Source organism: Oryzias latipes, chromosome 6, assembly GCF_053564925.1.
Source record: "Oryzias latipes strain Hd-rR chromosome 6, Olatipes_Hd-rR_3.1".
NCBI lineage: Eukaryota > Metazoa > Chordata > Actinopteri > Beloniformes > Adrianichthyidae > Oryzias > Oryzias latipes.
Window position 1 is genome coordinate 21,447,090 of NC_136242.1, and position 72,089 is coordinate 21,519,178.

The window sequence follows — 72,089 nt, forward strand, 5'->3', positions numbered from 1 at the left end:
TGACTGCTGTTGCCAAGGTTGGAACCTCTGCACCACTTGTAGTTTTTGTATTCCACGGGTACTCCTTTTGAGGCCATTACCAAGCTGACAACCCACCAGCTGTCACTAATTGCACACTAATGGGGTTTGGTGGTCTGATGGTTTGTCTGCGAGGGGCGTTCCAGTTCTACACTGGAGGTCCCTCTGATTTGCTAAATCAAAGGGGACACATTTGAAAAAGCATGTCATGTTATTCCGTTAGATTACCTCCAACTGAATCTCTACATTAATGATCAATTTATGTGGTAATATACATAGAGACAAAGATTTCTTGTGTGAACAATTAAGCGTCCCTTAGATTATTTCATATTCACTTGACATTACCTGTTGGGGATGGGGGTGGGGGGATTGCTTTGTTGCTGGCAACAGCCATTATCATGCATGATATTTTCTACTCCTTGTCATTGAATTCTTTGCAGGAGACAAGACGGGTTCGTGTCTGCCCTCTGCGTCAGCCAGCCCGCTAATAGATGTGAGAAGGTCATTTGGCATTAGTGGCAGAAGTACGTTAGCATTTGTGCTGAGCGTCTCTTGCCAGACTGTGCACATGTTTGAAGGCGCTTGGACAAGCAGGCCCTTTCATGGTGATGAATGGCTTTTTTCAAGCGTTCTGCTCCCTAGTTATGAGAAGGGTGACCTGGTCATTGGACGACTTTATGAAGCTATAAAAAATGTATGTCAGTCTGCAGTCTCTAATGCCATCCCTAAACGGGAGAGAGAAGGGGGGAGGGGAGCTGGAATGGTAAAAAGGCCATTTACCGTCACTCTAAATAGCTCTCTGACTGCCCTTCTCTACTTATCTGACAATGCCCTTGTCGTCAAGATGATTTTCATTCTGTTGTTTTTTTTTTTCTTCTTTTTACCTTTCCCATGTCTTATTGCTTACTGCTTGCAATATGAAAATGCAAGCAGTCCAAACAGCTTGCATTATGTGCAAGCAGTTTTATTTTGGGTCATAGTTTGTTGTCTAACTTCAAAACTCCAATGAAAATTCTGTTTTTTGTTTTTTAACATGTTCTTCAGGCATTTCGTATGATGGAGTATGTTTAAAAAAATAAAAATGAAAAAAGTAAGATTATAGTTGCGTTTCTGTATATTTCTTTATTCAAAATGTTGTGAATGAGGAGACAAAAACTGCTAGTGGGAAAACCTTGTAGGTGTGACAGAAAAGCCACAATTGGCGGGCCACAAGCTCCCTGCTCCACTCGATTCTGATGCATCCACTTGCAGATGACTAGATCCATGTACGTCTTTGTTTTCCTCATCTGAGCTGCAACCTATTTCAAAATTGTACGGCTGGATAGCTCCGATGTTGTTTGCCATTTTTATTGCGCCAGTAATGTTAGCTTGGGTGTGTGAGGGGCCATAAGCTGGAGAAAGCGTAAAAAGATGGATGACGGGAAATGGAAGCAGGCTTACTCAGTGCCAACAGTTCCACCCACAACTCAGAGGTATATATTTCTCATGAACCCCTGTCCTAAAAAAAAAACACCTTTATTTTATTTTATTTTTTTGGCCTAAAAGAAAATAATTAAAATTGAAACACCCCTGGGAATACGTAAAAAATAGTTGAAAAGATGATTGGGACTGGGACTTTAAAACGCAGTTTGACCAAAACATCTGACGGCACCATTGTAGCAGAACCTATGTCCTAGAATTTCTTTTTGGCCTAAAAACGGCATAATTATAATTATAAAAGCACTGGGAGCTGTTTAAAAGTATATGAAAATATGATCAGTGGTACTTTAAACATTCTAAACAATTTTTTTAAAACGTCTAAAATGACTTCTTGTTTTTATCTCTCAGTATTTTGTGAAGGTCTTTGTCAGTCTTTAGTCTGTTTCAGACTGAGTTTTTAAAGCCATGATTTCTTCTGACATGGCTGGATTCCATTAATCACAAATGTCTCCCTTTTAATAAATATGCAAATTAATACTCGTCACATGATGTCACAGCTTTTTCTGATTTTCATTTATTATGATCTTTCCTTTTGGGAGTCTAAGTTGTTTGTGGTGAAAAACAACATCGGGCTGCTACTGACTGTTTTAACTCAGTTTAACAAGAAGAGGTCATTGTAATGAAGTGGATCATTTCTCATCGAGACAATATGTCCAATATGGTGATAAAAGAGAGAAACATATTTACTTAAAGAGTCAGTGTTTACATCAATAAATCATTAAACCTCTTTTTTGAGAATAATGTGATATATTTTTATATGAAAGTTGTGAAAATGAAAGGTTCGCACTTAGATGGTGTTATATGTACTGAGAAGTGAGTATTTACTATATGTTTGTATGTTTCATTTCTTTATGTAGTCAAACGTTTTGCTTAAGAAGCGCCACAAAAGCTTCATGTTTCCTCCATGTTAAGATTAAAAGGTATATTCTGAGATTAGAAATGTTGGAATGTTTCCCTTATCAGGGTATGAAGGCAAAAGTGAGATGTGGGGGGCTGAACTGCCTGACTCTGTCTTTTGGTGAGCAATCAATCATGGGCCTCTCTGCAGTCTCTTTGATCTGAAAACAGCTGTAATCTGTGGTCATTGTTACTAGAGTAGATTGTTGGCCAAACTATTACCATAACTGCCAGCCCAAATCGGAGAAATGATCGTATGGTTCTGGACAGATATGGTTCCTCTGCATTATTGATATGGTCATCTGAGAGAGAGGGGGGAATTATAAAACATAGTTCTATTTACAAAGGGAGATTGGCTTGGTCCTTGAGAGTGAGTGAGAGGGACATGCACCTCTAGAAAGTGAGATATAGCCAAGTTCAGGAGCAAAAAAACAAATTTCCTGGCATCTTTAGGGTCAGCGAACCCCATGGGTCTACTTCCTCCCTGAAATGAGTCACCAGAATACACAGTGGACTGATTTCAGGGAACCGACCATACACATGGACCTGAGAGGGACATTAAAATATGTACATACGTTTCACCCTTTGCTTTTTTTTTTTAACGGTCTCAATAGACCTCATGAGGAAGCAGGGCATGCATTTACCAAATCATTCATTGTTTAGAATAAATGTTTATCTATATTCAGTTTTTCCCCCAACAAAATGAGATTCTGTGCTGTGACAGAGTTTGGAAAAAAAAAGGACAGCATTCTGCACAACACTGAAGGTTTCATTAGAGAACAAGGTTGTGCCTTGCTGAAAGGTTGTGAACCCCAGCGCCCAAAGCATGTTTATTTAGCAGCTCCACAAACTCTGTGGAATTGGCCAAGTTCAGTCATTTAATGTTGAACAAATGAAAAAGAAGAAGGAAAAAAAAACACTTTCTTGACACAAGAATTTTACCAAAAGGGCAGCTAAAAGGGCGTGGAAAGTTTGTCATTCTTGTACTCGGAGTGACTTGCTATGCATTGTGGAGGCACTGACAAGAATAAACATTCCAATTCGTGTTCTTGTTTCTTTGTGATTGACGACTAAAATAGAGCTAGCAAAAGGTCCCACTCCAATCACCTTTTGATCCATTTTCACAGCGATCCTAATGATCTTTAAATTATGATTATGCAGTTTTTAGCCAAAATCAGAAAACCTGTGTCATTGTCTAGGACAGAGGTGGGCAAACTTTAAAACTCGTGGGCCACAAAGGGTTCTAAAATTTGATAGAAGGGCTGGACAAGGAGCAGCTGTGTGAAGTGTTTTGGTAATTCACCTTATAAGAGAAAGAAATAACTTGGAATCTGGACAAAAACATTTGGAGTAAAGGTACCGTAGGTGCGAACTGGCAGCCACGCCTCTGTCCGTCTGCCCCAGGGCAGCTGTGGCTACGACATTAGCTGACCATCACCAAGTATGAATGAGGAGTGAATGAATAATGGACACACCTTGTTAGCACTTTGAGCGTCTGGAAAAGTGCAGATAAATCTAATTTATTATTATTATTATTATTATTATTATTATTATTATTATTATTATTATTGTTATTATTATTATCTAGACCCACTAGACAGTGCACTGAACCTTTTTTCTTCAATGATTAGTGATCTTCACTGGTGTCCATGGATTACATGAAATCCTCTTCACCTTTATCCACCTTTGTCATGGTAGGGAGAACACGTCAATGTAAGGGTGGGGTCATAGGATTGCACAAGGGTTAACTGGAACATTGTAAATCATTTTGCTTTTCCTAACCAGTCTTAACTAAAAAGGTCATACATGCATTTAGTTCGATTGTTGTGTTAAAATTCATGAAATTAACTTTCATTTGGGTTGAATTTAATTTATTTTATAATCTATAGAAATATAATTCAAAACAAAATAGAACCAAGAACTTATAATCAAGGAACAAATATTGAGATTATTTTTTTACAATGCTTTTCTTCCATTTCTAAAGGTTATAAACTTTTGTAAATGTTTTTTTTATTTGTTTTTTGTTTCCTTGTCTCTGCAGCTCCATTGTTTGTTTTTTGATCAAGTAATTTTGGTTCTTGAACAACTTCATAAATGACCTGAAATGCTTCTATTTTTAGGTAACCTGTTGATGGGTCCTTCTCCGCCAGACCCATCAGTTCTTCACTATAATCACCAGCATCATCTCCTGTATCATCAGTCGTGTACCATCAACTGCTCCATGCAATTTCATAGTGCATCTGGTTAATTTTCTTTCAGAGAAAAAAATAAGATACCTTTCTCTTCTTGAGTTCTTGAGTATGTCACTGAACATACTGAGAATTTTTGTTTGACAAAGTAAGGAGAGTATTTAGTGTTTAGTATTGACTAGTAGACACAAGGATGTACAATGTTGCACAAGTATGTTATATTATACTTATAATGATACCGGTACAACAGTCATAGCTATATACAAACAGAGGCAAGATGCAATTGTTGCTTGGGTTAGTTGCAAGGGTTGAACATGTAGATATACATCTATCAGCCTCCTCCAGTGTTAATTTGTGTGTTGGCCCTGGGTTAAGACGTCTGCTGGTCTTGGCCTGCAGTGACCTGCACTGGTCTGCAGAGATCTTACTTGGGACTTGAGAGGTGTATAGGTCTACTAAAGTCAGCCCTCTCTGCAGTTCTGAAAGTCTGTTGAAGTTTCACCATGTCTGGCTTGGTTGTTGAGCCAAAGCAGACAGGGATGTCGGAACAGAGGATGGACACTGTGGTTCTTCTGTGAAACTGTATCAGCAGCTCCTGTGGCAAGCTGTTTTTTCTGAGATAATACAAGAAGTGCATCCTCTGTTGTGCCTCTAATAACTAACATACGGTAATGGTTAGGATTTTCATGAGCATGGTGTCACTGTTAACCTATCCTGGCTCAGTCATTAGTTTCAGTGTATTTACCAGAAATAAAGTAAATTAAATTTACCAGAATACCATTCCTACTAAAAAAAACTACTTTGCAAACAGAGAAGGCAAAGGAAGAAGAGTGAGAAGTTGCTCATCCTGCTTAAGGGACCAAATGACAAAACAGAAAATCTGTATGACCTTTCTAGCATACATCTGAACACACTACCCCCACTGCTGCTCATAAAACCATAGTGCATTCATAGGGCAGTATGTGGCATTCATTAACATTGTAAATACATGAAAATACCTGATTATGATGCCAGTTATAAGTTGTCAGTGACTGGGAAACTGTTTAAGATGAAAACTTGTTTTAGGATATAGATCAGCTCCAATGAGGTCTTTGTTCTGTTTATGTTAGCTCAGTGTGTGCTCAATATACTTGCTTTTGACATTTTAGAATCTCATCTTTTTTATCTTAATGTAAATCCTGGGGCTGCACATTGCTGTGGTGATTGGCCCTGTTGCTTCACATTAAGAAATATGAGGTTCAAATCTTTTTTTGTGTGGATTTTTTTACCAACTTTCCCTAGCTCGAGTCCCAAAACATGGTTTGATAGGCAAGTCAAAATAATCCAGTGTCTTTCTGTGTGGTTCTGGCAAATGTTTCTTTCTAGTCTGCTTTTGTCTTGAAGTAGTTCGGACCCTTCTGGGGTCTTCCACAGGATAAAGCAGGAATGGGACATGGATGGAAAAGATTTCACTGATGCTCAAGTTGTTGAGTGCAAAGACATTAGAAAGATCCTTGCTATGTTCTTGTAATGTCTTATTTTCCTGGTAAGTTTTAGAAAGTGTTAGCACGTGTTGCATGGGGCTGCCATTCCAAGTTGCATTACCTATTTGGGATCAATAAAATTGAACCCAAATAGTGTTGTGTTTGGCTTGATAATCCTCCTATAATAAAAATTAAACCAGATTCAAAAATTAAATATTTCATCTTTATTCTATAGTGATAATGCAACTTGAATATGAATCAGTTATTTTTAAGCTTGATTTAAACATGGAATGTGTTTTACAAAATAGGATGCTACTACTCGTTCAGAACAAACAAACAAACAAAAACATTAAAAATTGTGTGCTTTTGTGCTTAAACACTGCCAAAACATGAGGTAAAAAAAAGTATGTTAAAAACAATAATTCATACATTTCATGCGTCTGCATTGAACTGTCAATAAGGCAAAAGATCTCCCAAGATAACAAGTCCGACTTTCTGGAGTCAGTCTGCAATTTTTATAAAAATAGACTTTATTATCCTTGATAATTGCATCTATATATATGTTTCATGGCTGTGTCTGAACGCGCGAGAGTCTGTGACACAGGAACTGCGACCTTCTTCGATCCATAAATTACACCTTTTAGTTGACTCCCTTGTCATTTGTGAGTATACTCCGGCTTAAAGGTTAACAAAAGAGAAACAGGCTAAGCTCTGCTGCCGCTACAACAGATCAATGTCAAGTAAATAACCTTTTCTACCTTATTTCCTGACTCGTATTGATCTGTCTGTCCTTTCCCCACCTGCTTTCTGCACTCTGTTCCTTTCTGCAACCTCTCTTCCCATCCCTGCTCTTCCTAGGACCTGCTTATATGTAGTCAAATATATGCATGCTCTCAGTAAATATTATTTAATTTAGTTATTTAGCAGTTCTAAATCTGATTAATCTGTAGGAGAGTTATTGATTACAGATTTCAAGTCTTGATGCTTAAAATTAGACTGTTTTTACTGAACTCTCAAGAAAGTACTTTGAATGTTTATGAAACAGTTAAAGTAAAAAGTTTTGCTCATATAAAATTATTAATCATTGTTAGTTGCATATATTAATTTAAATTTATAATAAAATGAATGCACCTGTCATTTCATCAAATTTTGTCAAACCAACAAGGAGAAAAAACTAAAAACATTTAAATGATTTTTTTTATTTATTTATTACTAAGGCTTAGTAGAGGAAACATAGAGATTACATAGAATGGCTTTAGAATACTTGTTGAGGATGATTCCTGTCATTTCACAGCATAAACGCTGTGGTTCAAATCCAGGGTCTTTTCTCTATAAAGTTGCATGTAAGATCGCCATTTAGGACAGGATTTTAAATCTACTATTAGCATGTTTGTGTTTTTAACTTTTCTGGCATCATGTAATTTAGACAAAGTTTTTTTTTCCTGCTTTTATTTTCCCAAAAATCTATCAGAAGTGATTTTTGTGTTGAATAAGGCGGTCCTTGCTTAAAAACAACTTGTGGAACTAAAATAAAGCCATCTCATTAGTGATCACAGTTTTTAAGAGAATTTGTACAAAAAGGACACGATTTTCACAAATCATTTGATCTTTTATTGTGCATTGCAATCTTGATTATCTGCAATAGTCAAACACCATCACCTTGCAATTTTTGACTTGAAGTGCTCTTAAAGCCCCACAGAAGTGGCAAAAGGGCTGTCCTTGATCTTATTATTAAAGCAGAAAATGTAACATGCGACTCTTTAATCAGTTTGTAACTTTCATCCCCTCTATCTTCTTGGTGATTGCTATTATAGCAGCAGACCAAACAGATGTGATGTCAGTGACATTTTTGGGCAGAGGTAACTGATCTGTTTAATTGCAGCTTTCTTGTGTTGCACATTCAAACCTGTGTTTAAGAAGCATCACTTCAGGATATTTGTAAAATGCATGTTCATTAAAGCCATCCACTGTCAGACAACGCTTTTGTGGTCACATCTTTTACTGTCCATCATAATGAGTGTTCTTCAACGTGCAGCAGTATGGTCGCTTGGGTTTTATTGATAGTAACGTGTTTTAATATTATGCTTTTTTAAATCCTGTAATATGTTACCATTTTGACCAAAAATTCATAAAACATGACCTTAACCTTTATGAGTTAAAACTCAGAACTTGATTATTGATCAGAATTGTAGTATTAGCCCATCCTGTACCTCTAAAAACAACACTTAATGAACAATCTTGCATCGTTTTATGTATTTATAAAAAAAAACATTGCACACTAAAATGAGCAAATCTTCTTTGGAAAGTCAACCAACCGGCCTGGTTTATGCGGGCTACCTCCGCCTCCATTACTACTTCAACGAACCATTTTGCTCTAAACGTTTCTGGACTTAAATACACACTCCAATGAAAATCATGTTTTTGGGTCTATTAACATATTCCTGTAGCATTTTTCTTATGATTGAGGACATATATAAAGAAAATTTCAGCTTAAAAATTGCATTTCGGAGTATTTTTTTATTCAAATCCTTGTGAATCAGGAGCAGACAAAAAAATACAGTTTAAAAAAGCTTGCAGTTGTTAAGTACAAACTAGAATCAGCAAGACACAGGCTCCCTGCTACGCTTAGTTACGATGCATCTACTTGTAGAAAAATAGATCCATGTACATCTTTATTTTCCTCATCTGAGCTGGCATCTGGCTCAAAACTGTACATCTGGATAGCTCTGATATTGTTCGCCATTTTTGTTGCTAGAGTTGTGAAGGGTTGTAAGCTTGGTAGAGAGTGTAAACAGATGGATGTTGGGATATAGGGTCGGGCTTACTCTGCGCAAACAGCTCCACCCTAGGCTAGAAATCGCATAATCATAATTAAAAGACCACTGGAAATGCTTTTTAAAATAAATCAAAATACAATTGGAGTGTGATTTTCAGTAACTTTTCAAAACTTTACTGTTTTAACTATATATGAATGCTGGTAAAAACATTTCACATTTGTGACAAAGCACTTTATATCATAAAAAATATTTCATTTCAATGACATTTATTTTCATGTATTTTAAACTGGAGAATATTTGGATGCTTTTCACTAGTTTCTGCTAAAACAGCTCTCAGCTAAGTGGGTCCAGGCCTTCAGGTTTGAAAAAAAATGAAAGGAAGAAGAAGTTCTCTGTGGTCCAAGGTCAGTGACCTGCTCTGTATCTGTCTCTATTCCACCTCGGGGCACCTGCTAATGTCAGCCCTCTTTTAGATTCCCCAAATCGTGGCTTGCCACTGGTTATTTTCAGCTGCGATAAGTGATCCGCGTGACCCTAGAGGTCTGACACACTGCTTCTTTTTTTTTTAGGTAGAAGTCAAATGCCAAAGCGTTGCCTCCGGATCAAAGCCTTCAAAGTCAAACTCTGCTTAGGCGCCCATTGAAATAAGAGCTCCAAGATCCAGACCAAACTCATGACTTGACTTTCACTTATCCCGCTGCCAAATGGTAGGCCCACATATGCACATGTGAAAGCATACACATACATCCTATGCCTGTTAGCCTTTTTGCACCTACAACAGATAGCAAACTGTAGTAAACAATATCTACGCACCCTCTATGACTTCAGCAAATTATACAGTTCACAAAAGATCCTTTGAAATATGCAAATGTTTGAACCTGTGACAGTTGTTTAAAAATCATTCAGGGTGACGAGGAATAAATGCTGTTGCCGGTTCCTACAATTCTCTCACCTAATCCTGCTCTTGTCCTCTTCCTTTTCCTGTTACCGACATTACTGCTCAACTCCTCCTCCGCTTGACAGGATGCGGCGTCTGGCCTCTCAGCAGATAATGTGACGCACACGTGTGCTAGCGGAAAACGAGGCCATGAGCCACAAAGGTCCTCTCTAGGTCCTGGATTATGATAACATCAGGAAGCGCAGAGAGGAAGAGGTGTCTGCAGGAAGTTGGCAGGTCTGCGAAGGCCTTGGAGAGAATCACACTTATCTTTCTGAGAAGCTGGGGTGTCAGCTTGACTCTGACACAATGATCCCTGTGATTGGGTGACCACTGCATTTTTACTGGCAGTCGTCACATTGCTGTCCATTAGATAATATGTTCTGTAGTTTTTTTTCACCGACAAGAAAACAGAGGAGTCAAAACAATGCAAAGCAATCTTTTTTTGAGAATCACGCAAAAAAATGTCCCAAACCTAAAAGCTTGTTCACATTAGAGGACTCTCAAAATGTTAAGCTAGAAAAGTCCAGATGGTCTTATAAAGAGTATTCCCCCACCATAAGCGCACTTGATTTATGGCATTCTCTAATGGTATCTCTGCTCAAATCTGGATTTCTTTCACCCTTCTCTCTTCTGAAGCTTTAAACTCATCAGGTTCTCTGAGCCCAATCGTTAATCCTGGAGTACAAAAGAAGGTATGCCGGGGAAAATTTGGGATTTTACCTCCTCCCTATATCTTCTGCTGTCTGATAAATTATAAATTGATGAGTAGACTGAACCCAGTCATGATGGGCCCCCACTGTTTTACTTCACATTCCACAAACTTTGGGAGCCATCGGTAAGAATTCACCTTAAAATAAATTGCTGGTTTGTGAAGAATTCCTCTGGAATGACCGAGCCTGTAAAACGGACCACGAAACCCCAAAGTGGCATTGATGGTGTTTTTATGACAACAGACTCCTTATCTTTGTATTGTTGTCTTGAATCTGTCACTTTATGAAAGTAAAAAATAAAATAAAACACATTTCAAACTCACCTTCATAGAAAAAGTTGCCTACGCTTTCAGTCACACACAAGAAAAAGACATGTAACAAATTCTAAATGAATGAAAGGACTGTCATGTCAGAAGTAAAACAGTGATAAAATGTTGTAACTTTAAAAAGCTATTTGTAAAACAGAAGCCTGATTTAAATTTTGCAATGCTTGTCACATGCCAAAAAGTGATGCACAAACTCAGAAGGGAGAATAGACCTGTTCAGTTGGCTCCTGACTTTTAGTGGCATCTGGACAAAACTGGGTCAGTGTTAAAACTCTCAAATGCCAAGAAGAAATCCCCCAAAATGTCAGCTCTGCCCACCAAGGATGCTGGGATATTTTGTTGTAGTTTTTTTTTTTCAAATTGTGCCATTTTGAAAAAAACAGAATCATAAGCACTGATAAATTGCTTCTTTGTTTTTTAGCTTGAAACCTTACTTTAACAAAAAAGATCTGGACTTCAGTCTATATAAAGAGATGAGTGTTGATTGTTGGGTGGAGGGGTTTGGGGTTTTAGTCAGTGAAACAAGTTCAATTTAGCATTAAATGTACATGCTGATGTTATGACTGTAATATGTTTCAGTTAAATAACTTAAACATGGATTGTTTCGGTGGTTTGATTCTTTAAGGAAAAACTCTGCTCTGTCAAGAGTCAGACTGATGTAAAGTTTTATTCCAGGAGTTTTAATACATTTCTTAGGAATACAATTAAAGTAATGTCCTGTTTCTGTGTGATTAACATAAAATGTTGTGTTGCAGTGATATTTAAATTGGACATGGTTATTATAATTTTTATTATTATAATTTTCCTTCTTTTATGTTGGGAGGATTAAATTGTGTTAGGATATCAAAAAACATGTTTGATATCCTTGCAATACATTTATCACCAAATACCAAAAGATAGTTACGGTACCCAATGACAGAGCAGTAGCACAAGGCCTTAGTCACATGCACCCATATGGGGGTTGACCCGTACAGGTGCTGCAGGTGTTTGGGTTGTCTGGGCCTGTAGAGGGTCAGACAGGTGTGGCCACATCTAAAGGGGAGCACAGGTGTATCTTGCAGTTTCCTTGAGGTTTTTGCAGCAACTTTAAAGGATTTTGTGAAAATGGAATGTACAATTGTTTTGAAGTATTTGTAAAGCACATGGAAGTTGATGCTGTTATACGATGCCCTTACGCCACACTAGTTGTTGGTAAGATGCACGTACTGGCTACCCACTGACCAAATGCTGCCTATTGAGTGCCCTGAGGATGCCCACATGAACAACACTCTGATTGTCTAATTTCTTGATTTCTAAAAGTCAGGCTGCACGGAAGGAGCACACAAGGCATACACACAAATCACTTGAACAGCACTAATGGGCTCCATTCATAGTCTGCAGGGTTTAGAGGGTTAAAAAAAAGGAAAAATCTGACTAGCTACTCACCTGTACATGTTGTCAACGTGTTGATACGATCTGTTGTCCGCAGCATGCATGTAGAAAAAAGGTGCATTAACACTTTCGCTTTCCAACGAGCATGGGAGCATCAGAGAAGAAACTAGAGAAGTCAGGATTCAGGCAAGTTTTGGGCCAGGCAAGCAGACTCAAAGACAAAACAGGGTCAGGAAAGCAGAAGATCAGATCCAGGGAAACGCTCGGTAATGGAGGCAGAGTGAGGGTCAGGAAAGCAGAAGATCAGATCCAGGGAAACGCTCGGTAATGGAGGCAGAGTGGCACAAACGATACTTCGCACTGAGCGAGGCACTGTGCAGTGCTTAAGAATCATTAGGTAGATTGGCAAATCAGAGTCAAGTGAGCGGTATCCAGAAACTGCGCCCTGGGATTGCTGGGTGATGTTGTGCGTTTAGTACTCTGGAGACGGCGCCCGCCGGTGACCAGGAGGGGAAACAGAGCTCTGACTCATGACACTTCCACCACCATTCAAGGAGGCCCAAAGTCCTGTACACAATATTGCATCAATAAATACATTATTAAATACTAAAACGAAAAAAAAAACAATTAGACAAAAATCAAGAACATAATGATAAAAAGCTCAAAGCTAACAAGTTAAAAAACATCCAGCTTTAACAGCAGTTGTGACTAAGACATAAGGTTGGTCTGCAAAGCCAAAAGTCAACCAGACAACATTTAAGTATGAACTCTGCTTCCACATGCAGCCATAAGATGTGTGCTTTCCACTTTTGTCAGCGCTCAGGAAAGCCAGATGAGAATTAACACCTCCAGGTCTGCAGTCATGGTTTCCCTCAGTGAGCCAATGGTGGATTTACCTCCTCCAGTCGGCAGTAACTTGTTGCGTCAAGAGGGGTATGAGTATCTCTGGGTCCTGCTGACAACTGGGGGGGGGGGGTTGACCTAATGAGAGATTAATATGTATGCTGAAACAACATCCACAGTAATGTGCATTCTGTTCCTCTCTGAGGTTGAAAAAAGAGCTGACCCAAAATACAAAACAGCTAATTTACCCTCTGATCAACGTTCTAATCTCTATAAGTGGTAAAAAGTTATGAGTGGTGACAGAAAGTATGAGGCAGGCTAAAGCAGGATAATTCTTAGGTTGTGCTTTGGAAACTTAGTAATCATGGAGAAACCTGGAACAGAATTGCTGATGGTTTCACTAAAAACAGCCAGTTGAGGTGTTTGTCTTCTCGTTACTTTCTGGATCCTTCCCACTCTTGATGTTTGACACATCTGACTGGAAAGAACTCTCAAAGCAACTGTGGACTCAGCAGGAAGATCAGGCCTGTTTAGGTCAGACTGCTGCTAATCAGGGAAGTCCTATGATAAGACATTGTATTTATTGAATTTACTGGGAACAAAAGACATTGTGTAAGTTTATGGTTTTATGCTTTTTTTATGTGTATTACCTAAACCAAGTAAACCTGCCTTAAACTTCCTGTAAACTCGACTTATTTTTAGCACTGATGGTGAAATGTTTCTAGTGGGACCTAGAGAAATCATTTTTTTAAATATCTAATCCTGATGCCATAATGTAAAAATTAGTGGTTTATTATTAGTATTAGGATCAACATATGTTATGTGACTTTGTGAACAACAACAAAGAATTAATTTAAAGTATAAATGACGTTCTGGATCACTTTTAGTTTAATTTTTTTGTTTTCACGATCTGTATCACTTATCTGTGTCTTGTGAAAAAACATCTAACTTGCTTAAACACTTTTAGGGGAATGTGAAAAACATTTAGCTAAATAAGAAACAAAATAGGAAACTTAAAATATGTACCAAATGTACTTTTCATTTAATAATTGTAATAAGGCAGTGTTTTACTGCAACTTACTTCAAATATATGTCAAGATTGCAAAAGGTAGAGGTAACTCCCACAACCACCTTAAAATGTGATATTAATTATTTATTCTATCAGCATTTTTAATTTTTGTTTTTACTTATGCACAAGATGAAGGCTGAGCATAGAAGGAAAATCTCAATGCCACTCTCAAAAAAATAACCAGCTCACAAGGTATTTAATGTTCAGATGGCGTGCAAATAGATTTAGAAATGCCTGTCAGTCTGAAGATCTGGGGTTAATGGCATGTACCCCAGTACCTCTTGGATTTTATAGTTTCAAACTATGTTATGGTGTCCTGTAGCTTAGACTGATATTACATGTAAAACTACACAAAAAGGTTTTCTGGAATGTCAACTTAATCTTAAAGAATTTCCAAAAAATAATCATTTAAAGCGTGGAAAAGTATGACGATCTAATAAGAGGTCAAACCAGTAGTTTTTTAAGGTAAATTGTTGCCCATTTAAATAAATAACATATCCTAGTCTTGTGTAAATCAAATGATATACCCATCAGGAGACTTTTTTATGTTTTGGTGTTTTTTTTGCTCATTTTTGACATTTTAAAGCTAGTTTCCCCCCTCAGTTGATATTTAACAAAAAATCCCTTAAGATGCTTAAATGTATTTTTCTCTGATGAGCGAGTTTTAGTGCCCTATCACCTTTTGGCCTCCTATCTCTCCAGCATCCTTTGCAGTTTCTGTTCACCTCTCATGCTTTGCTGTCATTATCTTGATGTTTTTGTCAGCTTGAGCCTGGAGGGCATCAAAGCAGCAGGTTTGTCCTGAGCTTTTTTTTAACAATTTTTTTTTTTACTTACTATTTCAGGCAGGGAGAAAAGGAGACTAGCATGGTGGCAGAAGTGGTTATAAAAGTCAGTACTGGTAACCTTGTCCGCCCATGGTCATGGGTCATCTGGCAAGTGCATGTTGGAATTTGCCTCAGTAGGAATCCCCTTTCCAAGGCAAGTAAAGTGAATGAGAGGAGCTGAGCAGGGAGGAGAGTGCAAAGGTGAAACAAAGACAAAGCACACTGTCAACATAATTTCACAAAGGAAGCACCCTGAAAAGCTTCCATGTTTCACAGATTTTTGTTGTGTTGTGAAATGCTTTCATGTATACAATCCTTATTTTGTACATGTCATTTTAGTTTTTATTGTGATTGTTCTTGGTGTCCCAATAATAATCAGAGCATACTAAAGTTAACCTGCATTAAGGTAAAGACAGTCAGATTAATGGAATTTTTCTATGATTATAAAATCACAATCTTTCTATAAAAGGTACCAAATAACGGATTTCACCCTTTTTTATGGATTTACCCAATTTAATTGGCTTGTGATTAAAAGTCAATTTTATTTTATAAATGTATTTATTTTACATGAACATAATCAACATAATCACCAGCTCTATAGCACAGAACCAAAGCTTTAAAATGTATGTCGGCCGTATATTGACATACCTTTTGAATTGTTTTTATGATCCCAAATGAATAAAATAAAGAAGAAAGCACAACATTGTTTTTGCACATAACTCCACTACCTGCATCATTGCAAACCCACATTTAAACTCCTTCACTGCAGGTGAAAGATATTAATACATATTGCAGACAAAAAAACTGTAAAGTTACATTAAATCGCCATTGTGGCAAGAGGAGGGAGAAGGGAGGTCTTGAAAAAGGACAATAGGATTTTTGTATTTACTCTCATTTCCTTCCCTAATTGAGTCACAGACTAAAGTAAAGGAGTACAAAGACTTTTTTTGTTAGCTACAAGAAACACCTATCCAAACACATTGTGGAAGGGCATGCTGGAGCAATTAATAACCCTCTGAGACCGCAGCTAGACATAGACTTTTTTCAAGTGCAATTTTGGCCAGTAGGTCACCCCAGCCTGGAATGTCTAATAAAAATTGAAATAATGAGGAGCATAATTACGAGGTTATGTTTTGTTTTTTTAGCATTTCAGAAAGTACAAACTTGTAATTAGCATGTTGGGAAATGGTTAAATGTGGAAGTGTGTGCACAAGCATTTTTCTGGCTTAATTATTGATTTAAAATCAGGCATCTGCTGTAGCAGGAAGTGCGAAGTATTAGGGGTTTATACTATGTTGCATTAACCTTGTCACCAGTAAATACACTATTCCAAATTCCCCACTGTCAACAACTGTTGTTAGTGAAAGAAGAGTCTCTCTGGGTTATTTAGTCGTATATGAGCATACTTAAAGACTTCTCCTCTGACAGGCTCTTGAGAAATGGGAGCTCTCTTGGCAGGTGGTGTGATATAAAGCTTCAGTCTTGAATGTGTTATGAAATGATACGGTTTTCCTCTCCAGAGATGATCTGTTGGTTCTGTAGGTGTTAGTTATTTCCCTATGTTTTCTACAGCTTCCACCCATTAACACGTAACACTTAGGAGATCGTGTGGTAAATGATCGACTAGCATGACAGTTATGGGTCTCTGGCTGCAGATGACGGGGTGCTTTAAAGGTGCAGTAAATTATTTTGAAAGTAAAAGCTAAGCTGGGCGGGTGCATGGAGTAAGCGTGCCATTAACATTCCCTCTAATAGGATCTCCGCGCTGCACATTTCATTTAGCTGACATCTGTGTAGGCTTCTGCAATTAAGGTAATATGACGCCTTTTGCCAGGGTTGCAACTCATGCTTGTACAATTTGAAGGTTTGAAAAACAAGAATTAAAACGGTTAATTGGACCAGCGAGGGTTTTATTGAGGAGTTGTCTTTCACTGCAGGCTTTCCCTTTGACCCAGAGGCACACACCTGGCATTGGGTCAGATTACAGCCAAGCTCTAAGGCCTACAGGTCAAGACCTTGTGCCTCACAGACCTCTAATCCCTTGCATGGCAGCATATTTGACTGAAGGCCTGAGTCTTCACACTCCTAAACCCCATTTCTGGGGTACAGCACTTCTCTCGGCTGTCCCCACTCCCTCCTGCGATTTTGCCTCTCCATAAACCGATGATTTAACACTTAAAAGATGTTGAGGAGGTTTTGTGGCGCATTAACCTTCTATGATTTATGGGCTTACTAAATTATGAGGAATACATTTTGTCTTTACATGGGTTTGTGTACAGTGCGTGTGGGGAGTTTGATGATATGTGTAGGTTTTAATTATTATTATTACTATTATTATTTTAGATTTTGCCTGCACCCATGGTGTAAATATGAATTCTAATTATCCCAAGAGAAAAATAGCTGTTATATCTAATTTGTAAATTAAAAGGAGACACCAGATCTCTTAACTTTATTGTTTACTGCAAATCTGGATTTTAGTGAAATATTTTCCAGAGGATTATACAGCTACTTGCTCCTATGAAGTTAGTGTTTTAACCTAAGGGACACCAATTGTGCCTCAGATTAATCTACCAGGCAGTACAGGGATAAGCACACCAGGGGGAGCAGTTATACTGTTATTTTCCATCCACACACAAGAACAAGAGCTTGAAGTTAAATGTTTTCACAAGCAACACAATACATATTTCTTGCATGATTACATAGATAAGCACATTTCTAATAGAGACTTGTTTCACAGTCTGCCCAATTGCCCTGCCTCAAGTGGCCCCCGCTGCTCCTGGCTCAGAGGATTTTCCAGCATTATCCTGCATGACTGCTGGACAGCATGCTCACTCACACTCTCCCTGCCCTAAATATTATTAAAGTGTTCTTGCTAAAGAATCAGCGATAGGATTTAAAAAATAAAAAAAAAAGTCAAGAAAATGTTATTTGCTTCCTTTGTTGAATTGGACTCTTGCGCACCAAAACAAAGCTGTCGTGGATCATACGCTTTTTTTTATCCTGTTGCAGTCCTAACAGCAGCCATACTGTTCTTTCTGTTCCACTTGTTAGAAATCTTTGATCGCCGCTCTAAACCTCAGTACCATTTATTACAGCCCGATTACTCAGCGCTTCCATGCTGCCTGTCAAAGGGGGAAAAAAAGAGGCATAATGAGTTAAGCTACTGTGTGTTCACCTCCTTGCATCAGCAGCCTTCAGCAGTTTCAATAACACAAGTCAATGTGCACAGCGATTTGTGTGTGACAAGAACAGCAACCAAGATGACAACAAAAATAACGAGACAAGCCACAGCATGAACAGTGAAACAGTTTTTTATACATTGGTAATATGTCATAACAAGCAGTTCTGTCACTGTTTTAAAAACAGTGTAAATGTACTTAAAGCTGCAGATGTATTACTCCACATTTGTGCAAAGCTGTTCAGTGTTTGCATCCCAACACAACAGCATTAACTCGTTAATTGTTCTGAATTTAAGGCTTGTTACTGCAACGTCTGGTGCAAATGGATAATCAGATGATGCTGTAGGAAGACACTTTTTGGGACTGAATCTTAACATAAAGAACATTTATAAACCCTTTTACATACTGTGACTTCATCAAATATGGGTTAAATTTAAATAGCCGCGTGTTTTCTATTTAAAATGTTATTTATTTATTTTACCCCATTCTTTATGCTTTTTATTACTTTTGTCTTTTTAGAAATGATTTTAATTGTATTCTTCCAATTTGTATGATATTTTCCTCAAGTGACATTTAAAGAAAAGCACAAAAAAACAATTGTGAACGACTTCCAACATCTGTTAATGTGAGTGTACTTAAATGGTTGGTGGTGTGTGTCGGGGTTCCTCTCTCCTCTTCTTTTTCCAGGTAAATGGCTCTATTACCCCACTTCCTTAAGTTGGTTATTGCTCCATATAGCTGACATACGGCTCAGCCTCCATTTTTGTCCCAGACAGTTATGGGGCTGTGGTGATGATGTGAGGCATTTCTCTGGTGCCCTTGGTTTAATAGGATGTGTGTCTTACATCTCTGATAAATACAGCCATTTGAGAGAAGTAGCTGGGAATGTTAGTGGCCTGCACCCCTCTTTATCCTGCTTCGTGTAGCGTGCGATATAACAACAGCACAGAGATTTCAGTACAAGTGTTTTAGGACATGACAACAGAGCTACCAATTGTACCTCTGGCAGTTGCTTTATCTGACTTTGTGATCAGGAGGGAGATACTATTCCAGCATCGCTATTAAAGCAGAAATGCTGACCAGATGTAAGAAGCCAGAGAAGAGCTGTCCTCTTTTCTAATAGTGATTGCTGAACTCTGACTCTCAGATTCCATCTGCTCACCCCTGGCTTCCTGTCTTAACACAGCGGAGGACTCTCATTGCTGTTCCTCCGCTCTTGGCCTTTCTCTTCCTGCGGGAGTTGGTTGTACTGGACTGAAACAATTGTTTATTAAGTTTCCACTCTGTTAATTTTCCACTTTGTTGTGCTTTGACACTCAGGCTTACCATGAACCCCCCCTGAATCTCAATGAGATGAACAACTTGTGGGCAATAAGGGGTTTGGGGTTGGAAAGCAGACGTTAGTAACTCTGCATAAGTTACAATGATTATAAGCACACGCTTCAGAATAGTAGTCTTTAAAATGTAAATTTAAAGATTTGCATTGAACATTGTTTGCATTTTGGGATATCTTCAGACCTAAAATAGAGCAAAATTGTCATATTTCTTTAATCAGGACAAAAATAAAGATCATTTCACTTAAAAATGTCCACCTGACATCCTGTTTTCACCTTAAAAAGAAGCCTTATTTAATTCAAAGTAGACTAAATCTTTTGCATCGAATTTATTACAGCATTCTCCAAAAGAATCAAAAACAGAAGAATCTGTTATCTGTTATGTGAACTGATTTTAACTTTCAACTATGCTGCATAGTTCAAAAGCTATCCAAATGAATCCTTTTTAGATCATGCGCCTAATAAACAGATATGCATTTGAGTCAATTTTGTTTAGAAGCAAATGAGGAAAATCGCAGCAATTAAGCGCTTAAAAGCGCATGCATCAAATATGCAAAGTAGGCCCACACAAATAAACTCGCCAAAAAAAAGGCTCTGATTAAAAAAAAAAAGTAAAAAGAAAGAGGCCTGTGAACATTTCTATGGATTGGAGGTGGGGCTCAGAGCCATTTACACTTCTAATTTGGGGCTTCTTTATTCCCAAATGTTAAATACGAATGATTGGGCCCCAGTTTGAGCTCACCCCCATCGGAGGCCTGTTCAGGATCTCCACTGACGCATTTGTGTGTGTCTACTCCACTCCTTTCTTCCACTTTTAGCCACACAGGCTCAACTTCACAGGACAGTCGACAGCCCGTGGACAGCAGATGCAATACTGAGGCGGCATATCCTGCGCCTGTTAAATCCTCGGCTAATTAGGAAAAAATGGTGTTCTTTCTTTTCTTTTCAAGCATTTAGTCTCGGGGGGTGGCAGGGAGAGGGAGAATAAGACCAAGAGGAGGAGACAGAGAAAGGGGGGAGATAGTGAGTGAGGCAGAAAAGGAGGAATGGAGCAACGCTTGAGAGCAAGTCTGGAGCGAGGGAGTCACTGAGAAGGAGGAGAGGCATTTGAGCTCTCGGCTGGGCTGTTTTGAAAACACGCCGTTGAAAAGCTCTCTCCTAATTCATGGCTTTTGTTTTTAGAGCTTTTGTGTTTGCCAGTTTGACCATATAACATCATACATCTGCTCTATAGATTTTTAGGAGCCTTCTCGCTTAGGGACCCACGGGGTCCCTCTGGGCTCAGATTCTACTAGTCTCAAGATAAAAGCACATCAAGTGTGAGATGAAGAAGAAAATAAGAAAGGGAGATAAAGGAAAGGAATGCATTTTTGAATTTTTTGCATCTTGCGATAAAAGAAGCAAACTGTGTATATTTTTGTCGTTGCTGTTGTGTGTGTGTTTTAGAACTACCCGTAGATTTACACTCGTTGTGTTCAGTTGAAGAGTAAATGTTGTTTTAAGAATTCACAGCCAACATGGACTTTAGTACAAATGAAAAAAAAAGAACACAGATGTCTAATTTGGGCATTTTTTAGTTAAATTAACAGTCATAAAATAAAGTTACACTTCATTCTTCCCTTTGTTGGATAAAGAAAAAAAACTAAAATTACAGTAATGTGTTAAAAAAAACATCCAAACTGTGACTGACCCTGACAAAACACCAAATAAAACAAAACAAAAAAAGAGGATTTAAAAAGATCTGGGATTTTCTTTAATGTGATTCAGTGTGACAAGTATTTTGCTATCTAAATACAAAAAAAAATTCAAGTGTTAAAAAAAATGAATAAAAAAGATATCTGATCTGGATTTGGGAACTGCGAATAATGACAAAAAAAGTTAATATTATGATTTGAGGATGCTAAGTGTAAAACAGTTGCTGTGGATTTAATGACAGATCTACAAAATTTTCATTTTCACTCAATCATAGTTGTGAGACAAAGAGCTGTAATTGTATCCCTCTGAAGGTAAAACAAACATAAAACCTCTGTTCCACCTCTAAATTAATTAAAAAAAAAACCCATCATGATCAGAATCAAGAATTATTACATAATTATTTGTTAGCACATTGTTTGAGATGCTTTGACATCTCTACCTTCCACATTTCAGATGTCGTGATGGTTTGATACGAGTGTTAGTTGGTCTGTAGAAGAGAGGGTTATTGACATTTTTTAACCTTGGAAGTCAAGTAAACATACCCAAAATATTCTTGTTGTTTTGCTTATTTTGGAGCTTTTTTGTATGAATAAAAGAAAACTGTAACCACTGGATAAAAGTTGGTGTGGAATTGGTATTTACGCTCAAGTTAGTATTTTCAAGAGTTTTGCTCAAACTCTTACCAACAGAGGGGCTCTGTTTTCAATTTAGACTTGGTAGATGGATAATTGACTTCTGCCTTAGTCACAACTGCCTGACCCGCACCTAATTTTAGGATAGTAGAAAGCTTGGGGAGCCTGTAGAGTGAAAATGTTGTTGCACATTTTTTGTGGGCATGCTGTAGGTGACAGGGCACAGGACGAACTTATACAACACATAAAGTAAGGGTGAAGTATGTGAGATGCAGGCGTGTCATACAGATTTTTCTACTCCTCCCAAAACCTGCGCACTGCCTGTTAGTGCTATTCCAGTGATAAGTGCACACTTCTTCCACGCCCCCTGTGTTCATGTTTCATGCCCCTGCTTGCAGTCTGACTGTTAGAAATGAGGAAATTAGGCAATTCTAGTGTAGTTAGTGTGGGCATCCTATGGAAACTTGAGTATCACCTCCACACCCTGTGCGTACTGCATTTGCGCGGTCAGTAAAGGTCTAGTAATCGTACCTTACTCATGACTAAAGTGCAGCGAAAGGTATGACAGCATCCCCCGTACATTAGGAGTGCATGTGACTTACATCATCCATACAAAGACTTCACAATACTTTACCACATGCAGCACAATCGTGTGTTCCATCTTTACGATGTTCCATAAGGTGGCCGTACAAGCCACAAGGGAACTGCAAGACACACCTGCTCTCCCTTTAAGCAACTGTCTATGGCCTTCCATGGGCCCGGACAACCCAAAAACCTACCGAACCTATGGGTCAGTCCCCCATGGGAATTCATTAAACTTAATGGAAGTCATCATCATATCTTTTTATCATAACTATACATATGAATGGATGAGAACACTTATGAACAATACATTCATTGATTTTATCTTAACGTGGTACCATGACTTTTGTCCTGCTGCTTTTGGTTGACTACTGTAAGGCGGAGACGCCGCTGCACAGCAAGTCAATATCCAACATTTCATCTGAGCTTTCCAGTGCACTGGTGTCATGGTATTTAAAGTATAAAATGGTGCTTGGCTGAAACATATACATCTGCTCATACTTGTCTCATCCGAGGACTAATTAACGGTCAAAAACCTGGAATCAATTAACCAGTTACCTGAGCAGCAGGTGACCCATCCTTTACAAATCTTTCCAAGTTATCAAAGGGTTTTTATGCTTTTCCATTTCAAACTGTTTGGAAATGGTATTATGAAGTAACAATCATTTTCAGGTTTATTTTGACCCACAACAACTGGTGTAGCAGTTTTAGTCTGGGGGTCTAAGCAAATGGCGTTTAGCACACCCACATTTGTCTTGTGATTATTAGGAAACAGCTTTTCCCATGTTGACTCCTGATCATCAACAATCAAGACATGGTTGTTTGCAACTTTGAGCAAACTGTACATCTAGCTCAATTATATTCATTAATAGTTGAGAGTTTCCAGACACTTCTGTAAAGGATGTTAAGGATTTGTCCTCATCTTTGCAATTCTGCCATAACATGCAATTGTTGATAACAATGAAATCATTTATGGTGCATAGTAAATTACCTTTGTGGCTAAAAGAACTCTCAAAAAGAAACATGAAATGCCATCAGAAACCCTTCTTAGTCCTTTTGGTTAGTATCTTTAACTTTTTTTTACTGCAGTTTTATTTTGGCCTTTTTTCCCCCAGAAAAAACCTAAATAAACCTTCATCAAAAATGAGGCTTTATTCAAATGAGCAAATTAGGTTTACGTTTTGTGTTTATTTATCTTTCTGTTTGTTAACTTTTTAAAATTTTCTATTAACGAATGACAGAGAATGAAAGAAAATAAGCATCCATTTTAACCAATCTAGTTTTTTTTATATAATTTTCCTAACTGTATAATAATAAAAAGTACACCCATTTATTCCATATAAGACTTACAGTAGAAAGCCAAAATAATAAAAAGAATTATAGAATCATACTATGTATGACAAGTGAACTTGTATCCACTTGACTTGTACAGATCCTTACATGTGCTGATAATACAACAAGATAACTGCCTCCTCCCCAACAAAGAAAAGAAGAGAAAGAAGAAGCCACAAACATGTACTTGGATAATAAATTAGGAGCTGTCAGTATTACAATGTATATTAATAGTCACACCCCTTTTTAATGAGTTTGGCATTGGCAGCTGAGAGGAAATACAAGTCATCATAGCACAGCTCAAGCACACCACGATGAAAGAACCTATAATAAATCTTGTGAGAGCAGGGCTCACCATAAATATGTATCGCATAAGGCATCTGTTTTACATTCTGCATATAAATCAGCCAGAGTGCTGAATAGCAATGAATCAGACACCCGACGCTTGATTTGATAACAAATCGACTCTGAACTTGGGAGTGGAGAATTTAAAGCCTTCAGCAAAAGTGGGGAGTCATGAGGTCAGCTGAGACCTGTGAGGCTTTGACATGCGTCTTCTTTACCAGATTGTGCTCCCTTCTTTCCCCTTAGGTCAGTTCAGGAGCTAATCTCCTTTGCATTATCTGTACCTTACTGTTTAGTCTCACGTGTAACAAATGATGACATTGCCTACACCTGACCAGGTCACAGTGAGGGGAAGATGCATGTACTTTGTTTGGAACAGACTTGCATTTTAATTCTGTTACCTTCTACTGGTGTCATATTTTATAACACCAAGTACATCTCCCTGGGAGTGTATTAGAAATCTCTACTGTATTTTTTGTATTATGAGTCACTCTGGCGTGTGAGTCGAAGCAGCCAAAAATGCAAAATAAAGAGGAAAAAAATCGCACTTTGGGAGAAATTCCTCGAACAAAATACAGGAGCAAGAACTGACGTTTCAACTTGAAAGAAAAATCATAATAGAATAGAGAATAGATAACAATATTAGACTAATTATTTGCATACCACCATATCACATTTAGCTTCATGAAGCATAAGAAGAATCTAGTATATGACTGCAACATATGCATAATAAAACAACTATCATAAATAACATGCTAACTAAACCCTTCATATAACTTGAAATCACTATATCCATTGAATCTTCATCTTCTGTGTTGCTTTGGAACAATTCTACAAAACCTGGCATAAGACTGAACGCCGCTTCTATTTCTGCATTGCTGTGAGCAGCAAATACTGATACACACACCTACAGTGCTCTTTAACAGCTGTTATTATTTAGAAAAATCTAATTCACATAAAAGTTGCATTATCTTCCAAACAATGCAAAAAAACAAAGTTATACTCTGTAAGGTATGGCACTTAAGACAAAAAATATATGGAAATGCAAACGCATTTCCAAAAGCATAATAAAGTTCTTTTTAGATTTTTTTAAATTAAAGTTTTATTTAGTGATGCTTTAAATATAGTCACCCTACAATACCAAACATTGCAATACTACAACATCACAGAACTTTAAAAAAAAAACACAAACTTAATGAATCTCAGACTACCAATCTACAAAGCTACTTCTACTCAGTGTTAGGGTTAGGCCATAGAGAATAATGCGGAAGAACTGGGTTGTTGGTGGAATATCTCTATATACACAACATTTTTAATGTGGATTTTTCATGTTAAATATTTACTCCTCATTGCATCAAATGTTGTTAAATTAAGTCAAAGGTGAGAGAATCTTTGTAAATAATTTGTTATAATAAATAAATAGCTTATAATAAAATTGAACACCTTTAACTCTACATTGGTGTCACATTTTAAGTGCTTTATGATCAACAACATATCAGGCTAATGCCTGATGGAGGTCTTTGTTTAAGCGCATCAAATGAATATAATCCACTGCAAAAACTGACAAACTTGTTAAACTGCAGAGATTAAGTAAATTAAGTAAATAATGTTTCTATAATCTTTATAAACCATTTAGTCTGTATTTGTTTTGTGCATTGAATTCAGGTAAATGTTTTGCTCATTTTGCTCCTTCAATCTCTGGTTAATTGGGCTCACCTGTTTTCAGTTTTCTCAGCTGTATTTACTAAGTTAATTAGCTCAGTCTCTGTAGGTCACCTGGTCTGAAACTGCTATGTTCTCCTTGGTCACTGTCAGTTTGTCACGGTTTCACATAGGGTTGGGCGATGTCCCCTAATTTGGCCGTTGACGATGTTTGCTGTCAACCATCGGGATGGACGATGACATCGTCGGGGGGGGGTGGTGGTATTTTTTTTTACATTTTTCGTTCTTGTATAACTGCTATTCGTTATTTTGCTTTTTTCATTTTATTTCCCAACTAATGGTTAATCCGCGATGATCCAGTATAAACTGAGGGAAGTGACTTTAACAGAAAAAGTAACAAACAAAATTGAAAAGAAGTAGTCCACTCCCGCACTTAGCGGAGTGGACCGGCGGAGTGCGGATTTACAGCTTTGTGTTTGATGGGAAGGGGGGGTACATGAGCGGTATGTGTGGGAGATTTAAGACTGCGATCCGTCCCGCAGCTCTAGGGGTACTAGCTACCGAACTCAGAACCGGGTCTAAACGTGTCTGAGCACAGCACGGATCGTCAGCAGACAGAGGTTTGAGCATCAAAGCAGAAATGTCGCTCAGTCCTTAGAAAACATTCAAGCGATCACGTGAATTTGTGTTTCCAGTCGTGTCCCGACTAAATAAAGGCTGATGTTATTCACAGGATGCAGCGCCACCCAAAGCTAATGTTGTTAGCCCATGTTAGCATACTGCTAGCATACTGCTAATCCAGAAAAAGCACTGACCACACGGATTAAAATTCAAATGATGAGCGAACAGGTGTTTCATAATAACCGTAACATTATTAAAAGCACGTTTAGAAGATCATCTCGTATTTTACCGAGCTGACATGTCAATATATATAGCCGCTCGGCGCTGTTATCGTTTTGTATTGAATTGTTACATTCAATAAAGTTTGGAAAAAAAGTCGCTCGGCGGAAGTTGTATCCCCTTCCGGTTTTCAAACTGCGCATGTGCGAACGATTTATTCCGACCGAAATTGTGACCTTAGTGAACGTTTTTATATTCTGAAAACATTTTTCTGGGCCCATCTACACGGTTGGATTCTAATCCGACCATTGATCCCATCAAGATATTTTGTACATGTAACCGCGGCTTATGGTGTCGACGCGCAACGTGGCGGGGGCGTGGCATCACGATGGTGGTCTCTCCATCGGGATGTCAGTCCCCCATCACGATGGACGATGATATCGTCCATCGGCACAACCCTAGTTTCACAAGTTTTTGAATTTGTTTCTTGGTTTTGTTCATGTCATTTGTTTCTTCTCCCATATAACCCTGTTCAACTTGCAACCGAGCCCTCAGTCTCCATGTCTAAAATCACGCAGGTTTTTAATTCTTTTTAATTTTTAGTTTTATGTGTACTCCTGAAGAAGCAATCACAGAGCACCCTGTCAAACTGGCCAAAAAGTTTACAGGATTGTTTTTCTTCCAAATATTATATATTTATTTTTAATTAATTTTTTTTAAGCCAACAAAACTCAATCCAGTGTTTAGCAAAAAATCTAGAAATGTTTTTGTTTGAAGACGCAAAGAGGTAATTTTGACTACTCAAGTTTTTTTGGAGCTGGTCTGTGGTCATCCATTGGTCAAGATTCTTCACCACATTTGTTCACAATTTAAATCTCATAACAGGACATAAAAGTTAATCCCCACTATAGATTTCATGACTATTACATCAGGCTATGGATTACCAAACAAATATTTTAAATACAGACTTTTCAAATTGTTTTTTAAACTGTCTTGCCAGTGTAAAAAAACACCTAGTGGTTACCTATGGAATTGACCTTGCCCTAGTTTCTTTTTTTCTTTAATTTGCCTCAAAGAGGAAGTGCAAATACTTTCCCTTGGTATTCACTTTTGCTAGCACATTTTAGTTTCTCTACCGTGACTATCAGTTGTTTCCAGGGTTTAGCAAAATAGCCTAGATATTTGTTTGTTTCTTGGGATTTCAATTGGCTTCCCGTGAGGCGGTTTCTATTTTCTTGGGTCTTGAAGCTGTTGTTGTGGGCAAAAACACAAATCTGGGGTTGAACTTTACATATGCTTTAGTATGTCAAGATTTTGTTATCAGGGTTGGTGTCAGATGTAAAATTTAACAATTAAAAATATATATTTTATTATAGCACAAAATTATTTACTACTTTAATATTTTTCTTGTTGAAAAATTGGTCCAAGGGAGAATATTGGCTATGAAGTCGTGACCAACAAGATATATTGAAAATGTTTTTTTTTAAGGGAGCTTTCTTAGGGGGGCTTGACTCACACCTGCACAGGCTCTGTGGCAGCATGTTTCGCAAGGGTCGTCTATTGCACTCCAGGAGTATTTCAGGATGATTAATTGCTCTGTCTTGTCAACGGTGCGCTCAAAACAGCGGGATCCTCTGCATATGTAAATACAAGCAGTCTCAGCACAGCAATTTAGAGCAGGGTTAACACGAATATGCTTCAAAAATAGTGAGTTGCTCACCAATCTTTTGGATGTCTGATATTCAACCAGTATTATTTAAAGGAAAAAATAAGATTATATATAACTTATCGCACAATCAATCGTCAATATTTATTTTTTCTTGCACATTTAAACAAGATGAGAGAAAGGACACAAATGGCAATTATTTATATGTTTTCTATTGGAATATAACTGAGTAATGCATCAATCAGTATGACAGTATTTTGGGAATATTAACTTTAAAAATGTATACCTTTTTGCCAAAAATATACTTAAAATTTCTTTTTTCGCAAGCTTTACAATGGATATTTTTCTTGTTTCAGTCAACAACCGTGAAAGATTGTTTTATAAAGAAAACTCTACTGGTTTTTTAAGCCCACACATAGTGGAATAGATGTGGAATATTTTGAATAGTAAATAAGACCTCTGAACAAGGGGTTTGTGCAGCTCCTACAACACGTACAATGGCTAAAAGATGTGATTGGTTGGGTGGTTGCATATTACCTCCCTGTTACCCCACACTTTTGCTTTAGTAGAATAATGTTTAATGTTTGCACCCTAATGATGCCAATAGGTAGTGGGTGGCTTATTAAACATGTTTTCATTTGTAAATGAGGAAAAAAAAGTTATATTAAATACATTTATATACCAATGATGATTTCAGAGTCCACATTTGGGTTGAAACAGCAGAGTAGGCTACACAAACTAGTCAGCACAACAGCCCTCCTTACTTTAACACAGTAAAAAGAGAGTGCGTTTTTGTTTTGTTTTTTGGTTTCAAACTCAGAGCTGCTCGAGCTCATTATGCACTCTGAAATGCCTCTAAGGCTCAAAAGAGTTTGTTGTTGTTTGCTTCCGAATGATATCAGGCAACGTGTTGGTAAAGAGCAGAAGGAAAAAAGTGGAATTACCTAAAAATGAGGCTATGAAACAAGGTTTCTGGGCATCTTAGAAAATTCAGCATCTAACAAGGTCAGACAAGACAACCATTTGCTTTGAAAAGTATTATCTCCTAAATGCTATTGGCTCTTACATATGCTACTTTGTTTTGTATTTATTTCATTATTTCAAACATCTCCAAAATATGTTTTTTTTAAAGTACACACTAGAACATAACAAATAACATTTACTAATTTCATTTAAACTGTCAAGAAAATCAAGTATTCATGTCACAGCTCAATAATATGGGTTTAAAAAGGAGTACATGGTAATATTCTCTCTGATTATATTCTTCTTTTAAAATCCCTTGGATCAATACATTCCCTTAACACTTGTTCTGTTCTAAAGGCGGCCGTGGGGTAGCGGTAGGGCGAGCCTCTTATCAGAAGCTTGCAGGTACGATTCCGGCCTTGCCTACCCATGTGTCTTTGGGCAAGACACTGACTCTGGTGTAAGGTTGGCGCCAGTGTTCGGCAGCAGAGCTGCCATCACTGTGTGAATGGGTGGGTAACTTGGTGAATAGAGCTGTGACTGTAAAGCACTTTGGGCCTTCAAGGAAGGTAGAAAAGCGCTATCCAAGTATTTGCCATTCACCATTTAAAGCTTAGCCTCACATGTCAAAATAGAAAAAACTTCTCTTCCTTGTCTTACCCCATAAAAACTTTGAATCAAGTTTCACCTTGTAGGCCTTTTTTATTTTTAGTAACACATTTTTTTTGTATTACCATATATATATTTTTTACAAAAGTGTTTGCAACTTGAAATGTTATCAAGTTTAACTAATATTTTCCATCTCTGGTTTCATTTAAAATGCTTTAAAAAAATGTAAGCAGAATATGATAGTTTTCAAGTTATTTTTCCAAACCTCTGAACTGTCAGATTGGTGGAATTGTGGAAACGTACAGAATATGTCTTGAAATCATTCAGATTTCTTTGTTTGACATGAAAATTCTATGAACCTTCAATTCTGCCCTTTTGATCTGTTTTTCTATTTGTGACTGAATAATATTCTTTCATTGTGGTGTGGTGAGATTTTTAGTTTTGTTGTTAAATTATAACTTTTTAATAAGGCAAATTTATTTGCCTTAAAATGCTAAATATTTACAACATTTTACATTCAATCCTTTTTCTGCCAGAAACAAAATGGATTTCTTAACCGTACGAAAATATAACCAAGTTTTAAAACAATGGCCTTCAAAATGTAAAATGTGTGCACTGCAGGGTACACCTGTACCATGACCAGACTTTGTCTAAAATAAAAGAGATGAATTACTTCTTACATATCAGTGAATTTTAAGTTTTTTTTTCCTTGTTTGGAAGAATAGAACTACAAATAAGACAAAAATGGACATTAATCTCACTATTTCAAGATCAATTTAGAAAACACTGATGTCTATCATCGGTATGAGGAACACACACAGGCTAGAATCTAGAGTAGGGAATAACACCAATTGAGGAAATTCCTATTTTTCTGCGACCGACCACAGTTACCGGACAAAGAGGGGCTGTATATTTTGTTTAGGATGGAGAGGGGCGCTGTAACAGGTGAATATTGCTGAAAGAGCGTCGCTCACATTCAACCACAGACAAAAGGTGGAAATGAAATAACTTCCTTTCCTTGGGAAAACACTGTGGCTCTTGACAGAATAATATCAGCAGCCGAGTGGCTGGTGAAGGTTTGCAACTACCAGCTTTAAAACACAGGAAACTGTTGCGCCGCTTGCCCAATTCTTCAAAGTGAACAGACACACTCCATGAAGCAAACAAGAAGTTCGGTGGGAATAAGTGATGATGATCATTGGTAAACATTTATTTATTTATTTAATAGCCAATCTTACTAAACCTTTTCACTCAAACAAAGGAGTCATTGGTGGCAAAAGTTTATTTTTGAGTGCAAACAAGTTATGAAAATCGAATAAATATCACTTCTATCAATGGCCTGTTTTGGTGAAATGTCCAAAGAAGTTATTTTAACTGACTGATTTTAACTATTGCTGGAAATAGGGGGGAGAAATAAGAAGATTAATGCCCTTTTTGTGCAATATAAACACATTAGCACAAATATATTTTATAATATTAAATGGTGTTTTACCGATAAGTGGATTTCTCTTTTTGTAGTGTTATAGTTCATGGTGTTTTGCTATGAAGGACAACTGAATGGTCATTTTGAAATTTTACTGTGTTGGAATATAACACAAATGGGGAAAAATAAAGTCTAACCAGCATTGCATCACTCAAGTACAAATCACAGGAATCAAAATGACACATGTCAAACACAGAAAAAAGAAAAACATTAAAGCATATAAAGTCTGTTGACTTTCTGTAATCTGATTCATTCTATGCAAATTGAGATACATTTTTATGGCTGAGGTCATAGCAGTTATCTTTGTGGCTTGGAGGTTTTTTCTTTTAAAAGAAGCATAAGCTCAAAATTCCTTGGAAATCTTCATAATGGTTACTGTAGCACATTGCATACTTAAAGACCCACTCCAATGGAAAATAATGTTTTTTGGTATTTTTTCTGATGATGGACATAACAATTCCATTTCAAATGCCCTTGGAAAAACCTTGTCGTGTGTCGTGGAAGCTGCATTCGGCAGGCCACATGCTCCGTGTTTGGCCCATCATACAACAGACATCAGACAGGACAAGAAAACAGCTTGTGTTTCAGAAACTTTTGGGAACTTCACACTGTAATACAAACTTGACATCACTTTTTCTGTCCCAGTCTTGTGTGCGAAACAAATGTCTTGCTTGGAGAGCCTGAATCAGCTCCATTTTTTTCCATGGCCACATCTGATTGGCAGATGGTTACTCTGGTTGTTGGCATTTGCCAAGTCACTTTTTTTCTTACTTCTCCCTTAAGGTTAAATGGGCAAAAACAAAGAATGTTATGTTTCTGGGTTAGCAAACACAGTGAGCTTCTTGGCAAAGTGCACAATGACAACTTGCAGTACAAGTCCATTAGATTAATGAATCTCAGTGAGAATACTAAAACAAATTTTCACAAAACATGTTTTACTGGTAGTTACCCAGAAAATGAGCGTGTGATGAGGTTAATTATGCTTATTCAAACAGTGTATCTGCAAAAATGTCACATTTACTTTAGTAGATTAATATTTTTCAAGTGATGTTTGCACACTCACAACCAAGCTCTCAAATGTTGGCTTTGTGGTACTTTAACTCCCCGACTGGAGACACGTCTATGGTGGTTACACTTTTGTCTGGTCATGATGGACGAAATGAAAATTAAATTTACAAGCTGTGTCAAATCAAGCAAATGACTTCCCTCGTCCAATAATATATTTAGTGTGTGTGTGTTTCTGTGTGTGTGTGTGTGGGAGACCTTACATGTGCATATTGAAGATGGGGGTCAACACTGTTAGAGCAAGTTTAAATGGTTGGCTGCTTCCTTCATGAGTCATTGAACTGTCAGACTGTCAGCCAGCTCCTGCAGAGGTATGGGGACTTTACTTGTTAAATACTGACTGAGCGAAGCACTTCTGCACGGTTCCATTTATACAGTCGTATGCTATAAATGTATTATCTCTTTATTTAGAAACAAAAACAGTAAGCTTGACAGTTATATGATGGCTTGTTAAAATTTGTTTGACAATTTGTTTTTAGACTAAAGCAAAACCACTTCTCTTCAAGCAACTCTATTTGTCTCTTCATGAGTTTGAAAGAAACAAAACAGAAGATATGATTATTAAAGCTGAATATATAGTGTTTTCTGTGACTAATTATAGCTGTGACATATCAGAACACAGGGTAGTAGCTGAAATAGTTAATTCCAGTGTAGCTATAAACCACATTTTTTTCTTTAAAGCAGTGCATTTTGCATCATCTGCCAAGTATCGTGCTAATTTACATTTAAAGCGCAGCCCACTGGAATAGTGACCAACAATTCCGAAACAATGCTATCACCTTAAAAATAAGCATTTGTATTAAAAGTCAAAGAGCAGTGGGCCAATTGTTTTTGTCCTAACTGTACGAAATCTAAACATGACTCGCTGGTTCATTTTCACATGGCATGACATTGTTAAAGCAGCTAATCATGACTGTCACTGATGTTGATACTTGACCTTTCCAGGTTATCATCTCTGTGTACCTGGTTTCCCTCTTCCCCTGAATCAATTGTGTGCTAATCTTTTGCTTTGGGATTCAATTGTGAGAAAATGTAACTAGTGCAAGAGCAGCCCTAAATGGCCTGACCCCTTTGTGACTTTTTCTCATGCTAAGAAAGGCTGTGAGAAAATTAAAGGAGTGTGAGCATATGGTGAGGCTTGTATACCATTGTGCCTTGTGAAATGTAATGCTAACGAAACACCAGTTTGTTTGTTAAATTGTGTTTATACGAAAGGATTAGTGGATTACAGATGATTAAATTGTCCTCAGAAAACAATGTTTCCATTCTTCCAGCTTTGCTGACATTACTGCAGACCTTTCCTAAGCTTTGAGACTGACTTTTTGGGTAGATTTTGTTTAGATTTTTACTACTACTTTGAAAAAAATTTTTGTTCCTTTTATTCCATTTAATTTAATTTTCAATAATGGTTACATCTTTCTGTACTTTGTGTCTTTTTTCCTAGGCCCATTTTGTTAGCAGGGAAGTGATCAAATAAGGATCTTGTATGTGTTTTATGACCAAGACATTATTTTTTTAATAATTAATTTATGATGTTAAAACTGTGATCTACTCAGGTATAGGATCAAGCTTTTTTTGTCCTATAAGATGAGATGATATAAGAGAAAGATAAAGATAAAGATGCTTTATTGATTCCAGCTTGGGAAATTCGGCTGTTGCAGCGACCGTGCACAGGTTCAATAACAGACAAACAAACAAGTGTGACAACCAGGGACGCAAGTTGAAAATGTTCTGTATTGAAATCTATTATAATGTTCTTATAGTAAAGGGAACTTAGACTTTACACGCAGGGACTTAAGACTTAACCCTGACTTGAGTTATGGGACTTGTAAACAATGTACATGTATTATTCTTATATTTTAGCTCCAGGACATTGCTGTGTGCCAGTGACGTGCGGTGAGGTAAATGGCTGGTGAGGCACTGACGTCATCAGTCAGATTTACAAACATATGAACCATACTGAATAACCTATTCACCATTTGATTGACAACAGTTAAGTGTTTTGTTTAAAATATCATTTCAACATGTTTTTTTCATATACTAACTGCAGCATAGAAAAAAGCACAAACATTATTATCATCTTACCTTTACTTGTAAATAAAGTCCATATGCCGCTCCTTCTGAAGAACATGACTTGCCGCTTGCTATCACTTCTTCTAGTATTTTTTAGCGTCATAATCTCAGGGCTCACCGGGGCCCCCTAACATGAGGCACGAGAACTGCTGGCCTCACCCAGCGGCCTTTTTGCCGGCGTTTAGCACTCAGCACAAGAAACACGTCCCTCACATACAGTTATTTTTAAAAACAAACACTGTACATCAAATACATCTGCTAAATTATGTAAACTCAGCTCATATAGTACAAGTGATTGAACCGACATACAGAGAGACAGCAGTACCGTCTGACTGCATAGGTATTGCGCAATCCAAGGTGAGGCTCAGCGGGCTGGTGCCTCATCGCCCGTAACTTCTTATTATCTGAACGGCAAATGCGGAAATTCAGCGATTTTGAAAAGAAAAAACACCCAAAAGTGGTACATTTAAATGGAAAATTACTGCAAAGCACAAATTACTGATTAAATATAATAATTGAATTTAGTTTTTCTCTTTTCTTCCCATAATGACAGGTGAGGCACAGCCTCACCTGCCTCTACTGACTGCACGTCACTGCTGTGTGCTCTAAAACATAAAGCTCTCTTTAAAAACATTTTGCATCAAAGCTGCAGAAACACCAAATCTCTGTCTTGAGGCTCTAAAAGTTTTTTTAAAGTAGTTTGGTGATCAGACAATAAAGTTTTAATCCCACATTTTCAGACCATAGACACTACTCAAAATTACAGCTAACGACTAGAATCTTGACTTGAACAGAAATGCAAAGAGGCTCAGGAGGTTGAGCAGGTCGTCCAAAGATCGAAGGGTCAGCGGGTTGATCCCCGCTCCCCGCAGTCAACTGTCGCTGTGTCCCTGGGCAAGACTTCACCCTCCCTGCCTCCAGTGTGGCTCCACTGGTGTGTGAATGCGTATGAATGTCCCGGTGATGGTCAGAGGGACCGTAGGCGGGAACTGGCAGCCACACCTCTACCATCACCAAGTTTAGATGAGGAGTGAATGAATAATGGACACAATGTAAGTGCTTTGAGCGTCTGGAAAAGCGCAGATAAATCTAATCCATAATAATAATAATAATTATTATTATTCTTTAAGAGTTCCAACTTGACTTGGATAAAATGGGATTTGTGAGCCTCTTTGTTCTGTCAGTGACTGATATCATTTGAGCTTTACTGCGATTGGTCTCAACAGATGCTGTAAAGCTAGTCACAAAGTGGAGAGTAACTTCCCAGATCAGCCTATGCAAGCTCCACTGTCATAAGCTCTGCATACAATGCGGGCAGAGGCATTTCAAAGTCTCATCCAGAGCCACAATAAGGAAGTGTACGGACTTTACTACAAGCAGTGTGACGCAAACTAAACTTTGGCACATACTGCGTTGAAGTCAAAGCACTGACATGTGAAGGGAGTGAGAACACTTTGAAGTCCAACTATCATACTGGTAAAAGTTAAAAAGCAAGACATCTTTAAAATTTAGTTAAACTTATTTGTCATAAGCAAAAAAAAAATCAATAAATAAGTATTAGTATCATTGAGTTGTTTTATGGGACATATTTTCTGCAGAGAAAAAGGAGTTTATTTGTGGGTGGGACTGTTGGCAGGAAGTTTATGCTCCCTCACGCTAGCTCACAGCTCCTCACAACCCCAAGCTAACATTATTGGTGCAACAAAAATGGTGAGCAACATCCAGTCGTAGAGTTTTGAGCCAGACATGGATTTGGTTTTCTATAATTGGATGCATCAGAATGGAGCGGAGCAGGGAACTTGCAGCCTGGCGATTGTAGTTTGTATGTAACAACTACAAACATTTCCAACTGCATTTTTTTTAGTTGGTTCCCTACTTGCCACAATTTGAAAAAAACAAATACTCAGAAATACAATTTTTAGCTTATTTGTTTTATTTATGCCCTCCATCCTGGGGAAATTCTACAAGAACATGTAAGAAACACCAAAAACATTTTCATCTGAGTGGTTCTTTAAATTGTCTTTTTTTTTTAAATCGTTTGTAAAATCAAAACAAAAAATAAACTCTATTATTACAATGTCGTCTAGAAGTCACTCACACTATTGTGACCACTGTAAAAGAAGCTAAATAATATCAGCCAATACTTTACATTATATTTTTGTTCTTTGGGGGCCTTCAAAGAAATGTTGTGCCACCAAAGTATATATATAAAAAAAAAAAAAAATAGCACAAATTTAGTTCACGTAAATACTTTTGTTTCAGCAAGTTCCCTGTCTAAATGGATAAACGTCACAGCCTGTTTCTTCTTTACTTGATGAGCGGTTTATACCATTTATCACAGGGATATGATTGAAATAGACATGTTTTACATTCTAAACACCAAGATATCTGAAATGTTTGAATGTGTTGAAATGTTTGATGCTTGAAAGGAAGGAGCTATGTTGACATGTTTCACCCTGAGGGAATAAATATTTTTTGCTATTTACCGGTAGATACTTTTGCAGCCATGTCATTGGGTTGGTTTCGTGAATAGTCCTTTCATTAATTATTAAGTCTTCCAAGAGAAGCATTATCTCCTTCAGCACTTGCAGTAGTCTTACGTTTTATATTTAGTATAATCTATTTGGTCATCCTAGTTCTATTTTGGAAGTAAAATAATATACATATTATATTTTTTAATTTGCAGAACGTAAGAGTTTCTAGTAGTGCTAAATGTATGTTGGTTATCAGGCATGAAAAGTGTATGGGATTTGGATTTATCCCTCCGCTTATCTCTATTTTTCGTCTGTTCTCAGTGAGACAAATCCCCATGCCGAGTCCACTGCTTTTATTAAATTCGCCTCAATAAAAAAGCTCAGACAGGATTTATTAGGTACTCAGGACAGACGTTTAGTATTTCCCTCTGTTATTAACTGAAAATCAATAGAAAGCAAAGAAAATGGAAGTCATACAAGTGTTGTCGCCTTTATATTATGTCTGCTGTCAGGTTAGATTCATGACAGAGCTCCAGCGACTGCAAGGTGGTTTTTCTGCTTACATTGCAAGCCCTAAATGGGAAGTTATTCATTAGAGGAAGCCAGTGGTCAGATACATTTCCAGGCCCTTTCGCACATCTGTCTTGGTGAGACTTGAACGTGGTGAGGCAGGATGCTGATGTACCCCGATAGAGATGTCAGAGGCAACACACAGCTTGTTGGATTTATGATTATTTTGTTCTGAAGACCTTTTTCAACACCATCACAGAGCCTGTACCCTTGGAATGTAAATTCGATTAGCATTATACTTAACCTTGTTACTGCTTCAACTCTTTGATACATTATTTCATCTGCAATTCATTTTCCCAACTTTTGCAGTTAGTGGTTGTGTGTTTCTGATGGGTGTCATGAACAATGATGACACTGATTTTACCCCTGCATATTTAGACTTTAAAAATGTAACTAGCCCTGTATAGACACTGCTTTAATAGCATTGACTATTAAAAGGTTAGACATCTGCAAACACATAAACCTCCAAAAAGTCGATTTAATAGGCTAAAACGGAAAGAAATTCCATCTTGAGAAAAAAAATATATTTATACGCATACGTCTCTTAAAAATTAGTAATAAATAAAACAAATAAATAAAAAAAGCCTGGAAGAATGGGGGAATAAAGAGTCTACACACATTGCTAATTGAATTACTCCTAAGACTTTCATGAAAGCAATGTAAATATTCCATCTTGTGGACCAAAGATACAGAGTAATTACTTAAGGCTTTCCTTCACATCTCTCAGGAGTTTTTTTTATTACCCAAAAGCTTTTTAACATTATCACTCTCTTCCTGACAAATTAAATGAAATTTCATTACTCTAGCCATCCTAATGGCATGAAACTATCAGCTGTTGTATGCCTGCTTTCTCTTCCCTGACTATCCGTCCAGATTAATCAAATAGTCAGCTTCAGAGTCAAATTGGGGGGGAGGCATCGATCTGCAAGTGTGTTTGTCTATGCCTGGTCTAAACCTTCAGCTAAAGTCTTAAATATTGATCTGCATATGTTAAGCATGTACTGTCCATCACTCAGCATTTATTCAGAGAACAGGTCCTGGTATTTGCTCTTTGTTTTCTACAGTACCACATTTAAATGTTTCAATAGCAGCTAACATGAATTTAATGTGTATAAATCTTTATTTCCATCTGTCCACAGGTTTCTAAAGTTACCTATTTTACATGTTTTTAAAAAATATATATATTCTGGTTGATTTTTGAAACTGATTTATATACCAGTGATAAAAAAGGTCATGTGCCAGTATATGTTTGCCATAGATTTGTTATGAGGAGTCATTAGTTTTTATATTTAACACCTTCACTTCTGTAAGGGTTAAGCTGCTTGGCCTTTGATCCCTTCGGGGAAAGGTCTTGGCAAAGTGCCCCTCCACCACCTGAAGCCCCTCAGGGACTTTCAATCCAATTGCTGGCTGAGAGTGGATGCAGATCTCAAGGTTACACCTGAGTGTTCAAGGGCAGGTCCAAGTGTAATCGGCACTTAGATCATAGATTAATCTTATTTGCTATCTATTAGGCTTGATTCTTGCTTCCGTCTCTCGCCACCCAAAGCCAGGATTACTGTGATAGTTTAAGATAATGGATTCTTATGGAAGAGGGGGTCAAGAACCATTCTTGTTGCAAAACCTGCAGATAATATGATTAATCTAAAAGCCTCTTTCCAAAGGGGTCCCACCTTCACAGGCCTAATTGGTGAAAAGTCATAAAATAAATTCATGATAGTGGCTCTTAGGTGTTTTATTAATCACAATTTTATTTTCTCAGAGTAAAGGGAATGAAAAATATGATTTGTATCAACTTTAGATTACAATTTCCCAAAAGAAAAATATCAAATTTTCCTTCTTACCTAAGAACAAAGAATATCATTTTTTTCCTTCTCGTCCAACCTTATGGTGCCTGTACATAGACTTTATTGATGCATATCACAATGCATTAATGTTGATGATGCTATTTGGTATGGCAAAATTGACATTTATTTAATACAAAAAAGACATTTTTAAGAGATGAACACTTATAACTACCCTTAAACCATTTTCCAAATGCTCGATTAACATTTGAAAGCCAACAGAAATGTAGCATCATTCTCCATAAATTACACAAAAGGTTATTTAGAGTGATGTATTGATTTCACTAAGTGCAATCTCATTTTGGCTCAGAATCTCCTCTGCTTTTATTTCTGTGGTAGCCACTAGCTAAACAGATAACGGACGAACTCTGATAAAATATATCCAAATGTGGCAGCCTCCCCGATAACCTCTGAAGACGCATTGGTTATCTGGTCCAGTCATCACCAACTGAATATTTATCACAAAGAACAGACTTGTGTTCTGGTCTTCATGTTTACCAGCTTTTACAAGACCTCAATCGTGTTTTTATCCACTACGTCTTCATCCATTAATACTACAATCAGATGGATTTAAAAACATCTAAAATAGACCCAAATATTCTGTTTCATCATACTAAATTCACTCTCTATATCACTACAATATAATAAACACATATTTTTATGTAATTATTTTAGTGCGAAATTTGCCAACCTGGCATTTTCCTTTAAGCACGCCGAACAATAAATCAATAATTTAGCTCATGAATGTCTATTAGTTCCTTAAATTAATTAAACCATTAAAAAAACAAAAACTATGAAGTAGTATAACAATTATTTTCTCAATTAAGTGATTATGCATCTAGTCTATAACAACAGAACAAAACTCACAAATTGGCATTTTCATTTCTCAAAGCGCTTTGCAATGTCATGAAGTAAAATATGCAAATAAACAAATGAAGAGATATGAAAAGTATTTTTAGTGTTTTTTTTCCATTCTTTTTGTGATACAGCTTCATTTTGGTTACCCAATTGTTGTGTTTTTAGGTAAAAAATGAAAGTACTTATTTTTGATCATTTGTTGCTTTGTCATCAACTAGCTTTTAATGAAGGATTGTTGACATTTATCTTATTATTCTAGCTTGCTAATCAATTCAGTACATTGGAACAGATGTAATTTTGACTGCAGGTGTTTTGCCAGAAATTAACCATTAAATTCAATGTCACTACTGTCCTAAAACCAGATGACACTGCAATTGGAAAAATTGATTAATTGCAATGCCTAAAATAAATGATTTAATATACCACTACAATGATGAAGCAGTGCTAATGAAAAAACGACATGATGCCTTTTTAAAAACCATTGAACAAAAGCTAAAATTTAGAGAAGAATGCTAATATAAGCCTTTAAATTGCTTAACCCTCAAAAACCAGAGCTATACGCTGTTACTCCAGTAGTTTTTTTTTCGATTTTTCCTTTTTCCGACTGCCGTCACTCATCAACTGTTTATGCAATTAATTTATCACCAGTGAATTCTGAAGCGGAAAAAAAGCAGCCTTTAACCTCAACATCACCGGTGTTAAAGGGTTTAAATGCCCAAAACCAATTGTAATAAAGTAAAAAATATCTTGATAATACCAAACATATACAAACAAAAGAATGTTTATGAGTACACGGTGTAGAGAGAAAAATAAAACCTGGAAACAGCTGAGGTTAGTAGAAAAAACATTTAAATATTGATGGTAATAATTCAATTCAATTAAATAGTCATTAATCATAACTATTCCTAGTGTAAAACAGCTTGGTTCAGTCAGTTGAAAAGGGTCATAAAAGAAGCTGTTTTGCCAAATAGAGCATACAGGGCTGGAATAGGTGCCAAAAATACTCAGTTTTTGAAGAGTCACAAATTGAGCAAATTTCCAAAAGCTGTATTTTATTTTGCTATATAGTTAAATATTTGGTTATGTCTGAAAAATTCAAAGAGAGGCTGCATTTTGAAAAAGAGTTAACCAAATAACGAATTAATTGAATTTCTATGTAAATTAAAAATATATATATGGATGTAAAAATTCAAGAAAATTGCTTAAGGCTTTTCAAAATGTTAAGGCCAGCTGAAATTGCATAGTCTTTAAGAGCTCCATAAAATGACATCTGAGTCATTTTAATAAGTAAAAGTATGCTAAAATGATTGTAGTGGGAAGTTTGATGCTGGGCTACTTTAATCATTGAGCAAAAATGATAAATTCCCAAGTTAATTAAAAACATAAGAATGACCAAAAATAACATTGTTGAGACCACATGTATCCCTATAAAGCTAATTGGTCAAAATTAAACAAAGTATGCATAACTATAAAAAGGTATGGAAGAATAGAACAGTAGAAAGAATAATAAAAAGAAAAAGTAAATCAAGAGTTTAACTGCATGACAGCAATCAAACTTTTGCAAATAATGCTATCAACATTTCGAATGGAGAAAGAAAGGGGTCAATTTGACCCATCACACTGTCCAGAAATCCAAAATCTATTACGCTGCAAAATACTCTGTGATTGCATGTTCTTATGAAATGGGGACATAACCTTTGCAAAGATGGATTGAGCTCCTATTTCCATTCTTACCTGAAACTGTCAAACCGCTGTTCTCATTAATACCTGCCTGTCACCCTTTTCGCTCACAAACAGCCCTGCCTTGTTTTCACCATTAATCATTGTCACATCTGCCATAAGAATCAGAATTACTTGCATCTCTGAGTAAAGCATGGCTGCTGCATTTAACAGTCTGATTATGTCACTGCACTGTGGCGATTTGTGTGGGCTACATTGATGTTTTATTGACATGTGACTTTGATCAAACATTACCAAAAACATTGTGAGCTGCATTTTGATTGTTTGTTTTTGACTTTAGCTGTAGTTCCTGCATAAAGAAGTAACTCCAACTCAAAAACCTTTTTACTTTACTTTATAAATTAAGGTTCGGCTTTTTTAAATACATGTCCACGATATCTGCTTCATTTTGGATTAATCCAACTTGAAAAAAAGATCTAAAAACAAAAAAAAACCAAGCATTTTAAAAGTAATGATTTTTCACCCTAACTTTTGCAGAACGGTGGAATACCTATTGACTTGAAATAGATGCATTTTAGAGGACACCACCAACAACATGAGATTGATCTCACACATCAACCTTGTGACGAAAAACTTTAAAAAGCCCATCTGTGGGTCCCAGAGGTCACTGGAGCCCATCCTGGTGATTGTAGGTCAACGGCAGGACCACTCGCCCATTGCAGGCCCACATACTGACAGTCGGACCCAAACACTCACTAAAGCCACCAATCCATCTGTGAAACATGTTGGGCTGTGGGAGGAAGCTGGAGTGCCTGGGGAAATCCCACCCATGCTTGGCAAGACTTCCACAGAGTGGACACAGCAGGGATTTGAACCAGAGACCTGCTTGCTGTGAAGGGACAGTGCTGATGGAAAGTTCTCTATTATCTTCAAATGCTGGATGCAGCTTGAGTTACATCTATGACATTTATATATGTCAATTTCTTTATTCTGTCAACATGTTCTTAATTTTACAACTATTTTAGTGTTTTAATTAGGAAAACTAGTAGTTTGTTGTTAGTTGCAAAGTATTTTCTTTCTGCTCTCTTAAAGTATGTTATGCTGCAGACTGTCTGTGTTTAGAAAAAGTACTTCCTTGCTTATCATAAAGCATCTTCTAAAGATGATAAACAGAGTCGATGATTTCAGCTGGCTCCAGGAAGTACCTCAAGCATCCATTAGAGAATCTCTCGATCAAAGGAAAATGTGGTCGAAGATCAACAAAAAGACCAGTTTACTCGTAGCTGTCACAGCCAAATGGACACGTTACACTATCCAGGACTTGTTTTCTCTTCCTCCACCTAGACTGTGGTCTCTAGCATTTGGATTTTTGCCATAAATTAATGTCATAAAGAAGTGTATTAAGAAACCGTATAAGCTGTCATCTGTTAAATTTCATGTATGCAACAAATCAGTATAAACACACCTTCATATTTTTGTCTGTATCTTTTTTAAAACTGTTATTCTAGATCTTTACGATTTCTTCATTTGTTCCACCAAAGTTACTTTGTTTCTTTTAGCTCAGACACAAGATTTTATCCAGATTTTCAGAGTGTCTTGCCAGCAAGTTGTTGTTGTCGTCTCATCCGATCCCTTGACACAAGCATATGTAGCCATGCAGAGAATCATATGTTATCAGCAGGGTGACTTAATAAAAGGAGCTGTAATACTGCACTGGTCTGTAAAGCAGATGTAAAGCCTCAAGCAAGATCCCTCTTTTTTCCCCTTCCCCTCCATGCCACTTCTTGGAAAGATACCTGGAAGTGGATGTGGATGTTCCTTGGCGGTTCAAAGGCAGCCTGAGGCTGAGCCAGCCTGGGCTCAGAGGGCTGAGCGTACATGTCTGAGGCATTCATCTCCATAAGCCAAGCTGGAAAACTACATCTTTGGAGCCCATCATGCTATGGGCTCCATTGTTAACTCTGAGTTATTGTTCAAAAAGATTCTAAATTGAAAAAATGTCTAAAATTAATAAATAAATGCAAAATCTTTAAACCACATGTTCAACACACCAAAGGTTACAATTTGTTAGTTGTTTTAAAGAGCCACTCTGATGAAAATTCTGTTTTTGGTATTTTTAGCTTGTTCTTGTAGCATTTTTCTGATGTTGGGGGAAATATACAGTATAAGGAAAATTAATCTAATAATTGCATATCTGAGTATTTCTTCATCTAAGTTGTTGTGAATCAGGAGCAGACAAAAATATGTCATTTGTAAAAGAACTTATTTGTGACATAGAAAATAAGCTGGGTGGCCCACAAGCTCCCTGCTCCGCTCCATTCTTATGCATTCACTCCCAAAAACGGTAAAGTACTTTCATTTCCTCCAACATCTGTATTATCTTTTGAGAGTTTTGTGCCAAGACCCGTAATAGAACCTTGTCTTTCTGCTCCAAGCAGAAGACTGAACTCAATGGTGGTTTAAAACTGGGTTATGGGTGATGAAGGAGCTCTGTTGAATAGCTTTTTCTAAACATTGTTCAGCTGGTGAATTCCTTGTGCCTCTGTTGGATCTGATTGACAGTCACATGACAGTTGAATGATTTATCAGGCAGCCAGACCTAATTCCTAAACATTTACCTTGGGCTCACAACTATCAACATTTTACACAAGCAAAAAGTACTTGAGAATAAGACTTTTTTTATAGTTTAAAGAAAAAAATTTCAACTTTAAAAATAATAAAATAGAGTAAAAGTGGAAGTCTTATGCCATCAACTGCAATGAAGAATTAGGTGTTAAGGTTTTAGTTTGTGAGTATTCATGTCATGCAAACGTAATCTGCACCTTAAGAACGTGAAAGAAAAAAAAGAGAAACAATGCTGTTTGAAAGGGGAATATCGCCTGTTTTATAATGGGTGTGGCAGTTTAAACAACCAAACCCATTTGTAATCTGTCAATAGGCATTTTTAAGTTAAAAAAAATATGACTAGGTGGTTTTCTTTAAAAAAAGAAAAAGACTTTTAGAGTTTATATTTTGTTAGAATATTCCCAATCTGTTATAGGGATATCATTTCTACAAATTGTTATTGACTGTAATCTTCCTGCAGACAAGGTTTTATTTTTATACAGGATCATAGTGAAGTTGAATATGCTAATGAGTCTAATTGGACTGCTAATAGAGACTGTTTCCTCAGCTTTAGGCTTTTGGGGGGTCTGTGTAATCAGTGTAGACAGTCGTTAAGGGAATGGAGAGGCAACTAGCAATGTCAGGAGAGGGCTCAGGCGGTTCCAGCTGACACTACCCCAATCTTCCAGGACCCATTAAATGGCAGTTTCAACACATTACCAACCATAACATCCTTGAATATCACTGATTTTATTTGCAGTATCAAACATTTCATTTCACGCACCATTAATGGAAAAGTGCTGAGGTTCTAATGCTGCCAAACATTTAGTAAGTACCTGGACTCAGAGAACCAATTAACTTCAGCGACAACATGGCCAATTAAACACACAAATAGGTGAGTCCAGCACTGCTTTCTTCCTTGCTAATTTACTTTTGAATAAACCCAAGCAAAAATAGAAAATCAATCGTGGAATGACCGTTTGAAATGTGAGGGAAATTTTAGAATTCAAGGGAAAAAACATATATATTTGTTTTGAATTGGAAAAAGAATCCTAAAGTAAATCATCTGATGAAAGAAATTAAAGGATCCATATCATAACTGATATAAATGCTTACATTTTTTTTCACTTTTCTCATGGGAAAATCTAAGGAGCTGCTTCTTTGGATATAAACATTGCGATTGGAAAAAAATTGCAAAGAGCAAACTCGCAAAAATGCATTTTGATTATTTACACACTTGGGACATATATTTTATTTCTGTTTCCTTTTAGGTGTGCATCTTCAGAAATGTTTTTATCATCTAATTTTTTTTCTTTAGTCTCACCATTCTAGAGTCTATAGTTGAAATGAACTGAGGTGTGCTGCATTCACGCCATGGTAACCCCATAACCTCATCTAAACCAGGTAATTTTTTCTATTGATTTTCCACCATTCTTGCTGTGATACTTTAATTAAAAAGCCTAAACATATCAATACTCTGCTCACAAACTCCTGTGACTGAAGGAAGCAGAGAAAAAGTTAGTTGTGGATGTTATTTATGTGAGTCATATCAAATAATGGCTTGATATTGGGATACCTAAGCCCCTCAGTCCACAGAGAGCGTGAAAAAAAGGAATCATGTTAGCGCCATTTCTCTAAGTTTCTGCTAATTTGTTACCCATGTTTGTGTTGTCTTTTTTCTTTCTAGATTTTTTTCTCTTTTTGTGTGTTGTCAATAATTGTTGACAGAGCACTGGAATCCCTTTTATTTTAAAATCTCATACTGTATTTTTAAACTGTATCCAAGTTCGCTTATTGAATTGTAATAATCTGATGAGTCTACAATGTCTATATCCAGCTCACATAAAGCTTTTCTCAAATGAAATAAGGATTCGATTTTACTCACACTTTTTGTTTCAATTTTTTTCTTACGGAAATGTTAGTTTGAAAAAATCTGACCACTCCACTGTGATCCTTCACTTGTTATGTTAAGTAGGATGCTATTTTCTTTTATTAATATTATTCTTGTTGCTAAAGTATAAAATAAATATATCATTGTCAAAAGAGAGATGTAAATAATAATAAAAATAATTAAAATCTTTGCGTCTGACGATCCATTCATGACCTTTTACTTTATTACAGTACACATTGCCATTTTTATCAAATTTGCGTCACTTAAACTTGTTCAGTTGTAACTAATTTGTCTTTGGAAAAAGGTTTTTACCATTACATGTCAAGCGAATTGGTGACTTAAAGTTTGCATTTTTTAAGTAATTAAATAGTGCAATCTTTGTTGTAGTTGTTGTAAGCTTCTTGTTATTTCAAAGTGTGGGAAAGAAGCAATGAAAGATATTTAAGAAGTACACATTTTCAAGCTTTAAGTTGCATTGTGTAACTTTTGAAAGCCTCATTTTGTCCGTTCACACAGGGGCGGACTTACCATTAGGCAAAGAATCGCCTAGGGCCCCCCAACACTCTGGGGAACCCGAGCTTAGAGATTTATTTCAAAGATGTCTGAAATAAATTTTACGCCCATTATTACTTTTCAGTCTAAACATCTTTAGTTTAAATCTATCAATAGCTATGCTTATTGTTTAGCTACAAAAAGGGTAGCTAAAGGCTAGGTAATTGTGAGTTGTCTGTTGTATTGTCTTTTCCCTCAGAGCATACGTCTGAACTAAAATTGCTTTGACCCAATTGTCCTTTCCAATTTCCTATTCTCCTAAAAGTACTACTGTACGTAGCATGGGATTTGTTTATTTATTTATTTATTTATTTTTTGCCCTTCGTTGAGTGCAGCTAAAGGATTAGGCACATGTTTATTCATCTGTTCTGTCAAAAAAACAATATATTTAAAATGGATTTTAATGTGCATGCAGGCCTTTAAGCATTTTAAACTAAAAAATTCCTGTATATTTTTGTAACTAGCTTTTTTAAGCATTGCTGTAAAACATATTAATGTACAGTTTGTGTTAAATAATATATTCAAGTATTTTTGTACATTACAGTTTGAAGTTATCTACAAGTAAACTTTCAGTGTTTTTTTAAAATGTAATTTTATCAAAATAAGGAAAATTTAGATAAAATAATATAAAAATAAAATAAAAAATGCAAGAGTGAACATTGCTTGAAAAATTTAGATCTTCCTGAGATGTAGTTTGAAATTTTCAAAGCAATTTCTTTCTAGATGCCATGCTGGCCATTAGAAGTCTTAATGAAACCATCAAGACTTGGAAAAAGTAAGATAAAATAAAAAAAGCACACATATTCACACTGAGCTGGCCTGCTGATCATGCCACTGACCTTTAACCTTCATTTTCTGTCCAAACATTTATTCATAGGGGGCTCGCTGTCCCTCAGTGATGGGAAGTGTCAGAGGTGTTTGATTAGATATATGATAATGTTCAGAAATATTTAAACAATGCATTAAAGTGAAAATTGAACAAAGAGAAAAAATCCTCAACATGTTTTATGGACAGTTTTTAACAAATAAAATGTGTTTGGGTTAGATGGCATTGATTTCCTAAATTATACTAGTCAATAATGCATCTTTTTTGGTGACTGTGGATACTTTTGCAGAGCTGCACTCTTCCTTTTTTATGTTTTTCTTACAATTTTTTCTTTACTTTTTATTTTATTTTTTGAAAATACAAAATTGAAGACAAATAAAAGATGTCTCATTAAAAATGTCTTTCTTTAACAATTCACTTCTTTTACACCTATTTTTTATTCCAGTCCTTTAACATTGCCAGATCAAAATTGTATGATTGTACAAAAACTGTATTGGTTCCTGATGATATCCTGGATGTAATTTTATAGATTTCAGTTATTTATAGCTCTACTTCAACCTTCCCAGGGCCAAATTATTTTTTCAACAAATATCCAATGTTGAGGAAATATGGGCTTTCCAGGTTAAACCAAAGAATACACTGTTATTTTCATCTATTCTGCTGTTAGCAGACCATAATGGAATGTTGCAAATGCGGAACCTTGGCAAGAGGACTTTGGTAAGGTTAACAAGTAGCTGAACAATCTACAAAACAAGCCCTCTGATGTTTTATGACATAAATAAAAAACGGAAATTTAGAAAAAAATTAAATTGGTTAGTTCATAAGGGGCCCAAGTCCAAGAAGTTTGTTTTTCCAGGAAATGATTTTAATTGCATAGCTTAAAGGGAGGCTACACCAAATGATTAATACTTTACCCAGATTAAGCACCAGTTCATAGCTTACAAATGTTATAATATGAAGCAACTCACTTTTGTAATTTCAGAGAACTAGCAAACTAAAGTCTCTGGACTTGGGCCCTTCTTGAATGAAACAGGGGCGCTGGCATATTGGATAACTAGTGCTGCCATCTATGGGATAAAGCAAAACCCATTCAAGACAGGCCCACGTCCAAGAATTCTGCACTTAATGCATTTTAAATGTCAAGCAAAGTCAATACATTACAATGGACTTGGAACTTTTTCCCACATAATCAGATAGCTTTTCCCTTAAAGACCATAGAATATATAATATCTCTATTTTGAAAAATTGTGGACTTGGGCCCCTTTTTAATTAACTGATTCAATTACAAACCCTACTGATCCTTTGGTATAAAGAGTTCATATTTGCATGACAAACAATTACATGCAGTTTTATAATCATTTCATTTTGGTTTAAGCAGATTCTCTGCAGCCAACAAATATGATTTTCCAAATCTGTTGAGATTGATGTTTAGTTACCAGATGTTTGTTTTTTTCCTTTGCTCCTCTTGAGCTGCAGTTTTTGGCAAAGCCAGATGAGTGTCAGACATTGAGCTTGCATTTGTACAAACATTATTTGTGCTTAGCAAACATGGACCTGGGTTATTGCAAATATACTTTGTTGAACACATTGTTCAAGCAGCCATATTCATAGTTGTCCTTTTTAGTTATTACTTTTTAGATGCACACCCTTACAAAAGCAATAGTGCATTGTTTTTAACAAGCTATTGGCATTTTTGATTTGCAGAAAAGGTAATGGTCATGGAAAAGACTGCTTAAAAGGCTTTCAGTGCATTTTTAGCATCCGTTTACAAAATAATTAAGACTTTTCTTAGGAAGCACGAATCAAACATGGCACATGCCTCAGCATACAATGCAACCCTTTAACCCCTACACCACTATCCTTATCAGCAGATATTCTACAAAGGGTTAATTCAATCATGTCAAGGTTCTCTGCTCTGTTGCTTGCCTCTACAATCATACTTTAGGCGCAGTGGAGCATCTCTTCATTGATGGCACCTTTGGCTTCACAATAGAAGCTAATTTGTTAGAATCTTTCACAGGTCAGAGGGTGCTTAAAGGCAAGGAGGGCGCCTTGGCCACCAGAAAATAAAGCCATCCACTCAGTTGGAGCGGGCAAATTAAAGGCCTAGTCATTTTATGATGGCAGACATACCAAACATAAATATCCATTTTCCTTTTCTCTGTGCAGTCCATGAGATCTTGTCAGCCTTCCAGTTAACACAGGTTAATAGATTGATTCCAGTGACATGGATCATAATGAACAGTAAATTGTTTTATCTCTTAAGTCTTATTTGGTCAGCCAGGAAAACATATGAGGTAATATGGCTGAGGCTAAATGGAGCGTATAATAGATCTCTTACTAAGGCATAAGGATAGGTTGATGGCATAGTTATGATTAATGAAAATAATAATGCTCTTGAGATGGATTTTTTTCCCTGCTCTTTTTTTGGTTCCTTTCAACTATTTCCTGCTATGGTCATTCTAGGTGTTCATGCACTATGTAATTGATGTGTGATTGCTTCTGTATTTATTTATGTCTGTTGGGTCATTTTGACAGAGGGGTCTCTACTGGCCATGAAAGAGACTCCAGCACACAGATAACTCATTCTCACTTCATACCCAATCATGAAATATTTGGGTGCATTCTTTATTTAATTATTCACCTTGAAAACGATGTGAAGTAAAAAAAAATATATGATTTATGAAACTACCTAGTAAGTCAGTTGTTCCATTAAAACATAAGAGAAAGTCTCAAATACACATATCTGTACTAAATATACTTTTTTTTTTTTTACATTTGTTTTTACTAATGTAGATATCCGCATACTGTTGCAGCTGCACCTTTTTCCGCCAGAGAGAGTGGTGTTGGGGCGGGGATCAATGACTTTTAATTCTGCTGTATTGATATCTTAGATAATGCAGCAATTGAATTGTGATTCTGCCAGTAGTGATGAGGAGCAGTAGATGAAGAGTAATTGGGCCCTGACCCTTGTGTGCCTTGGCCGCCATATCACCTGAGCTTCCCCCAACACATTTTCTCCCTGCAAGCAGAGGGGTTCATTCTGCAAACTCTCAGTGGTGGCAAGGTGATAAATTACAGTTCTTAACTATCATTGATTGTGCAGTGTTTCTCCACTTTGTGTGACAACTGTTCAGTCACTTTGAATGGCTCTTAATAGCACATTAGAGAGTAGAAAGCATACAGTTTCCCCAGCATTGATTAAACTTGCTTGTTTCTTAATAAAGACAAACTGACACCACACTTTAGTGGACTGTGACCAAAGAGAAACGCAGGACCCTTTTCCTGTAAAACAATGGGATCTCGCCCATTTGCTGAAGGTGTGGATAGAGCTGATTATAGTGCTGAAACTGTGAAATTATCACAGGAAAGTTTATTCTTAAGTTAAATGAAGTTAGATCAAATGAAATCTCTTAGGTTGTACTTTGTAAATATACAAGAGGTTTTTGTTCACTCTCTGCATCAGGTTTCTAAGTTGTATTTGAAATCAGCAATGCTGCAAGACTTTTCTATGTAAAAACAAACATGCATTTTAAAAAAAAAAAGCCAGACCAGACATTGTGAATCGCTGATATATTTGTCCAAATGTTATTATCCACCATGAAGGTGCGTTCACGTGAAATGCGATTCGTGTGTCAGGAGCCTCCAGTTTCAGTGTTAAGTCAATGCACAAATGTGATCCTGTATTTGAGGGTCGGGCACATCTGCCTGGCAACAGCGCGATGTGGGCTTCACTGTGCAATTGAGGTGGCGCGGCGTGTCGAGAGTAAAAAAAAAAAAAATCTGATTTGATCAAGAAGACACATCACGTCACGACAGCCAATCAGGAACTCGGCTTTGGCTAGTGATGTGTAACTGACGCCACCAGCGGGTAGATTCCTAAACTAACATAGAGGAGAATCTGATCAATTTGTTCCTAAACAGCATAATAAAAAGATCATTAAACTTTTTCTGTTTTTATTTTTTTCCCTCCTTTGTGAAACGGAAGAAACAGAAGTATGGCTGACAGTGTCCGTCATTGAGACGCAGCTCCTACAGCGGGAGTGAAGCTCACCGTACTGGGAGAATCTCTGAATGATATCATGAACCCAGACATGGAGACATGATTACCGACGCTTTTGTAGAGCTCTTCAGAATAAATAAACCTGATTTCTAAGCATCATCTGCATATTCAGTGCATTGTAAATGAGAGTAAATGCTTCCATGTAGTGATAAGGCTAAAAACTTTAGGTGGTAGCTACTCCTACATTTTCCTGGAGCGTCTAGTTTGAACACACTTTGAGTGACAAATGTGACTCATGTTGAAAGAGAGGCGTTTGACGTGAATTTGACGCACGATTCACGTTTGGTGTGAAAGCTGCTCTAGAACTGCTGAATCTCCACAGATTATCATGTAATGAGAGTGGCTTTGACTGACTTGTGAATTAAACCGATCCAATGGGATTTGCTGCACTGCATGGGTGTTTCAGCCGTAGTGACTGTCTGTAAACTCCAGCTGTCTGCCCCTTTCTAATGCCCTTAACCATTCAGTTGACAACAGCGATGTAATGATGTGGATATATTGCATAGTGGTGACTGTCAGACACTGTCGGCATGAAGCATGGCTAATCAAACATCCACATATTTTCAAGGGACACACTAAATACAGATTTTATGTAGTTGTAATAGAGAGCACTTGTCTTGGGGCAGCCTGTTGCCTAATATTCATCACCTACTTTTGTCTGCCCTAGTATGTGTTTGGTTTTGAAATATTTCATTAAAATAGGACATTTTAAGACTTCCAAACATTTTAGAAGTCACTCTTGTGATGTAAAAATAAAAAAAATAAAATCCCTATTCACACGAAGACTCACTGCAACCTCAAAATATTAGATAGAAAATTAAACAATAGATTAAAAAAGTAATTGTATCCACGTCATTTGCAGTGAGGGGCTTCAAGTGGTGTGCAAATGCTTATTGACCTAACCAGTGTGACTCTGGTGATTTCCTGTTGTGATGCTTTTAGATCCCCGTGAGATGAAAAAGATCTTTGCAACCAAGTGAAGGAAAACAAGCCTTTGCTTATATATTTAAAAGAAGGATTAGAATGATATATGACTCTCTGATGAAGCTTGTTGAATCTAAACAAGACTTTAACTTGGAAAGACCAGTCCAAACTCATATTTTCTAATATTTTTTTTGACTAAAGGTAGAAAAGATTAAAGCGGTTTGCACAGAAAGTAGATTTGCGTTTTCCTAATCAGCCTCTCAGCTAAAGCCAAACAGGCACGGTGTGTGTCTTCGTGTCTAAAAAGACAAGGAAACCAGTTTTGACATTTTTGTCAGCTGGTGACCCACTGCTTACAGCGCTGACCCAGTCCATCAAGCAAATGTCACCAAAGACAAATCCAAAAACAAAAGCAATGAACCCTCATTTGAATGAGGATAGTATCGTGATAGTATCAGCATGAGTACTCTGGAAGATGCTGCTGGAGAGATTTCTTTTGTGTTTGAACCTGATGTCAAAATGCCTTGAGAGGGGTCCCCCTGCCAGGTCAGTGAGCCTCTGAGGTCGGGGCTTTTGCCCCGGCTTGGGTTTGCGGGCCACGCTGGATCTGGAGTGGGCCTGGCACTGCTGTCAACCGCACATCATGTGAAAGTGCAGGGCTGGAGCACTATAACAGGGTTAAACTGATTAGCAATGCACTTGTGTTCAGAGGGTCACAGTTTGAAAACCAAAGTGCAGTTAAAGGATCTATATTTCTTCTTTCTTTCCCCCGCACTTCTCTTATCATACAAAAGTCTGCTTGAGATCCCTGACAGATAGGTGCCACTTTTCTATTCACTTTGGCATTTTCTTTCCTTTTTCTGTGAAATTCCTAAATCCCCCTGCACCCTGAGCCTAGTCCTCAAATTCTTAACCCCACGTCTTTCTCCTGTCAATACATGAACTCTTCTTTTCACTTTTAATTCTTGTTCTTTTGGCTTGTACTCAAATCTCTTCTCTGTCTCGTAGTTTCCTTCTCACTTTCACCCACACTCATCCCTGGGAAATGTAGATCTTTTCCTGACAAGTTCCTCGAGAAGCAAAGCCTCTAGAGATCATCAGCCAAGCTCTGCCAAAAAATGCGTGGGAATAGCTGGGATGGGAAAAGGGAAGGGACTTTTAATTGTTTTTCCTCCCTGTTTTTTTTTTTCCTTTTTTGTTTTTCTTCTGGAATTAGTCAGTGAAAAATAATCAGAGATGTCTCTTTACAGTATTTACCTTACAGAGAACAGAGAGCTGTGGGTGGTAGTGACGCAGTAGAATTCCAGTGCAACGGCTGCACTGATGCTTGGAAATGTTTTCCATGTGACAGCTATCATGCATAATAATTCTGTTTTATGTGATATAAATCAAGCAACCTTCAGGGGTGAAAACGATGTACTCTGTGTGTGTTTACACTCAGTAACCTGCCTGTATCAACAACTGGAATATAAGTTCACGCTCCAGATTGAGGACATTTAGAGTCACGCTCAGAAGAAAAGAGATGATAAATATATATATATTTAAAATGGAGCAAATAAACCATAAATCCTAACTGTTTTATCTATATCTGATAAAAGCTGAAAAATTGCTTCAACAAATGTGTTTTTGTTGCATATCATAGCATTAAATGCTTTTAAAATAAGACATTAAAATAGTTGAAAGAGTTTTTAAGGCATTAGAAAATGTTTTTTTAATGAACAATCAACAGAATGAATGCAATCTTATTTTGCTGTTTTGTGTATTTAACAAAATACGATTTTATATATAAATAATAAATAAATAATATAGCTCACAAAATATATGTACCAAAAAAAAGATATGTCTACACTCATCAAATTTTATAGTTATGTTGTAAACTCCTTATTTTTGGCAAACGGGCATGTTTCCACACAGCTGTTGGTAATTACAAAACTGTACAGTCTATGACTTGAGTCAAATTATTCATTTTAATTACATCAACCAGCTTTGCGTGTCTTAAAAACTTGAAAGCAAGAAGGAGAAAAGTACAATGTTGACACAGTTTCAAGTATGCAAATGCAAACGAGACGGTAAATTGTACCATAATTAAAAAATCAGGTTCCGTTGTGCACCACATTTGACTTATTACTCAGTAGTTACATTTATTCAAAAAATATAAATCATCGAAACGGTGTTGGATATCAGTGGGGTGTTTACAAAAAATAAGAAAGCTGTCTGAAAGAAGAACGTCTGAACTTTGCAAACAATTGGGAAACAGTTGAGTTGTCTCACAGTGTCCGTCGCCGTCTCTGCCCTGTGATGGACATTAAAAGTCCTCCATTGTTCAAACACAATAGGCATCCATTCCTAAAACAGCTAAGCATAACAAAGTAAAAGTGGGGGGCTGTCAAACATTCAAAGTGTCCAAGTAGCACTATTTGCATACTGGCCATTTCCACAAAAGGACCTGCTGAATAAATTGTTTTAATTCCGAAAAGCATTCTGACATTTCTCCTTCATTATGTGATCATATTCTTTTTGATGAGGAGGAGTTGTATTTTTAGAAAACTTGATTTGCTAATATTCACTTAAAGTTTATCATTTCTTGATTTAGATGTTGTTTCACATATATTACTAAAAGAACATTGCAATAAATTTCCTCATTTACTCTTTTATATTTTCTTTTCTTTACATGTTGCTATATAGGAGTCGGACAGTAATAAACCTGCGGGGTTGCGTAGAGTTTGTGGAGTGAGTCCACAGAGCTTTCTTCCATGTGGAGTAGTGGGAGAAGGGGTGCGTCCACATGTGGCTGGTGGCACGCAGAGGGCTGCAGCGGTACAAAGCAATGCTTGGGATTTGAAACGCCGCTCCACAGGAAACAGGCCTGCTGGTTTGTTTAGCTGGATGTGATTTTGAGTGGAAGGAGGGAGTGTTGCCTGATCATATGAAACACAATGGGGCAGACTTTCTGAACACGTCCATTAGGCAATAATGACATGGCTCAGGTCCAAGCCATTTGCTCTCCATGTCTGCAGATTAAGATATCCTCTCTATGTATTAATCAAATAATGGTATTTGTGTGAGGGCAGCGTTTTTGGGCTCATGATTGCTGCTTTTCAAGCTTTCATTGTACTCCTAACAAGTAAAAGCAAACTCTGACTTTCAGATTATAAAAGAGAGGTCACATCTTAAATGTAAAAATTGTATCAGTTGCCATGTTGCCAAAACCCTGTTTGTTTAAACAGTTTACCATTTTCATTTCCCATAGCTTGCCATTGCTCAACACACAGAACAAACAGGAGGAGGAAAAAAAATCAACAAAAAAACAAAGAAACCCAGGAGTATCCCATTGCAGGAAATAAGCAGTCTCATTTTCTCTGTAACTGATTCCAGGAAAGGAGCTACACAAGAGAAAGAAGTCAAGCAGTGGGATTTAGAACACTGAACAAGACAGATTCTTCCAAATTCTAATTGGAGAACAGTTGATTTAATTGGTATCCATTTGGCTGACAAAAGAAAGCAAGAGTAGTGGGCAGGAAGGAATGCCTCTGGGGCCGATGTGAACATGAAGTGGCTCTGCTCAACGCTCGGGGACGGATCACTTCCAAAGACAAACCGTGGGAGCTGGCGGGACAGATTGCGGTGGGAGGGAAAGAAAGTGGGTGGGTTGGGGTTTTCAGGGGTGGTGGTGGGGGGCTAAAATCATGGTGGAGTGAGGAGTCTTCAAAAGAGAGACATCGTTATTTGGAGAGGGGAGCATTTTAGACGTAATACTGCACTCCCACTAAAGATAGTAATGTGCAATGTTACTTTGACCCCGAGGTGAGGGAAGCTGATGTGGTTCGGTAGGTCTCGTGAAAGCAGCAGTGGTGGCGGACAACTCCTAATGATGCAGAGCAAAAGAAACAGACATCAGATGATTATATGCATTTTATTAAAAAAAATTAAACCCTTTCGTTTCTTTGGCCTTCAAATAGAATCAATCAATGTTCATGTTTGAAGGTCGCTCAATAATAATCTCGTTACAGATGTTGTCAAGATGAGACAATGCTCGACCATGACAGTCACCCATCAGAGGGAAGGTTTCACATCACCTAATCGCACAGCTCTTTCTTTGTGAAGGAAGCGTGTTTTGTCTGTGGGTGAAAAATGTTCTAGAGGTGCGCTGTGGTGAAGCACAGAGCAAAGGGGGGACCCAGGTGTTGGAGGGTTTTTACTGCCTCTGTAGAGAGGAAGGGTGGGAGAGCGAGGGCAGATGACCTGGAGGGGCTTCAGAGGCAGGGGCTGCGCTTGGGAGACCTTCACAGGCCGCCTCAGGGGGATACAGCCACTGCTTATCTCTTCCTACACTTTTACTTCTTTTTTATCCTTTTCCACAGTACTGCTTTCATTTCCCTTTCCTCTTAGTTTAGGAGGAAGAGTACTCCGACATTGTTTCCTAGCAGCGCCCGCCATTGTGTTATCTGCTGACAAGCATTTTTCTAAGAGTGGAAATGCTCCTTTCTTCTTCTTGACAGCAAACAGTTAAATCTGGCCAGATTATACACTTTTGCACCGTGGGATTAACATTCATTTAATCATTTAGGGAGTTTGAACAGTTTGGAGGACATCACCCACTAAGACATTGTATTATCACGATGACATTAATACTTCTACTCAAGACCTCTCTTTTTGTTTTGAACGGCTGAAAACAGTGGCTCCTTTCCCGTGGTGACTGGTGGGTTTTAATCCTCCTACAGTATGTGACAGCCCTGCCCTCACCTTGCCCAGCACTTAAAGAAGCAATCTTTCAAAAAGTCCCCTCAAAGCCTATGTGAATGTGCTTCCGTTCATAGAGGAGTGCAGTATGCTGATGGAAAATGGGCCCATTCCTGATGTAAATGAAGAGATGCATATCAGTGTTAATCCATTGCTTTGTAGTCACAGCCATACCCAAAGTCTGTCTAATTTCCCTCACACTCCCTTTTGCAGCCAGAAGTGTATCGATCGGCAGTAATTGAAGTGTACTTGATAATCCGTGAGGCAACAGGGGAGAGGGAGACCCTCAACTCTCACATCGATGCACACAGAATGAGGCTGTGGGGTTGTGTGTATTTGAGTGTGCGGTGCAACGGGGAGCTCTCTAATGTATGGGCGGGTAAGGCAACACCCCCCTCACGGCTTCTTCTCAGCTGATTAAACTCATTGAGAGCCAGACAAGTGGAACAAATAGATATAAAGGTTTGCCTGGCAGCTTACAGCCATTCAGATTTCTTCATTGAAACTGCAAGCATCACATCTACATGGCCTTCTTTTGGCTAACATTAAGCAACTGGAGTGGCTGTTTTTGAAATTACCTTACATTACTGCCTGCAATCAATAAGTCTTCTCAGGTAGAAATCCCATAAGAGCATGAATACACTTGTCTGCTTTGGGGGCAAAGTAATGTGCAGCAAACAGCTGTAAATATGGAGATTTAAAATAAAAAAAAAGCAGGCAAAAAATTAACTAATTCATTTAGACCATTGGCCTGTAGTTTTTATATAGATTTTTTACTTTTATTGTGTTAGTATTGCATCAGACTTCAGAATGTTGTTATATTTATTTTAATAAATCCTTGTTTATGCAACAGGTCTGTCCACATTTATAAAACTCTGTAATTAATTATTTTTGTGAGTTTTGTCCTGATTTGAAATTAAGTAAGAAACTACCAGTAATGAGATGCATGGTGGAGGAGTGTTGAGAACATTTATTTAAACTTTAGGAACTATTTATTGGGTTGCATGGTGTCGTAGCACCTTTCAAATTCCAGGTGGGTCATTTCTGTGTGGAGTTGACATATTCTCCACATACATGTGCCTGCATGGGATGCTCTCCATGCATCACAGCTTTCTCCTATAGTCCCAAAAACATGTCTTAAATGTTGGTAAGTCTAAATGGACCTTTAATAGTGAATTTGAATGTATGCAACTATGTGTGGTTATGCAATGGACTTTCGACCTGTCCAGGATGTACCCCGCCTTTGCCCTTACACAGCTGGGATAGACTCTGTGACCCTGTACAGGACAAAGAGGAAATAGAAAATGTATTTGCTTAAAAATGTACTCTATTTACTTAAAAGACATAGAACTGCAAACTTTATTTTAAAACCTCAAAACAAACTTTAGTGTAAAATAACTCTGAATTACAACACACGATGTCAAATATAGAATGTTTTTGTATATCGTTACTTTTTGGAGCAAATTAAATTAGAGGTTGATGAGAGGATTGCTGTCTCTTCATCTGGAAAAACTAGTAAACAGATGCAGGCTTTTCAGAGGGCAGATAAAGTTAAGGCTAAATGCAACTGAAAGAAGCACTAAGAGTTATTAAAGAGTGGACTGATGCCATGGAATATAGGGAGCTCAAATGAGCACTGATCATTCTGGGTCTTAAGCAGCTGATGTGATTTGATGAAGAAATGTAACCCTGAAGAACCCATAGGGTCAAATTTGACCCCTAATCTTTTTTATTAATTAAATTTAATTTAAACTTAGTTATGTTTCTGTTAATTTCTGCAACCTAAAATAAACAATAAAAAATTCAAATTAACTTTAAAAACCCAGATGAAGATAGTTCTTGGGTTCTCCAAATTTAACTTAATCTTACCACCCGTTCTGTACTTTGACTAATTGTAGTGCCAAATGAGTTAGATTTTTGTTACACGAGAATAAAACCTTTTTAAGTCTAAACATTTTCCGCAAGTGACATCACCTTTGTGTGTTTTTAGAATTTTTGTTTCTTTTATTTTTAAATTGGTGGTAATTTCTGTAGCTCCTGTTTATGGTTCTTTGTCCTTAATGTGGACAAATCAATCTAAAATGAAACAAGCCTAACATTTTTTTTCTTCTTCTTACGAATCCATCTAAACAGTATAAATTCGGACAAAAAATAGAAATAAAACAAAACAACACAGGAATGCACATTTATTTTTAAGAACAGGGATCATAGTTGTCTACTTGCATTTTTTGTCTGCTTAAAACCTCTGGAACTGTTCTGACTTATGATATTCTTTTATTCCTTTAATCTTTTACTGGTTTTAGATGACTCAAACTATTTTTTTTTATTTTGGCAGCAGTGCCAACTTTGGGTGGGAGAAAAATACAGCATAAACTGTAACTTCAGAGCATTTTTTCTTTTGTTTATCAGCCCTCATGTTACACATGTACAACGCCTACCATCTCCATCTACCATCAAAGTCCATCTATATTGCTTTCACAATTTTCCTTCATTTTCAATCTTTATCTACAGGACAGGAAATACCACATTTAATTTTTTTAAACAAACAGAAAGAAAAGCAAACTGATGCAGTCTGGGATGGAAATATATGCAATTATTTCAGCTTCGAGCCTGTCATTAACAAACATGTAGCTGCTGACAAACTAACCCCAAAAGTCATCGGGGAGACAACAAAATCTTATTTCTGAAAGGGGTTTGAATGTATTATTATACAAAAACATGCCTTAATTCCTGGCTGAGTTATAGTTTGGACAGAAATGGAAATTATGTCTGCACACTTTTCCTGGGTCCTCGTAGCAAACTTTCACAATCGTGAACCTCCCTGCCTCGCCTCTTCCAAAACCAACACAAAGCTTTCGAGCACTCGCACAACACTACTTGAGTGCACACCCACAGACCGAAGCAAGAGAGCACAAGTGAGCAAGAAAGAAATTTTTCACAGAGAGTGTCGCCCTGCAGAGAAAATAAGAAACAACCATAACTCCTTTCACTGCCAGCCTGCCCTGCATGACCTCTGTTTTAAGTGGGTAGCAGGTAATTGCTGAGGCGGTGTTACCCATCAGCCTACAAGTCTATGTGTGCCTTATGTGTCATCTCTATTTATTATATTCTGCACACTCCCTGGGCCTCGGTAATCAATTTCACAAGGATACAGGGCTGATATCAGCTGCCGTGCACATTATGAGGCGAGCCCTCCTCTTATCAAGTGCAGAATTGCCGGCTAGAGGTCATGAACAGATAAACAGGGATGTAACACAACTCCCCCACTCACCTGCCACCCCCAGTGAACACAGAGGTGGGAAGGTAATGTTGTGAGGGGGGTACAAAGAATAAAACACATAGCAAGGGAGAGGTTGCGACCCTGGTGAGGTTCCTCTTGTTACGGGCGACCTTCAGAATTTCATCATCAGTGCCTTCGTCTGCTTAATAATTCGGAAGCTCCCCTCTCATCTCTCTCTTGAGTCAGCGCATGTTGGTGTGTGCATGTTTGTATGTGGTGAGGTTATGAGGCCTGCAGACACCCTCTCACTGATTATCTCCAAGCTCTCTTTGCAGACCTTTATAGACCAACCACAACTCCATCAATCATTTGCCCTCGGGTCTTACTCCTCAGGCTGACCCATGTCCCACCTCACCACTGCTAGCCTGACATTATCCAAAGATGTCCACACTCGTATTCACTGACTTAGATAAAAGAAAAAGAAAAAACTGTTTTTGAACCTAAAATATAAAAATATTAAATATTCATACAGTTTAAAGAGAACTGTGTGAACCTCCTTTCAGTTAGTATATCAGCTGAGGTGTCGCACAATGCAGCTGTTGAGAGAAGGAAAAACCCATGTTTAAACATTCTTTCAGTTTGAAAGGATGGCAGGCTCAGTAAGTGTTCGTATGGATTAGTCGTGGTCAACGGACAAGTCGTCTAATAGTAGAAATGTCATGCAGTTGCGTCAGCTTTAGTAAACATTAATTATGAGTCCATCTTTGTTTACTCCTCCCCACACCCATACTGGCAGCTGTGCATATTTGCCAAGAGGATTGGATCTCCATGTCACTATATTTTGATATGTCTATACAATCAAATTCATGTCTTTCAGGAAAAATCCTAAAGCGATAACAAACCATGAGTTGATGTACTATAAAAATATATATATAATATACATGTGTACATGTATATTATTTGGAAATCATTGGAAATGTGTTTTCTGGAGACCAACTTTCACTCTGGTCACCTGCTTTTTGTTGCAGGCATGTTTCTGCCCCCCTCATCCCGCCTCCACTGCACAGCTGACCTTGTGCAGCCTTTCCAGGCCAAAGACTTGATGAGTGTTTTTTTAGCCCATCCCCCCCTCCCTCAACATCCCTCGGCATGTGCGCTGCACATCCGCTCTGTCATTAAACCCTCCACCCATGGCTTTAGGACCCAGCCATATGGTGCAGCTAGTGGACTGTTGCAGGAAAGGCTTGGCTTTAGTCATAATCTGATGAATCTTTCTCAGAAAAGAGGTTGTCTATGATGATGTCACAAAACAGGCATTTTCACAGCAATCTGTGGTGCATTGTGAAATGTGGTGTGTCACGCATGTTTGAGAAAGTTGTGCAGAATCAAACAATGAACAAAATATTTAAAATGTAACCAACACAATATTTGTTTTTGTGCAAAAAAACTACTTGTATTTCCTTCAAAAAATAAAAAAAGTACCGGTAAATAGTTTTACAACTATCGTACCTTGTGCAAGATGAAAGGTTGCCCCTGGAGTCTTAAGAGGCATGTTCAATAGCAGCACGAACAATAGTCACCACTTTCACAGTTAAGACATGACTAGTTGTCTGGCAACACGTTTAGTATGCAGCAAGCGGAGCGTATCACACACAAAGATGGGCGAGATTTTGTGTGGCTCACACAATCTAAAGGAAGCTGTCAATTCTTTGACTTGAGAGGGAATGGTTCCTCCTGATGTGCAGCCGATGTTATCGCTGTACATCTGCTAAATGCACGAAGGCAGCAAGACGGAGCGGCTCATGTTTGTACGGCCTGGAAGAAAACAGCGTAAATGAAAATCTTGTTCTTTATCAAGTTGCTATTTGCTAGTGAAGAGTTGAGATAAAAGAGAGAGTGGATTGTCTTTGTTAGATGTCTTTGGCCATGCAGATGTTTGCTTCAGACTGTCCTCTGTTTAAATATAGCAAAGCGTGCCAGTTTATAGGCCATAGGTCTGTGTCAGACATCTGATGTCAGGTCATGTCAGTAATTATCTGAGCTGTGCTTTATTTGTCCAAAATTATTAATGTTTATAGTGACCTACTGACCCAAAAAAAGGCAGAAAGCCAAGTGTGTTCACAAAGCATAAGCTCCTTTCCTGGAGGACATTTAAATGCGTGTAACATCACAAGCAGCTTTAGGATGGAGAAATATTCCCTCATTATTTGAAATGTGTACTATTAATCCAGAATTCCACCCCGCTGCAATGCTGGCTGAAATGTTAAGCTGTAAAAATATCATTGATTTCCCTTTTTCAGAACTCTGCTAATGATTTCGTGAGTCTGAGTTTCAAAGCCGTCTCTCACAGGGTTCACAGAGTCTGTTCGCACGCAGAAAAAAAAACAAACTAGCATTTAGTCTAATAGGCCTAGAGGCCTTTTGACTCTCTCATTTAGCAGTTTTGTGTGTTTGGTGCATGGGGCAAAGAGAGGACGCAGGGCAATAGTTCCACCACAGTGAAGTGCAATGCAGATGGGAATTATTAATTTGTATCTGCTTTGCTTCAGTTCTGCCACTTATGGAAGAGGGGAAAGTGTCATTCTGTTTAATTTTTGCGTTTCTGAAGTCTCACGTCTCTGCCGCAGACCCGTCCGGGGTCGTGAGTGTTAAATGTCAAGCCTTGTAGTGAGCTGTCAAAGAGCAGAATAGGCCCGGGATGATTGATGACTGGAGAGCCTGAAACCAAAACCTCCCAATTGCAAATGCTACCTTGCGTCAGTCTTCCTATACCCCCCTTTAACACACACACTCACACATTTTCTTATTTTTTAATAGTTGCTCACTATATAAGGCCAGGTCAAATCCCACATGCGCATTAATGCAAAGCCACATGTCCATCATTTCTTCAAAAGCAGTTTGTGCGAAACCTTTTGTCAAACAAAAGAAATACACTGATTTAATTATTTCAACTTTCAGATCTTGTTATAACTTTTACTTAAAATCAAATTCTGTTCTGTTCTGTTGCAGATTTTTCATTGTGCACCATTTAACTATCACAATTCACATATTAGTGTTTTTAATTTTGTGTCAGGTTGGATGTTTACCAGCAATTTAACCAGAATAAATTGTTTTATTGCATGTTTATTAAAACGTATGTTGTTTACAAGGTTGTTAGGATGATTTGTAATGCTAAATATTGTCAATAGAACCATCACCACATAAAAAAACACAATTATGCAATCATTATTATTATTTCTTTTGCATCCAGGGCCTTTTGAATTATGTTTGGATTTATGTTCAGATGCCTCTGTGTGTGAAAAAAACATCACACAGTAGATGGTAACACAGGTGACTACATGATGTTCTTCAAACCATCCGTGAACTATCATAAGTCTTATAAACTCTAAAATAGTGAGAGCATTAATAGCTACTGCTGAGTGACACTTTTAGAGAACTTCTGATGACGATTACCTGTCAGAACACTGAAGTGATGAAGGACTGGATTGACAAAAAAAAAACCTGTCTGCCCTGGCAAGGATGCAAATGCTACTTAAGGAATGGTTAATCAGAGACTTTCCATATCATCTTCATCAATATTGCCCACAGTCCTGGACAATATCTGAATCCACGCTCGTGTTTCTTTATCTGGCTTTTCTGACTGTCACTCACTTGTCCCACTGATTTTATCTCTTCTCAAAGCACTGCCAATTGAACAGATCAACAAATTATCATTTTCAATCATCAGCACAGTAATTACACTTTGTTATAGTCCTATTCCTTAAGGGGGAGGGGGGTATAATTAAATTGTAAAGTCTAAAGTGTGAAATCCCTTACTAATATCTTACTGCAGCACATCATTTCACTATCATGAAGGCGAGAGTAAAGAGGCTGTGAAATCACAGTGTCAGAACAGCTTAACAGCTGCCAATCTGACCTGCAGTGACAGGTCACGCTCCTCTTACCCACATTAATATCGCAGATAAACATAAAGCTAAATACCAGGCCATGCTCTGTTAACTTTTATGTGGTTAGGAATGATTGGCTTTTTGCTTCACTACACCACAGGGATCAAAATATCAAGGAAAGATATCAGAGCATTAGTCTCTCGGAGGAGGTCCGTCTCGGGCGCTTTTACCTTCCATGCTTATATAATTGCCAGTGTTCCCTCTCAGCTACCTATAACCTCCGTGGACATGTCACACACAATATTGTGTGATGTGTACTTAGCTAACTTGGCAGGGCTCTGCTGTGGGACTGTTTGGCTAAGCATGCAGCACATCTATAAATGAGTTCTAGGTATAGGCTTGCTATAGCTTTGCAATGTGGAATCAATATTTGGCCTTTCTTAAAATGACACTGCATGACTTGACTGCATTAGAATTTCCTGGATTTTTAAAGTACTGCATATAAAGCCTAATAAAATATTTGGCTTTAACTTTTTTTCCCCTGGAAATTCTTTCTCCAAAAGACCATGAATAAAACAACTGCCCCCCTTATTTTACTTAAAATTAGCCTGAAAACAGGATTTATTAAAACCCATAAACATATTGGCATCGGTTTTTTGTGTGTTCAGTTAATGCAGCATGATTTGTTTAACTAGAGACCCATATTTCACGGCTTGACATTTAAAAGGGTGGAATTGGAGGTCGTTAAGAGGCAGGGATGCAGGCAGACGTCTGCAACTGTTTGTTTACCATACCGCTCATTGGTGTCAGACTTCCTGACATTCTTGTACCTTATCTTCAGTATTCTGAAGTCTGCAAACTGGTGCCAGTAAGCAAAGGGATGTGTGTGGGATCCACTTCTGTGGCACTGCAACGCACTTGTACTGGGACTAGATCCAAAAGAGCCAAGCTAGTGCTTTTGAAGAGCCGGGGTCAGGAGAGATTAACCCGTGTGATCTGGCAGCACGGGGAGAAATTTGACTTGAGTCTGGAGCAGAGGTGCTGCAGAGGGCAGTGCAGACCGGAACAGGTTCAGCCCCTGCTTGCTTATCTCTGGGCCCCTCTGTCGACAAAACTCCCTTGGTCAAAGAGTGCTAAGAGCAGTGTAAAAAAATGTGTTTACAATTTGAGGAGGTCAAGGACTCAATGATAGACAACTGTTCACAGCATAACTGTTCAGTCATTCAAAGGAGGCAAATGCCGGCTTGTTAGCAACATAACTCATTTGTGCAGATAACAAAAACAATTTATAAGAATTTCCAATACAATCCTTTTGTTGACCTTTTTTTTATGGCCCGCTGAGGATAAATTGTCTGTATTTTATTCTTTTATTTGCTTAGGAGGGTTGGGTATTGATCACTTACAGAGGGTGACAGAATAGGTGACAAACAGAGCAGAGAACTTTGCCCCTTTCAAATCAATTGGGAAGCATCAAAACTGTCAATCATAACAATAAGTGATGAACATTTCCTCTTTAAAGGTCTGCATCAGATCCCCTTATAACCATGCAAAATAAAACCAGTAACATTGATGCTGTGCGGCACATTTACCAGGGTCAGAGAAGTTTCCCTGACGTTGCTATGTGAATATTATAATACTGTAATAGACACACTCAGTGTTTTTCTTTAGTGTGTGTTTGCAGTGTCTGACAGCTAAAGGGACAATTTGGTGAGCTTAAGCCGTGTTCCAACTTGCCAAAAGTCACTGAATTAACATGTTCCTGTGGTGAGCGATGACAAAGTTATAAGGCTGAGATCCATTTGTTCCCAATATTCTCACAAACACCACTGTTTCACCTCTTTTTTACAGTTTTATTTGGTTTCCGCAAATATTATGAATATGTAAAGATGTCCTTTCCAGCTAAAACGTGTAAACATTTTCTATTATACTGATTCACACGACGCTGTCCCTACTGTTTGTTGCAATCCAGCAAGACTTCCTATTAAAAGTGACTGCATCCATCAGCACCTCTGGCAGCACAGCCGTCTGGCTCGCACTGTTTAATCTATGAAAGTGCACTCTCGCATCTTTTTCTATGACATTGAGAATCCTAAACTGACTAAGCTGGAATCAGGTTTGAGTGTCACACTTCATCTGTGACTCACATTTTCTGTTTTATTAAAAAAAACTGGTTTGGGGTATTTTTTGCGCCAAATTTAACTAAAACTGGCATTTAAATCAATATAGGTTGTCTGAGATTGACATTGGAATAATTTTTAATTTAAAGGATTTTTTTTTAAATGGTGCAAACATTGTTTAGAAATTAAAAGCAGTATAGAACAAGCCTTATTTCAGGAAATTCTATATATAATATAAAAATAATATAAAATCATTGTCATGATTGGGTTCTTAAAAAGTTATTTTTAGTAAAAAAAAAATTTGTTTTATTTTTTATTAATTGTTTAATATATTTTATTAATTTAAACAAGTAACGGTGAAGTGATGAATATAGAAACCTATTTAAGCCTATTGAAAATACTTTATTTAAGACACGATACTTTTTAAGGAAGATTGATTACATAAAAAATTAAACAACAAAACAAAACTGGATTAAATAGAAAACTTGCAAACTGTATATTTAAATTACAACCTTTTACAACCTAAAGTGTGTGTAGAAACTGCACGGCTAAACTTTTCCGTATTCTGCACCATTTCAGCCTTTAGTGTTAGCATCTGCAAACTAAAAAGAACAACTGCCAGTGACGTGATTAGCCTAGGCAATGCTGTAACGAGGAGAGAAAAGAAAGCAGCAGTAGCTGGTACTTTAAAGTGTCAGATTCTTTGTAGCATTGACTAGTTTATGATGCTGATGTCAAGCATCTAACTCAATGAGGCCTTTGTCCGAGGCCGAGACCAGGGTAGTGGGAAAACTGCCCACTCTTAGTCAGCAGGCCCATCCATCTTTCCATGAGGCCTTGCCATCCCCTTTGCACCAAAACTCTTGTGTATTAAAGATCTCTCGGGTTAATGCACTGGAAAATTGCCTTGCATTTTTATTGGTGGAGGCCAGCTAAATGAAAGGAAAACAACTGATGGAGGGGCGAAAAGGACGAGAAAAATATCTGGGGGAATGATTGTAGGGGGCAGGCCCTCAAGACTTGTTTCCTGTGACTTCGATACAGGAGAACCCAGTGTCTGACACGCCAAAGATGATATTGTGCACAGGCCGAGTTTAGCTCCGTCCATTTATCATGAGGGCTTGTTTCTGCTGAAGTATTGACCCACACCCGATGCCTGTAATAGGGGATTAGAGATAAATCTAAAAGGAACACTTGTGACAGTAGTAACTGTGCAGGATGTATGATATTTTCCTCCTGCTTCACCTCAACCTTTAAGCCTACTCCATTTTTTTTGGTTTCAGTCACAGTAAACCTGTAAAATCTTGAAGTAACACAGAAGTTTACCTCTGAGGATCTCATTGACACACACTGCACTGCTTTTGTCACCCATTTCCTCTCCTGGTTTTGATGCTGGAGCCTAAATCAAACCCCAGCACGGCATACATCAGGGCGATCAATGAGTGTGAAGTGACTGACCCACTGGACACGTTTATGGGTGTGGGAGGCTAATTAGGATCCACTTCCCAGGCTTGGAAAGACAAGCCTTCAGAACAGCTGGTGGTCAGCACTGGACTCTTACCCACGGGTCAAATAGGTGGCAGCTCTTCACAGACAGTGACACAGCTTTAGGTCTAGAGAGGCCAATTTACTTAATGGCTTGCCCCAGGGATAGGGACACTGAGTATTTCTTTACTTGGACACTTGTAGGCCTAAATGACACAATAATTCATTTTATCAAACCTGATCCGCGGGATATTTATGATAAAGATTTCATTTTTAAAGTTAAATGAAAGAGTTAAGATGATGAAAATTGTGATAATATATCACACTAACCATTTTATTATCACAAGAATGAAAAAAAAATGTTTTTTATTGATTTGTTCTTGCAGGGCATAACAACAGTCTTAAGTGTTGTGGAGTTTTTTTCCCTTCCTTTTTTAAATATTATGCCCCCGAGAGTTGAAAACTTCATTCCCAGACGCCTCTTAACACACAGATGTTACAGTAACTCAGGCAGGAAATCAGGCCTAAACATCACCTTTGACCTCACATGTCAGCTGATCCACCGTTACCTCTTTTGAAATAGACTCTCGACTTCTCTAAATTACCAGATTTTCCCACCATGTCCATCTATTCATTTGGTCTGGCTCCGGCCCTTCTCCATCGCGGACCCTGCGGTCAACTAAAAGTGATTGCACAGTTGCTGAAAATCTGTCCCCTTGGGTTCACATGGGTCAAAGGGCTCACTCCGGGGTCAGAGTCTGTCTTTATGTCTCTTCCCACCAAAGGCTTTGTGATGAATAGAAAGCCCCAGGAAACAAAAGCTTTCAGCAAAGACAAGCAACTTTGCCCAATACATCAGCACCTCCGCTCACCAACGCTTCCCTGGTTAAAGCACAGGAGGAGCAATGGCCACAGAGAGATTTTAAGTGAGGATATATTTCAAATTATATTTAGTGCAAACATTTTTTTAAAAGTCGCGCTCTATATGATCAATTTCAATTTCAATTTCAATTGGTTATAAACCCCTTTTATAACCACTTTTTTTTCTTTGGCAGATGTTTATGTCCACATCTGTCCACGTTTGAATGTGAAACACCTTTACTTCCCCAACTCGTTTTCCCTACAGTTGCATTTGACCCCTGTAAAACTGTATCAGCAACTAATAACCAGGCTGCTCTATAATCCGCTCCCTTTGTTCCCCCTCTCGTCTCATAATGTGTTGCAGATTCCAGTGGTGGAAAATGGCAGGGAGATTTTGAGTTAATGGCATCTGGCTAAAGGTCAGATTTGTGAGGCCCTGTGGGTGAAAGGTTGAATAACTCCAAGAAAGGTAGTGACCAAAAGTCTTCAGCGAGATGGTTGAGACCTTGTTCTGGGCATCTACATCTCCCTAATTTTATGACCATTACGCTCTAAAAAAAAAAAAGTTTTTTTTTTTTTTTTTTTTTTGTGTCAAGCATTGTTTACTTTGTAGTATTGAAAATCTGGATATTGAATTAAACCAAACTCCAAGTTGTGTAAAGATTTATAACAATTATCAACAACAAACCATGCATGTTTTTTTAAGTATTGACCTACAAAGTATTACTTTATTTACTTACTTAGCTTTAAAAAAGAAAGAAAAAAACTTTTTTTTAAGAGGTCCGAGTCTTGAGTTCAAGCTGCAGGTGTGCAAAATGGAGCGTGCACTTTTCTTCTAAATTAGGCATTGAGAGCTTGCAAAGAAGGACAGGGAAATTAGTGGAATAACTGGTTGATTCTAACCAGATGATTGCTTCAGTTGGACACCAGAGAGTTTTCATTAGGGCTCTAATTTACAAGCCTCCCCCTGCATTCCAGCCCATCGACCAACTGCTCCAGGTCTTAAAGACCTTCTTCAGCCTTTGCCCCCTGCAGAAGCTGTTAAAAAAACATGCTTTTAAAAATATGCTCATTTTGTGGACGTTATACCTAGAAACAAATCAAATGAAATCGATGAGTTTCAAACTTTACTCTGATTTATCTGTGCTACTAGATCCTCACCTATGTTGAATATGTTGAATATTTTATTCATAAGCTCTTGCTTATGAAGGTTCTGTTTACAACGCTCACAGACTACTCCTCTACCCAGCATACAGCTTATAAACCTTGAACCTGTGTGAAGTTCTGTTCTCTTTAAAATGTTTCCTATGATAAATGAACATGAGGGTGGGCCCCGCCAAAGGACAAATCTGTACTGTCTTGTACAAACAAAGTTTGTGTTGACTTTGTTCCTCACGGGGAACTTTAGAAAAGATGCTGCCTGTTTTTTTTTTTGTTTTTTTTCTTTCGGTCAGGATTTTTGGTGTTTGTAAACACTGGGTTGGATGCAGGCAGGCCTTGTGCCTCAGCTAATGATGTTGTCGGAAGGGAGGGAAGACTATGAGAGGCCCCATGCTGCTGCTTAACTCTCTCTTAGCTGGCAGGTCATGTGTGATTAAGAGGTTTGTGTTACCTAGAGCCCTGCTGAGGAACTTTTCCCTCGAGAAGAGTTTGTCCCATCCACCTAATCTGAAGAGCCCGCAAAAAGAAAGAGCGCCATTTACTAGTAGTTTTATCACTGCTCTCTCCCCGGGGAACTCTTTTAGCTTCATATTCAATTTCGAGTCCAGACCGGGGATTTTATTAAACAAAGGTCGCACTCTATGTTTAACTCTACTTTACCCAACACATAAATATTCTGCGTAAACTAAAATTTCGGGGGTTTATAAATAAAAACACGTGGAAAAAACACCAAAATGAAAACTCTATGAATGCATATTTTTTAACACCTGACAGACTTAAAATGAATTAAAATGCAAAATAATATGTATGCAAATTAATGACCAGTGCTCCATCTACATTATACACATGTCAATAGGTTTCAAATGAACATCCAGAGAAAGCTTGTAGTCTGTATTTTTTTTTATTGACCAAGGATAATAAATAGTCTTCAAATTGTCCCTGAAATTGTTTCCAACAGTGATTACAACTGGCATCACGCTGTGTTTGTGTGCAGTGGAGCAGGGGAGGAGATGAGTGGGGGTGATGGAGGTAGTGGTGGTGGTGTGTGTATGTGGTGGGGGTGGGGTGGGGGTGACAGAGCTTAGACAGTTGTGAGCTAGGAGGTGGCATAGAGTACAAAGACGATTTAGTGAGAGTAGAATAAACATGACTCTGTTCCTATTCTTGCTTTAAAAGTGATAAATAAGAGGATTGTGCAATGCTGGCTGCATTGTTATAATAGTCAAAAAAGAACTGAGCTTTCATCAACATGTAAAGTAATAATAGCTCCACCCCCCTCCCACCACAACAGAAAAACAGCTGCTTCAAAACTGGAGTTTTTCCTGAATGTGGAGTCCTTGATGTGATTTTTAAAGTGTGCACATGCAAACACAGAAGCTGAGATCATTCTTTTTCTAAAAAAAAAAAAAAACATCTTTTTTTTTTTAAGCAATTAAAAAATACACTTCCATGTCAAAGTTCAGTTTACGACTGGGTGAAGGAATAAAATATAATGATGACTTCAACCTCTCAGCCAGGCTTTCTCTTTAAATTCCAAAGTGGTTGTTGTTGTTCAAGCAGAGAGCAGGAGCGCAGAACTGACATGGTCAGCGTGTTGCAGGGTTTTTGAGTGGGAGAATCGAGCGAGCCCCAAACAGGACGGGACTGCGAGTTCCGCCAGCTGCACCCTGTCTTTGAGGAGGGGATGAAGAGGTTCTCATTGAGGTTGGCAAACGCTAGCTCGTAAACTTTCCCCTTTCTCTCTCTTTGATTTTCCTTGGACATCTGCCTGGCCCTCCCATCAGGAATGTGCAGCAGCTGTTTGCTGCAAGTGTCCTCGCTGTGTGAACTCGGGCTTGTGCACGGGTCCTAGCTTAATGAATTGAGCCAATTCAAACTGGGTCACCAGGGACACTGTGCCCTGGTGCATAACTCTGCTCCTGGGATGAGAAGCAAGCTCAGTGAAGGATGCTGGGAAATGTAT